We start from the raw sequence: 72,089 nt of genomic DNA, 5'->3' as shown, positions 1-72,089 counted from the left end.
CAGCCTGGCAGTGCTAGCATCCCAAATGGATGCCGGTTTGAGTCCCGGCTGCTCCATTTCTGAGCCACCTCTCTGCTAAGGCCTGGGAAAGCAATGGAAGATGGTCTAAGTCCATGAGCCCCAGAACTCGCATGGGGGACCCAGAAGATGCTCCTGGCTCCTGGCTTTGGGTCAGTGCAGCTCTAGTCATTGCAGCCAATTGGGGAGTGAACCAGCAGATGGAAGACCTCTCTCTCTTCTTTCTGCCTCTTCTTCTCTCTCTGTGTAACTCTGGCTTTCAAATAAATAAGTAAATAGATAAATAATTTTAAAAAAAATACGTTTGTTTGCAAACAATATGTGACATCAATACAACTACTTAAATTTTCTCATACAAGTAGTTTAATTTGGAGGCCTGAATTATGGCTGATTGGTTCTGTAGTCTAATGATATCTTTGAACCCAACTATTTTCCCCTTCTTTATGAATTTCAGTGTTGTATATTACTAGAATTCTGAAAAAAATTCACAGAAACTTTAGGCATCATCTAAACATCATAATCTCCAAAGAGCAAAAATCATTGCAAACTATGATTTTCTAGAATTATTTCTTTGGATAATGCTACAATTTTATTGTAGCTTTAAATTGAGCACACACACACACACACACACACCCATGTACCATACATACATTCACAAATGTACATACACAATCAGCAAGTCTCCAATGCATTTACCAAAGTGCATCAATGTGCTAGTTTAAGATTACTGCCAAAGAATAGTCCCTTTCTTTAAATACCAATTTACTCTATTGATTTATTTTTGACCAAAAATGATGCAGTTTAGTTACTGTTTTGACAAAGAGGCAGGTATCATCACAAAGCACAAATGAGTGAATAAGTTACATTATCCAGGGAATTAGATAAGAAATGGCTCACTCATCAAATTAAAAGGAATTGAATCTAGTTTGAGTTACCATGTCAAGCAAAATATGAAGTTTTACAAAACTTGAATGTATATAATTTCAAATAAATTTTGAGTTGTATCTAAATGTGTACACTACAACATTAAGCATAAAGGCACAGATATTTAAATACCTTTATTTAGGAAAATGTGAATAGATAATAATAATAATTGCTAACATTTATTTTATACCAGGTGATGTTTCCTGAATTTTATGTTTCCAGAAAAATGGAGGTAGCTCCTGTTATTTTAACTTTAAAGAAAATGCAACTGAGGCATGAAGAGGTAAGTAACTGGTTTGCCCAAGGATATATAATCATGAAGTGGCAAAGCCTTAGACTTGGCATGATCTGAATGGCAGCCATTTTTTTTCACAAATTCAATGTTTGATCTATTTCATATATTCACTAAAAGGATTTACTATCAAATGATACTTTCTGATAAAACCTATGAAAACTGCAGATGAGTATTGCTCCAAAGCAAATACTTGAGGCTAGCATTACGTGTAGCAGGTAAAGCCATTGTCTTTAAATTTAGCAAAGATATGCCTTGTTAGATGAGTGTACTTTGTGCAATTCTTCTTGTCAGTGTATACACTTTAGAAATTGATTACAGGGGCCAGTGCTGTGGCACAGCATGTTAAAACCCCAACCTAGGGTGCCAGCATCCCATATGGGTGCTGGTTTGAGTTCCAGTTGCTCCACTTCTGATCTGGCTCCTTGCTAATGCACCTGGGAAAGCATCAGAGGATGGCTCAAGTCCTTGGGCCCCTGCACCCGTGTGGGAGACCTGAGAAAAGCTCCTGGCTCCGGGCTTCAGATCAGCTCAGCTCCGGCTTTTGCAGCCAATTGGGAAGAGAACCAGCAGATTGAAGACTTTGCTCTCTGTCTCTACCTCTCTATATAACTCTGTCTTTCAAGTAAATAAAAATAAATCTAGAAAAAAAGAAATTGATTACATCAGGCAACACATATGAACTTTTTTATAGAAAGATTGACCTTTAGAAAAATTTTAGACCTACAGAAAAAAAAATGTGGTACAAATGTGAACTTTTGAATAAAAATCTATTTTTCATGAAAGCATGGTGTTATAAAACAGAGCAATACCTCACTGAGAACCAAAAATAAATTGGACTATCTCATTCTGTGATTTGAAATCTAGGGACAAATGTCCTTTATTTTTCTTACAGAGAATGTAAATAGTGTTGTGATATCAAACTCATTCTAAGTTTAGGTACCCCATGGAAAGTTTGGTCTAATGAAAACAAATCTGTTGGATCATTTACCTCATACATTCCACTACCATGAAAATAATATATCTGTCATGATACATCAAGAAGAAAACATATTTATGCCTAAAAATACAAATTCAACTATTACAAGCTGTTCAGCAAAATTTAAATTGTATGTTTTTAATATTCTAAAATGGAACATTTTTCTTTGCTTCTCAATAAAAATGTGATACACTTTAACATCTTCAGAATAAGAACTGAGAGTGTACAAGGCAAAATTTATTTATTTACTTATTTATTTTTTGCCAGGCAGAGTTAGACAGTGAGAGAGACAGAGAGAAAGGTCTTCCTTCCATTGGTTCACCCACCAAATGGCCACCATGGCCTCCCGATCTCCCATGTGGGTGCAGGGCCCAAGCACTTGGGCCATCCTCCATTGCTCTCCTGGGCCACAGCAGAGAGATGGACTGGAAGAGGAGCAACCTGGACAAGAACCTGGGGTGCCAGCACTGCAGGCGGAGGATTAGCCTTGTGAGCCACGTACCCGGTGAAATATAGTTTAAGGAGAGAATTTATAACGTTCATTTTTAAAGTAACAAAAACATTTTTCACTTCTTGGTTTGCATTTTAAATTTGTACATATATATATATATATATATATATTAGCCATCCTTACTGGTTATTGCAAATTACCACATCCCAAAATTAATTGCTTCTCAACATTTACAATTTGTTTCTTCACTTTAAAGAAAAATATTTGTGTCTCTTGAGTAAACAAGTAAATATAATGATTTGGCATCATTTTATAAAACTCAAATCTGTAAGAACTCAAAAACCACTGCAGAAATATTCTATAAGAAGCCGGCGCCGCGGCTCACTAGGCTAATCCTCCGCCTAGCGGCGCCGGCACACCGGGTTCTAGTCCCGGTCGGGGCGCCGGAGTCTGTCCCGGTTGCCCCTCTTCCAGGCCAGCCCTCTGCTGTGGCCCGGGAGTGCAGTGGAGGATGGCCCGGGTGCTTGGGCCCTGCACCCCATGGGAGACCAGGAAAAGCACCTGGCTCCTGGCTCCTGCCATTGGATCAGCGTGGTGCGCCGGCCGCAGCGCGCCGGCCGCGGCGGCCATTGGAGGGTGAACCAACGGCAAAAGGAAGACCTTTCTCTCTGTCTCTCTCTCTCACTGTCCACTCTGCCTGTCAAAAAAAAAAAAAGAAATATTCTATAAGAATGTACTCATGCATATTGTTCTTACAATAGATTCACCCATGTCATAGGAGAGCAACTCCTTGCTCAACATTCAAAATGTTCACAGTCTTCGAAATATTCCTTTTAGCATAGTGACCACAGTTGGACACAAGAGAGTCTTTAAAATTAAAAGAAACAATTTGGGTATGCTGACTTTCCTAGTCTTCTTGTTTTCCTGGGACAGAGTATCTTTTTTGAATGTAGGCTGACAAGGATACAACCCCCTCCACAAAGTAAAATGCCTAAACATTAGAGCACTGCTCCTGACCCCTGCTCACTTGTTCCTCTATGTGGGATTTATGAATGACTTGCATGAATGGAGAGATGAAAGAGGCAATGAGCTACCACCCCCCTTTTTCTTTATTTAGCACTTTTCTAGGATGCCTATGAGAACATGGGTTCTTGTCTGCCCTTTTTTATACTGTAAATTTAGCAAAAAACCTGTGCTCTGTAAGTGACTAGGTAAGGATGCAATGTAATGTACTAGGGCAATGGAAAGGAATCTTTGTTGCTAAGCACCAAGACCAACAACTCTGTGGGCTAGAAAGCTTACATTTTGACTTCTTTCCATGTCCAGCTTGAACCATTCAGAATTCAGAGAAAGTAGGAATGTAAGTTATGAGCACACTTCACTGCCACAAATGTTATGATACTCATCAGTTTGTAATCAGGAATGACTTAAAATTTAACCAAAAATACCACAGTAAACTATGGCAGATTCATCAACACCTACACTTATAACTAACATCCACATTTATAATTGTATCTTTCTATGAAGGATCTGACAGGAATTATTATCTGGGATGGATAATTAACAACTCCTTATACAATTTTTATAATGTACCAAAAAAGTGAACTTTGAATCCTTTGGGAATTGGATAAGCTAAATATATTTGTATTTGATGAATTCAGGCTGAGAACTTGTAAGTATAATACCAACCATAATACCTACTAAAAAATTAAATACCTTGGAATAAATTTAACTAAGAATTTGAAAGATCTTCACAATGAAAATTACAAAATATTAAAGGAAGAAATAGAAGAACACACACAAAAATGAAAAAATATTTCATGTTTGTGCACTGGAAAAAATAATATCATCAAAATGTTCATACTACCCAAAGCGATTTATAGATTCAATGAGACCCCAATCAAAACTCCAAGAACATTCTTCTCAGATCTAGAAAAAAAGAATGCTTAAATTTGTGTAGAAACACAAGAGACCCCCAAATAACTAAAGCAACATTAAACAAGAAAAAGTTGGAAGTATCAGAAGACCAGATTTCAAGACATACTACAGGGCAGTTACAAACAAAACAGCCTGGGACTGGAACAGAAAAAGACATGTATACCAATGAAACAAAATATAAACCAAAAAAATTAATCCATGCAGCTACAACCAACTAGTCTTTGACAAATGAGCTAAAATCAATCCCTGGAGAAAGGACAGTCTCTTCAACAAATAGTGTTGGGAAAATTGGATCTCAACATGCAGACATATGAAACAAAACCTGTACTTACACCCATACAAAAATCAACTCACAACTGATCATGACTCTAAATCTATGGCCTGATATCAACAAATTACTAGAGGAAAATATTGGGAAAACTGCAAGATATTAGCATAGGAAAGACTTCTTGGTAAAGACCACAGAAGCACAGGCAATGAAAGCAGAAAGAGACAAAAGGGATTACATCAAACTTAGAAGATTTGTGCTGCAAAGGAAACACTAAGCAAAGTGAAGAGTGGTAGAAAATATTTGCAAACTATATAACTGATAAAGGGTTAATATCTTGAAGTAACACCTTGACAGTAGGGACTCCATTTTGGAGCACTTGAGACTCCATTCTGGGAAGGTGCCCCCCCCACACCATGAGACTCTGGTCTGAGACTATGATCTAAAACAGTTGAATAATAGCAGTCCACTACATCTCACTTGGCAGAGCACAGAAACCCCCTAGCATGATCGCTCAAGCTTGGAAGTGGATAGACTACACCTGGGTTAATGATAAAAAATGTAATTTGTCTAAGTCCTACGTATGATTAAAACCAATACCTGGATTAATGTCAAGATTATAATTGGAATTGTTAAGATTGTAACTGGTATTGTCAATATTATAATTGATACTAGCTTATTGATACTAGCTTATTGATAGTAGATTATAATTGATACTAGTTTCACATAGGTTTTAGGTCAGTAACCAGTAACCAGTAACCATGTATTCCCCCCTATTCCTAGCAACCATGAATTCCCCTCCCGATTTTGTGGTTTTTGCCTTTGTAAACCCTGTTGCTTTGGGCTTCAGGGTCGAGAGTTCTTTAGGGCATGAGCCCACTCTCCACCACCCGCAATAAAGGACCACCAAATTTTATCAATCTGTGGAGCTCTTTTGTTTGCACTCACTCAGGTACAACAATCTGATGTTCATAAAGATCTTAAGAGACTCAACTTCAATAAAATAATGCAGTTAAGAAATGGGCAAAGGACATGCACAGAAAATTTTCAAAGGATGCAATCAATACAAATGGCCTACAGACACATGAAAAGATACTCAACATCACTAACCATCAGGGAAATGCAAAAACACCATAAAGTTTCATCTCATCCCAGTTAGAATGTCTATCATCCAAAAATGAAAAAAATAATAAATGCTGGTAAGGATGTTGGAGAAAAGGCACACTTATACGCTGTTCATAGGAATGTAAAGTAGTACAACCATTATGGAAGACAGTAAGGATATTCCTCAGAAATCTGAAAATAGATCTACTATATGACCCAGCAATCCCACCCATGGGAATTTACCCAAACAAGATGAAATCAGGCTTTGGAAGAGTTATTTATAACCCCCATGTTTACTGCACCTCAATTGGCAATAATTAAGATAAGCAATCAAATCAGATTCCCATTAACTGATGTCTGGAAAAAGAAAATGAGTAGTATGGAATACTGCTCAGTCATAAAAAAGAATGAAACCCTGTCTTTGCAATACATGAATGCAACTGCAAACCATTATGCTTATTGAAATGAGCAATTCAAGAAAGATAAATGTCATTTCTTCCCTGATAAGTTCTGATTAATATAGGATACAAGAATAAATAAGAATGAAATGGATTTATGATTTGATTATTGTTTTTAGCCCTTGTGAATACTCTAGTCAAACTGTGGTTTTGGATTTTTTTTTTATTTGTTGAATAGTATGGTTAGTGGTGCACTAAACCCAAGGTTCAAAAGAAAATTGTGAAATCATGTTTTTTTGAATTTATGTTTTTGCAAAACTTATAGAGAAAAAGGAAAGGTGAGTGGGGATTGATGGAGGGAGTGAGGGGACTATGGATATCTTCTTAGCATTGTATTTATAAAATACATGATATCTGTTCTCTTTATATTAATAAAAAATTTTGGAGAGCCTAAAGGTAAACATCTCCTACGAGCTGATCTTCAGCAGAAATGCTAAGAATATTCACTGCAGAAAGGACAGTCTTTTCAATGAATGGTGCTTTGAATATTGAATATTCACACATAGAAGATTTAAACTTTATCTCTCATCATATACAAAACTGAACTCAAAGGTGTTCATTTACCCTAGGCATTAAGATGTCAGTTAAGATGCTAGTGTCTCATATCAAAGTACCTAGTAGATACCCAGCTCTGACTCCTGACTCCAGTTTCCTGCTAATGCAGATACTGGGAGGGAGTAGGGATAACTCAAGTACTGGGTTCCTTCCACCATGCAGGAAAGCTGGGTTGAATTCCACACTATTGGCTTCTGTTTGGCCCAGTCCTGTCCTTTGTGGGCATTTGTGGAGTCAATCAACATGAGAGCTCTCTCTTTTTGTTTATCTGCTCTCAAATAAATAATTTTACACTCAATTCAAAATTATTTAAAGACTTAAATGTAAGATCTGAAAGTACTAGGAAAAAAATGCTTCAGGACATTGGATTGAGTAAGTATTTGAAGGATACGACAACAAAGCACTAGAAGAAAAAAGCAAAAATAGTCAAATGGAATTTTTTATTTATTTAACAGGTAGAGTTATAGACAGTGAGAGACAGAGACGAAGAGAAAGGTCTTACTTCCATTGGTTCACTCCCCAAATGGCCACTATGACTGGTGCTGTGCCAATGCAAAGCCAGGAGCAAGGTGCTTCCTTGTGGTCTCCCATATGGGTGCAGGGCCCAAGCACTTGGGCCATCCTCCACTGCCATTCTGGGATGCAGCAGAGAGCTGGACTGGAAGAGGAGCAACTGGGACTAGAACCCAGTGCCCATATGGAATGCCGGCACTGCAGCAAGTGAGCCACGGCACTGGCCCTGGAATTTTACCAAATTAAAAAACTTCTGCAAAGCAAACAAAATAATCAACATAACAAAGAGACAATATGAAATTGGAGAAAATACTTAGAAAATATACACCTATTAAGGTGTATACACCCTTTAAGACATTTTAAAAACTCAATGAAAAATGAACAGATTTTAAAATTGGCATTAGATCTAAATGCTCATTTGTCAAAGAAAGGCATACAAATGGCCAAGAAGTACATGAAAAATGTTCAGCATCACTAATTAACAGGGAAATACAAATACAAATCAAAACCACAATTAGACACCAAGTTACTCCAGTTAGAATGCCTATTATCAAAGGCAAAACAGTGGCTGGTATTGTCACACAGCAGGTTAAGCCATGCTCTGTGACACTGGCATCCCATATGAGCACTAGTTCAACTCCACATCCCATCCAGCTCCCTGCTAATGTGTCTGGGGAAGCAGCAGAAGGTGACCCAAGTGCTTGGGCCCCTGTCATCCACATGGGAGACCCAGATGGAGTTCCAGGCTTCTGGCTTCAGTCTGGCACAGACCAGCCATTGTGGTCATTTGTAGAGTGAACCAGTGATGAAAGATCTGTCTCTCTGTCTCACTATGTGTCTCCCTCTTTGTAACTGTTCCTTTCAAATAAATAAATTAATCGTATAAAAAAGAAAAATACACACTTGAAGGAATTTTATGCAAATTTAACAAAAACTTGGAGAACTCAGTAACAGGAAAATAAATGCCTTCAAATTTAACTACTGCCAGAATACATAGAGACACACGTAAAATGCATAATAAAATAAACATATACGGGGCTGGCACCATGGCTCACTTGGTTAATCCTCCACTTGTAGTGCTGGCATCCCATATGGGCACAGGGTTCTAGTCCCAGTTGCTCCTCTTCCAGTCCAGCTCTCTGTTGTGGCCTGGGAGTGCAGTGGAGGATGGCCCAAGTGCTTGGGCTCTGCACCCACATCAGAGACCAGGAGGAAGCACCTGGCTCCTGGCTTCGGATCAGCATAGTTCCAGCCATAGTGGCCATTGGGGGATGCACCAATGGAAGGAAGACCTTTCTCTCTGTCTCTCTCTTTCTTTCTCACTGTCTAACTCTATCTGTCAAATAAATAAAAAAGCATGTAAACCAATCTGAATATTAGAGAATTCTGAGAAAAAGAAATGTACTGTACATAAAGGAAGAGCACATTTAGACAGCAACAAGATGGATACACTGTGTATCAGGATGGTTACACTTAAAAACACACATTACAAATGCTTTCAAGGATAGAGTAGCAGGACATCTCATTCATTCCTGGTGAGAATGCATCATGGGGTAGATGCTTTATCAGACATCTTGGCATGTTATTAGGAATCCAACACTGTGTCATACACCATACATGTTCTAATATATTTACAGAGCTGGTGTGAAAACGTATGCCTTGATAAAAGCTGACATGAAAATATATATAGCAGCTTTATTCACAATGGCTAAAGCTCATAGAAAACCACATTGTTCCTCAACAGTTAACCACATAACCAAACCTTCAAAGTGCATGGAGACCCTGGGAAGAGAACAGGAGATGAAGACACATGAGATGTTTAGGGTGCAGGCATTTAGCATGGGGACACAAGAAAAAAGCCAAGGCTGAAGTCATAGGGGATCTAGAAGCCCAAGGAAGATAATGATTTCAAGCAAAGGGCAGAGAGGTATCTGAAGGCTGCCATGAGCTGAAGGCTCAGGCTATGAAGTCACTCCAGGGTAGCAGGATAATACTCCGGAGTAGAGATGCAGATAACTGATGGGAGATCACGGCTTCATGCAGAGGGGCTGGAGGACCTGACAGCTGGCTTGGGATGCAGGCACAGATGGACACTCAAGGAAAGATGTGATGGAGGGTCTGGCATTGTGGTGCAGTGGGTTACACCACTACCTATAATGTTGGCATTCCATATGGGTGCTGGTTTGTATGCTGGCTGTTCCCGTTCAGATCCAGCTCCCTGCCAAAGACCTGGGAAAGCAGTGGAAGATGGCCTTACTGTTTTGTCCTCTGCCACCCACGTAGGAGACCCAGAAGAAGCTCCAAAGGCCTGACTCCTGGCTTCAGATGGGCCCAACCCTGGCCATTGCAACCAATTGGGGAGTGAGCCAGAGGATGGAAGCTCTTTCTGTCTCTCTATGCCTCTGTCTCTCCCTCTATGTGATAAGGAAATAACTTGAGATATTAAATTTCATGAGGTTTTTTTGGACAGAGTTAGGCAGCGAGAGAGAGATAAAGATCTTCCTTCCATTGATTCACACCCCAAATGGTTGCCACGGCCAGTGCATAGTGGCAATCCAAAGCCAGGAGCCAGGTGTTCCCTCCTGGTCTCCATGCGGGTGCAGGGTCCAAGTAAGTTGAGCCATCCTCCACTGCCTTCCCGGGCCACAGCAGAGAACTGGACTGGAAGTGGAGCAACCAGGACTAGAACCTAGAGTGCCAGTGCCACAGCCAGAGGATTAGCCTAGTGAGCCATGGCACTGGCCCTCTATGTAATTTTCAAATAAATCTTTTTTAAAAAGAGGTGCTGGAGACACAGGGGATGGAGACTTATGAAGGCACATGGAATAAGACTGTGTCTAGGGAGGCCATTCATGCATCAGAATTCTACTTCTCCACTGTCTGTTTGTCATGATAAAGCCTCCCTTTGAGCAACAACCATTTAAAGATGCCACGTGACAGACTCCTTGTCTCTGAGGCTAATATGTGTCCGTAAAGCCTACTTTAGAAGTAAGAAGCACAGATAATCATAACAAAATCTGTGACTGCCTCTGGAAGACTGAGGGACCAGGGGGTGTGGAAAAACACAAAATTGGGGCCAGTGCCATGGCTCACTTGGTTAATCCTCCACATGTAGTGCCAGCATCTTATATGGGCACCGGGTTCTAGTCCTGGCTGCTCCTCTTGCAGTCCAGCTCTCTGCTGTGGCCTGGGAAGGCAGTGGAAGATGGCCGAACTGCCTGGGCCCTGCACCCATATGAGAGACCATGAGGAGGTATCTGGCAGCTGGATTTGGATCAGTGCTGCACACTGGCTGTAGCAGCCATTTGGGGGGTGAACCAATGGAAGGAAGATCTTTCTGTCTCTCTCTCACTGTCTAACTTTGCCAAAAAATAAAAATAAAAAACACAAAATTTAATATCTCAATTTATTTCCTATGAATTCTTTTTTTTTTTTAATTTTCACAGCAATGTCTTGCAATCACTTGGAAACAGGTAACAACATAGGGACCTAACATATAGACTGAAAGGATTGCAGACTCAAAACACAAACCTGGTTATTCACATCGAATGCACCTTTGCTCTAGAATGACACTGACTGCTGACTGTGAGTTTCCAGCAGTTCTTAGGATGCCAAGTCTTCTGAAAACACTTTGAAACCTGTCTTCCCAGACTGAGAACCCATGGATAACAGGACTGGAGAGAGCAGTGCTCTAAGACTAGCTCAGCATCTGCTTCCACCCTTGGCAGGGAAGTGCCAGGGTCACCCCACACTGAGGGGGAGTAGCTGCATTCTCTGTGCCCTCCAGGAGGCGTGTGTACTAGGGTTCACTCCCAGCCCTGGGGCCTCCAGAAACCCTGCAGCCAGCCTTCCTCCACAGCCATGTGGTGGGGTCATGGGTTGGCTCCCACAGGGTGTACAGGGCACCTGGTGGCCCTCACCCCCCACCATTCCCTGACCTCTGGTCTGGTGCCCCCACCTCCGGGTTGGAAAAATCCCAGAATCAGTTGAGAGCCAGAGATAAGAAGGGAGGATTGGCACAGCACTGGCTGGGAGAGACCCTGAGGGGCCCTGTGGCACCCATGGGTTGGCCTCAAGGTCCCAGGGTGGCTGCAGCAGGGCCTGCGCAGGTCACCCCTGCACTCTCCCCAGACCCAGCTATCTGGAGTTCGCAAGTACAGAGATCCTGCATCCTTCAGTGCTGGGAGCACACTTCCTCAGGGTCTCCCACAGCCAGAAGTTCACAAAGGGCCACCACTTCCTCCTGTCCATCCATTTCCTCGCTCCTGAGTCAGCACCATCCATTTATGCTGAGTCATCATGAAATTTCTGCTGGGTCATCATTACCATACCTTCTGAGTCATCATGAAATTTCTGCTGACTCATCATTACCACCTACCTGGTCCCCACATGTTCTCTTTAGAGACCTGAGCCCTGTCAAGGGGTCCTGAGAGATAGGGTGGTCCCCAGCAGCTCCATCCTAGTCTCTAGCAGGTATACATTGCCCCATCTGGGTCCCCAGGGCTCCATTCAGTCTCTAGGGCCTTCATACAGATCTCCTGGTCTCCATCCGGGTCTCCAGGCCACCAGCCAGGTCCCCAGGTCCTCCATCCAAGTGCCGGGGCCTCCATCCAGGTCTCTAGGGCTCCATCTGGGTCTCTAGCAGGTGCACAGGGATCCATACAGTCTCTAGGAGCCTCATCTGGGTTTCCATGGCTCCATCTGGTTCTTCAGTGCTCCATCTGGGTCTCCAGAGCTCAATTTGGGTCCCCAGGGGCTCCATCCTGGTTTCCAGCAGGTGCATGGGGTCCTCAGGACCTCCATCCAGTCCCAGCAGGTGCAAGGGGCCCCTCCTTCCTTCCTTGCAACCTTGGGTTAGATTTAGGGGTAGAAGCATGACTCAGCTGGCCTGGTGCCATGACTCAGCAGGTTAGGTTTGATGTCAAGGTTAGGGTGGGGATGGGATTCGGGTTAGGGTTCATGTTTGAAGCATGACTCACCAAGTTTAGAAGCACGACTCAGGAGGTCTGGAAGCATGATTCGGCAATTTTAGAAGTGCGACTCACTGGCCTAAGAGTATGACTTGGCAGGTGTAGTTGTCTACCTTTGTGGGTAAGGATGCCTGGTAGGTAATGATGACTCAGCAGGTATAAAATGGTGACTCAGCAGAAGTTTCTCAATGACTCACCAGGTCTGGGATAATGAGGATTAAGTGGGTATGTATAATGATGGCTCACGAGGTGTGTGCTAGTGATGATTCAGCAGAATTTCCTGATGACTCAGCAGGAGTCTCAGCATGACTCATCCCTTCCTTCCTTCCCTCCCCTCTTTGCATTCATTTCTGGTCCACTTTCAATTTCCTAAACCCACTTCTGGTCATTCTAGACCCACTTCCAGTCCACTTCTGCATTCCCAGAGTCAATTCCAGTCAACTTCCTGATTCCTACAGTCACTAACTTCCAGCTAATTTATGTCACTTCGGGGTTCTCAGACTCACTTTAGTCTACTTCTGGGTTCCTAAGTCACTTCCGGTCCACTTCCGGCCATTGTATACCCATTTTCAGTCACTTTGGTTCTGTTTATACCCATTTTTGGGTACTTCTGGTGTACTTCCAGGTTCTTATAGTCACTTCCCAGAGGGTCTCTGTTGGTCCCTGGGGGTCTCTGTGGGTCCCAGTTGTCTCTGGGGTTCTCTCAGGGTCTTTCAGCATCTCTGGGGGTCTCTGAGGGTCTCTGGGGGTCCCAGGGCTCTTGGCGGGGACACCTGTCCATCACCCAGTCACCCTTGTCCATCACTCAGAAACCTGTCCATCACTCAGAATAGACCTGTCACTCAGGAAAAACATTTTAATTCTCATACAAGTTTCTGTCAGCAAATTGGTCCTGGGTCTGAAAGACACCTTTTCTTACAGGGACTCCCTTGAGTTTTTGTCAGAGAAATTTTGTCAGGATCCAATATGGCTATAGCTCCTGTCAAAACAATTGCCAGAATCCAAGATGGCCACCACTGACATCAGAAAACACACTGCCACACTCCAACATGGCTGCCACTCCTGTCAGAAAAATTTGCCAGCCTCCAAGATCCCTGTCATTCCTGTCATAGTGAGAATTTGCCAGGATCCAACATTCTGCCGCTGGTGTCAGAACGAGAATTTGCCAGACTCCAATATGGCTGTCATCAGAAAATCTAAAAATACATTTCTTAAAAATTTCATTTAAAAATTCATTAAAAATTAAAAATTAAGTAAAAATTAAAAATGTAAAAAGACATTCAAATTCCATTTAAAAATTCATTAAAATTGTCCGGCGCCGCGGCACACTAGGCTGATCCTCCGCCTTTCAGCACCAGCACACCGGGTTCTAGTCCCAGTCGGGGCACCGGATTCTGTCCCAGTTGCCCCTCTTCCAGTCCATCTCTCTGCTGTGGCCCAGGAGTGCAGTGGAGGATGGCCCAAGTGCTTGGGCCCTGCACCCCATGGGAGACCAGGAGAAGTACCTGGCGCCTGCCATCGGATCAGCGTGGTGCGCCGGCCGCAGCGCGCTGGCGGCAGCAGCCATTGGAGGGTGAACCAATGGCAAAGGAAGACCTTTCTCTCTGTCTCGCTCTCTCACTGCCCACTCTGCCTGTCAAAAAATAAAAAAAAAAATTCATTAAAATTCTTTTAAAATTAATTTAAAAATAATTAAATAATTAGTGTGCATGAGTGGGATTGCCTAGCAACTTGCTTAAGCCAGAGGCCCTGAACGCACCTTTGAGGGATTGCCTAGCAACTGGGTTAAGCCCCGCAGCCCCGGGCAAGCCTGCACGGGGTTGCCTAGCAACGAGAGAAAGCCAGAGGCGTGGAGGATGCCTTCATGGAGTTGCCTAGCCATGTTCCCACAGTCTCTGCATTTTCCACGGTTCTGGCCCAGGGGCCTTGGGGGTCTCCAGCTTTGGGGGGAGGGTTCCAGCTGGACTGGAAATGGAGCTCCTGGGGGCCCTGGGCACCTGCTGGGGACCTGGATGAAGCCCTGGGGACCCAGATGGAGGCCCGGTGCACTTGCTAGAGACCTGGATGCAACCCCTGGAGACCCAATGGAGCCCTGGAGACCTGTATGGAGCCCCTAGATACCCAGATGGAGCCCCTGGAGACCTGGATGGAGCCCTAAAGACCTGGAAGGAGCTCCTGGGAGCCCCTGGCACCTGCTAGAGACCCAGATGGAGCCTCTAGAGACCCAGATGGAGCCCCTAGAGATATGGGTAGAGCCTTGCGACCCAGATGGAGCCTTAGAGACCTGGATGAATCCCTGGAGACCCAGATGGAGTGCCTGCAGACTCAGATGGAGCCTTAAAGACCTGGATGGAGCTCCTGGGAGCCCCAGGCACTTGCTAGAGACCCAGATGGAGCCCTAGAGACCTGGATGGAGCTCCTTGGGGCCCAATGCACCTGTTAGAGATCTGGATGGAGCCCCTAGAGACCCAGATCGAGCCCCTAGAGATATGGGTAGAGCCTTGGGGACCCAGATGGAGCCTTAGAGACCTGGATGGATCCCTGGAGACCCAGATGGAGCCCCTAGAGACTCAGATGGAGCCCCTGTGCACTTGTTAGAGACCCAGATGCAGCCCCTGGAGACCCAGATGGAGCCCTAAAGACCCAGATGGGGCTCCTGGGAGCCCCAGGCACCTGCTAGAGACTCAGATGGAGCCTCTAGAGATATGGATGGAGCCATGGGGACCCGGATGGAGCCCTGTGCACCTGTTAGAGAACTGGTTGTAGCCCCCGAGACCCAGATGGAGCCCTAGAGACCTGGATGGAGCTCCTGGTGGGCCCATGCACCTGCTAGAGACCTGGATGGAGCCTTAGAGATCTGGATGGAGCCCCTGGAGATATGGATGGAGCCATGGGGACTTGGATAGAGCTCTGGAGACCCGGATGAAGCCCTAGAGACCCGTATGGAGCCCCTGGGGACCCATATGGAGCCTTTGAGACCCAGATGGAGACCTGTATGGAGCTTTAGAGACACCAATGCAGCCCCTGGTGCAGGCTTGGGGCCTGGAAATGGGCAGGGCTATGGTGATTGATAGTCCTGATCCCCAACCCCATGTTCCCACAAGGTGTGGGTGGTGGGGAAGATGGCTCTGGAGTAGGGGACCTAGGGGTTTCTGGGAGCCAGAAGTGAGGGCGTGGCTTCTCCCAGGGGATTCTGAGCCAGACATGGGGGCCCCAAGGGCCTCTGGGAGCCAGATGTGGGAGCATTCCAGAGAGACCACAGAATCCACAGTCGTGTGCAATCAGTTTATGACATCAATGAGAAAGAGAAACTGAGAGCGAGCTGGGGACAGAGGCTTATGGGACATTCCAGAACATTCTGGAACATTCTGAAAACATCCCAGAACATTCCAGAAGCTTCCAGCAGAGATTGCAAGTGAGGGGCAGGGAGACGTTGGCTTTTTACCTGTTGGGGATGAGAAAAAAAAATGTGGAGCATTCTGGAAATGTCGCAGAATGCTCTGGAATGTTCCAGAATATTCCTGTTGCCTGAACATCTAGAACATTCTGGGATATTTCGGAAACACTCTAGAATGTTCCCCTGGGAAGGTGTGAGGACTGGCTGGCACCACACTGCTCACCTGGGCGTCAGCATCATCACTGGGGACAGGTGTCTGTCAGGGAGGAGAAATTGGCTGAGTCAGCCCAGGATGGCCTGGTGGCTCCATGGAACATTCTAGAGTTTTCTAGATTTTTCTGGAACCCCCTGGAATGTTCCACCCAGGCCACACCCACCAGTTCATTCCCCTCCACCCAGACCACACCTGATTCTCATCCATGTCAGCCATGCCCCCAGCTCACAGCCATGCCTCCACCCTGGCCACACCCCTGGCTCACTCGTGACAGCCATGCCCATCCTGGCCATGAACCCTCCACACTGGCCACACCCCCAGCTCACCCATGCTGGCCACACACTCCATGTTCTCCCGGGGATCCCGTTCTCCTTCATTAGCACCAAGAACTGTGCCAGGTGCTCATCACTCAGCTCCTGGTGCTGGGCTGTGGGTGGCGCCAGCTGTATACACTTGCCCTGTCTAGTGGGCGCTGACTGTATACAGCCAGCCAGATGCACCTCAGGCAGCATGGGCTCCGTGCTGTGTACACTGAGGGTGCCTCTGTCTAGAGGGTGCCCACTAACTACCACTGGGTCTGCACCAACTGTATACAGTCACAGTCAGGATGGCTCCTTCTAGTGTGTGCTGACTGTATACAGTCAACCAAAATCACCCAGGATAGGATGGGGCTGGGATGGTTCTGTTCAGTAAGCACTGACTGTATGCATTCAGCAAAACCTGCCCCAGATATCTAGTAGGTGCTGACTGTATGTGCTTGCCCCATCTAGTGGGTGCTGACTGTATACAGTCAGCCAAGCACCCCGGACAGGATGGGATCTACTTAGTATGCACTGACTGTATACAGCTGGCCGAGCCCCCCTCTAGGGTGTGCTGGGGTTGAGGATCTTGTATTTAGTAGGTGCTGCCTGAACACAGCCAGGGTCAGGCTCTCTCTCTAGTGTGTGCCACCAGTATACAGCTGGCCAAGCCCCTCTAGGATGCACCAGGGTCAAAGTTATTCTGCATAGTAGGCACTGACTGTATATGGTCACGGTCAGAATGTATCTCTCTCTAGTGGGTGCTAACTGTATACAGCAGGGTCAGGCTTTCAGGTTGCAATGTGTGTCCCTAGTAGGAGCCGACTGTATACACTCAGGATCCATGTATACAGTCAGGGTCAAGCTCTGGACTGGCTGCATACACTCAGGGTCTGTGTATACAGTCAGGGTCAGACTCTCTTTCTAGCAGGTGCTGGCTGTATCCACATGTGTGTGCAGGGGGCTCACCAGCAGTAAGGGTGACGCAGGTGGCAGTGCCATCGGTGCCCACATTCTGATTGAGAAAGAAGATGTGGCCATTCTCCTGCACCAGGAACTTGAAGTAGTTCTGGCCTTCAACTTCAGGGGGAGAGGTGGGCATTCAGGGTGTGCCAGGGCATGCTGGAACATGGTGGAATGTTTCAGGGCATTGTGGAGCATGCTGGGACATCCTGGGGCATGCTGGGACGTTCCAGAAGCATTTTCTAGAACATTCTGGAACATTCTAGAACATTATGGAATTTTTCTGGAACACTCTGGATGCTTCCCTAGGGCCTGCTAGAGTCTACTGGGACTGTCTGTAACATTCCGGAATGTTCTGTAATATCCTGGGGGAGAGATTCTAGAACATTCCAGAACATCCTAGAATTGTTAGAAACAAAATTGGAAAGATTCTGGAACATTCTAGAACATTGTGGAATTGTCTGGATGTGTTCTAGAACATCCTGGAATATTCTGGAACATTCCAGTTGCTCCCGTAGGGCCTGCTAGAGAGTCTATTGCAATCATCTGGAACATTCTGGAACATTCTAGGACATTATGGAACATTGCACAAATGATGCGAGTGATTGATACCTGGGCACAGGCCACGCCCACCACAAGGGCAAGAATGAGAGCCTTCATCATCATCTTCGTCTTTTCGTCGTCTGGAACCGGCTGCTACCAGGCATCTCTTTATAGCCAGGGCTTGGGAGAAGTGGGCAGGGCTGAGGTTGTGCAAACATCCAGGTTGGCACAGGGATGGGATGAGGTCCCGGGGCACTCCAGAATGTTCCAGGAGCTTCCATGAGCTTCCATTATGGATTCTCTGGGGCTAGGGATTTTCCAGAATTTTCTAGAATGTTTCAAGGACACTAGGCGAGTGTTTCTCAGGTCTTAGAATATTCTAGAATTTTATGGAGTTTTTTTTAGAACTTTCTAGAATGTTCTTAGAACTTTTTCTAGAATACCTGCTGAGTGTCTTCGGGGGTCATAGAATTTACTGAAACGTTCTAGAATACACTCAGAATTTTCAAGAATGCTCTCAGAAATTTTTCCAGAATGCTTCCAGAATGTTCTTGGAATTTTTCCTGAACACCAGGTAGGCATCATTGGGGTTTTAGAAATGTTCTAGAAACAATGGTGAATATTCTCAGAATTTTCTAGAATGTTCCGAGAACATGCAGTGAAAGTCTTTGTGGGTCTTGGAATTTTTTAGAATGTTCTCAGTATTTCGAGATTTTTGTAGAATGTCCTAGAACATTCTAGATTGCCCGGTGACCATTTTGGGGGGCCGAGAACCTCTTCTGATGGGCTGGAAATTACTACGGCCCCCAGAGATCAGCACAGGATGTCCTGGAGTGGCCACACCCCCTTGACTCTCCTCCCATGTGTGCAGGTGCTTAGGCTATGTGCCCTGTGTAAATGTCAGCCGGGCTGGGCACAGCACCAGGACACCCGCCGCACCTGGCTGGGGAATTTCCACTCAGACCTGCATCCCAGAATCCCCCTAGGATCACTAGGTGGCATTTTGGAACATTCTGGAACATCCTACAAAATCTCTAGGACATTCTGGGAAAATTCTAGAATATTCTAGAATGTTTCAGAAGATTCCAGAATCTGGATTTTTTTTTTCCAACTTTTTCCCTGCCAGGTGTCCAGGCATGGTCTTGTGAGCTCCGGGGAGGTCATTCTGGGTCTCTGTCTCTCAGTGAAAAAACTGGCTTGGAGCAATTCTGCAGCATGAAATCCTTTAATCCCATTTCCTACTCCAATGACCCCAGGGTTCTGGCTGGCTCCAGCCAAAACAAACTGCCCAGCGGAAGCACAGGAGTTTGTAGGGGGCCCCCTGAGAACAGGCAGTGCCGAATCTGGAAGATGCTATGGTGTTCTGGCTTGTACTCTCTTGTACAAAAGTGGTTAAAAGACATCCTCATACTTAAGAATGAGGTATGCCTCCTAAGTAGTGGTTTACCCTGCTGCACCACAATGCTCATCCTTGGCATTTTATGTGATGTTTCCCTGGCATTTGGACTTGTTTACCTAAGTTCATTTGTTGGAGCCAGTGTTGTGATGCATTAGGATAATCTGTTGCCACTGATGCTGGCATCCCATATGGCCACTGTTTGTGTCTCAGCTGCTGTACTTCCCATCCAGCTCTCTGCCAATGCATCTGAGAAAGCAGCAGACAACCCAAGTTCTTGAGTCCCTGCCACCCATGAGGGAGACTTGGGTGGAGTTCCAGATCCTGGCTTTGATCTGACCCAGTCCCAGACATTGTGAGTATTTGGTGGGTTGACCTGCAGATGGAAGATCTCTCTCTCCCCCTCCCTGTCTCTCCTTCTTTATAACTCCGTCTTCCAGATAAATAAATCCTTTTCACATATTTATTTTTCAACATTTTTTCCCTACTTTTTCGCACACTCCCTAGGTGCTGCTGCCCTCTGTGGACTTGTCCTCCTCAGCCTCTGACTAGAGCACAGCCACCTCTCCAATGCTGACATCCTCTGACACATGTTTCACTCTTCTGTTCTCTCTAAACTGCAGACTCTTGGGCAACCTAAGTAACTCTCATGCATAAACTTGCATAGACACACACACTTGAGGACTACTTAGTCTTGGATTTCAGGTTGTAATTAACTTTAATTTTCAGAGGACTGGTGACAAAACAAGTCTGGAAGCCAGGGTGCAGCCTTATGGTTCAGATGTCTGTGTCCCACATTGGAGTTTTTGGGTTTGATTCCCGGTTCCAGCCCCTGACTCCAACTTTCAGATAATGTAGACCCTGGTAGCTAGCAAGTGATGGTTCAGATGATTAGGTTCCCTGCTCCTGGGCCAGCCCTGACCGCTGTGGACATTTCAGCAGTTAACTAGAGGGTGAATACCACTTCTCTGTCTACTTGTTCATTTCTTTGCATCTCAAAGTAAAAAACAAAACAAGTATGTGTGCATCATCCATTAAAATAACTTCCTCAATGGAAAAAGCAGTGTCATTGTTATTTTTGGGGAAAAATAATGCTTCTTGGTTGTAAATGATATTTGAATAATGCATAAGTGTACATCAAACTTCCATTGTGGACAAGGAAGAGAAAGATGGAAGCAATAATTTTTACTTCTGGCTTTGGTACTTGTCATGTAACCTTGAAAAATTCATTTAAACTCATGGGACCTGAGCATCCTTAAAATTACAGGCTCGTCTAGTTGAGGCAGGTGGTGTAAGGGGAGGTGGCAGGAAGCTGAGAGCTTTCCTTGTTTCTGTGCCAACAGAGCTAAGTGACATTAGCAAGTCATTTGACCCCTCTGGATCTTCCTCCCTTGTGAGATAAGATTGTCTTTGTAGTTAAAGGATTTATTCTACACAGTCCTATCTTATGGTAAGGTTCACATGACTGTGAAGTGTTTTATAAACTGGCAGTGTAATCATCAAGTTGGCACTGAAGATGAAATGTTAAACAGCATAGAACTTCTAAGGCTTGTAGTTCTATGAGGAGCTACACAGAAACATTCAAGTTCATGGGCATTTTTAAATTTAAAAACAGAAACATTGAATCACTGTTCAGAATCAGTATAGTTGCTAAAATTCTTATTTATAATCACTGAGATTGGTAGTATAATTACTGATAGCATACTCCTAGTGTTGTATATTTTAGTTTATACAATACTTAGACTATATAAAATATAGGTAGCATGGGAAGTGCGATACACAGCAGTCTCGTAGAATGGCAGATGTCCTAAACAGCACTCTGGCCTCAGAATCAGCCCTTAAGGCACTCAGATCTGGCTGAAGAGCCCATGAGAGTATTTTAGGTATGGAAAGCTGTGGGGAGCAACTCGGACTATACTGTTACTGGAATTAAGACTTATTCTATGCATCTGCTCTCCCACAATGTGGCGCTGGGAGAGGAGCGTACAGCTTCTACCCAGCTGCCCCTTACCAACTTGATAAGCTGCAAGAGCCGCTCCTGATTGGAGGAGAGCGGCGCGCTTGGCATGTGAGTAGCAGAGTACGGATTGGTGGAGAGGACTATATAGGAGGAGAGAGATGGCATGGTGGTGTGTGTTGGTTGGAGAGTGCGTTGGAGAGTTCACGGGGAAGTTGGTTACTTCATTCTTTCTCACTTCTCTCTACTCATTCTTGCTTTGGGAGTTTGCTGTTTACTTATTCTTACTTTACTATAGAAAGGACTTGTAAAAAAAGGGAACAACAAGCGTCCAGTCCGGTGCGGCTCCTCCGCATGCGGAGGAGCAGCAAATGGTGCCGTGACTCAGATAGGAAACCTAGGAGGGAAAAAACGGGAAGAAGTGGGAAATTACCGGAGAGAGAGACTAGCAAAGAGCCTAGGGGAAGGCCGGACGGAAAGAGTGCCGGTGAAAAGCTAGTTAGAACCCAGGAAAAAAGCCGTGGGGGAAGAAAATTAGAAGCTAGGAAAGAGGTATTAACTGGGAACGTCTGGGAGACTCAGTCTTCCATTACGCCCACCGCTCCCACATGTCACAGACAGTACAGACAATGGAGTTCTTTGGCTACTCTTTGCCCACTGGCTACCTCTTCCTCCTGCTAGGCACCATTCTCTATTTCTCCCTAAAGATCATCCATTGTGGGCTGAATGTGGTTTCTCTCTCTTCCTACTCCCCACCTCCTCGCAGCTTTTCTTCTAAGTGAGGGAAACGAGGGGGCAGGAAAATTGATGCATTCGTAAGAGCAGTCGTGGAGACGTCCCCCTGGTTTCTACAGCAGTGGAGGCAGGTGGGACGGAAATTACGTGAGGCTGGGGAATCGATAGAAGTGCTGAAGCTGTGGCAACTCGTTGATCAGGTGCTTCAGGACCCCACGGAAGGGATCGAGTTGTTGCTTAATGAGGGGAGTGAATTGCAGGAAGAATTATGGCAGGGCAGCCAGGCGAGCAGCTATTGTAACGAACAGGTGAGAAGAAAATCAAAGAAGGATTTAGAGAGCCAGGAAGCTTACGTGGGGGAGAAGGAAGCTGAAGAGGGAACCTCGCCCCCGAGAGAGATGCCAAGAATATATCCTGGCCCTACAAGGCTGGCAAATTCAACCATAAAGGATGAATCACCACCCCGGTATCGCCCATTAGTACTACCAAAGTTTCCTCCTGTAAAGAAAAGCCCCTTTTTTCCACATGAGATTGAAGAAGAGTGGGAGGAGGAAAAAGGAGTGATGGAGGGAGTAGGTATGCAGGAGGAGATAGAAAGGCCGAGAACCGAAAGCAAGCAAAGGGGAGCTGTTTATAGAAAACCTGCTTGGGAGCAGTACCAGGAACCAGGCCAGGTGTTTCCTATAATTCAGGATCAACAGGGAAACAGGGGTTGGACGCCTCTTGACCATAAATTACTTAAAGAGTTGCAACAATCAGTACAATTGTATGGGCCCCATGCAAGTTACACTCAGGCAATCCTTGATAACATTGGGCAGCAAGGCCTAATACCCGAGGATTGGAGAAACTTAGTAAAGGCGGTGTTGGGCGGGGGTGACTTCCTCTTATGGTTAGCTGCTTATAAAGAATTCGCGCGAGAATATTCAAAGCAGAACTATCAAGCAGGGAATCAAGCATGGGATGAGGAAATGTTAAATGGAGAAGGGCGATTTGCCAATCCCGATGAGCAGGCCTGATTACCAACAGCTGTCCTCTTACAAGTGAGAGAGATAGCAAGAAGAGCCTGGAAGGTGATACCCAGAAAAGGAGAAATAAGACACAGCCTAACTAAGATAGTACAGGGCCCTACTGAACCTTACGCTGACTTCGTGAACAGATTAATGGAAGCAGCAGGAAACATTTTTGAAACTGTGGAAGAAGCAATGCCCTTAGTCAGAAGATTGGCGTATGAACAGGCCAATAAAACATGTCGTGAAGCTCTTAGACCATGGCAGCATAAAGACATCCCTACCTTTTTGAAAATCTGTAGGGATGTCATGGATGATGTAGCTTCTGGATCACATGCTGCAGTAGCTGTAACCCGACAATTTAGACAGAACATGAGGGGACGAATATGCTTTAGATGTGGTCGAGAAGGGCATCTAATGAGGGAATGTAGGGCAAAATTTCCAGCCCGAGATCGGCAGGGCATAGAGAACTTGAGAAGACCAGGCCTTTGCCCACGCTGTAGAAGAGGGAATCATTGGGTCAGTGAATGTTACTTTAAAATGAATAGCGCAGGCAATCCCCTGAGGATGCCAAATGAGCCGGGCCCCATAAGAAGATCAGGTGTATGTGGACAACAGCAAAAAAATGGAATGTGGGCCCCTGCACCCTGGGGCCAAAACAATCGGTGGGTGCCACGGTCCCAACAATACAAAAACCAAATATTTACTGCGCAGAGTTACGAGCCACCGAATATTCGGTACTAACACCTCAAATGGGGCCACAAGCCATAGAGGTGAGGGCAGAAACAATTTCAGCGGAGCATAAGGGACTTGGAATAATCATAGGAAAAGAAACAAATGCTTTAAGAGGCCTAATGGTCATTACCGGAGTCATTCAATTACCTTTTGATAAGTTAAAAGTGCTAATACAATCTACAAAGGGTATTATTCAAATCAAGCCAGAAGAACCTGTGGCTCAAATGCTGATCATGATTGGAGCGCAGGATGTTCATGGACCCCAAGGGGAGAAATTTGCAGCCTTGTCCCTATCTTTAGCAGATCGACCTCTGTGGACCTTAACCATTAGAGGAAAGTCGATTCAGGGCCTGCTAGATACAGGTGCAGATGTAAGTACAATTTCAGAAAATGATTGGCCGAAGTCATGGCCCCTTCAGCCAGGAGATAATACTTTAGTAGGCCTAGGTGCGGCCATGACACCATCAAGAAGTGCTCAGGTGCTTCATTGGCAGGATCAAGAAGGGAACAAGGGAAATGTGCAGCCTTATGTTAGTGCACTCCCCATCACATTATGGGGAAGAGACATTTTAGAACAATTGGGACTGACATTAACAAATGAGGACCAATTGGAGAGTTCTACAGGACGGCGTATTATGTATAAAAAGGGATATCAGGAGAGAGGATTAGGCTCCAGAGAAGGCAGAAGGGACCTAGCCCAGCCCAAAGGCGATTTTAAAAGACAGGACACGGGTTTTTCGTGGGGGCCACTGAGATGCAGTCACTGCCATTGTCATGGCTGGACAACAAGCCAAAGTGGATACCACAGTGGCCCCTTACCCATGAAAAGTTGGCTGCGGTAAATGATATAGTGTTACAACAATTAGAGGCAGGCCATTTGCAACCATCAACCTCCCCATGGAATACGCCAATATTCGTGATAAAGAAAAAATCGGGGAAATACCGGTTGTTGCATGATTTACGGGCTGTTAATCAGCAGATGCAACCCATGGGGGCATTACAACCCGGACTCCCGGTTCCTACTATGATCCCAAAGCATTGGCCATTAATAGTACTCGATCTGAAGGACTGCTTTTTTAGCATACCTCTACATGAACAAGACATTCAGAGGTTTGCTTTCACCGTACCTTCCATTAATCATCAAGGTCCTGACAAAAGATATGAATGGAAGGTGCTTCCCCAAGGAATGACTAACAGTCCTGCCATATGCCAGCTATATGTTGACCAGGCAGTAGAGCCGGTTCGACAACAGTGCCCAAAAGTACAAATTTTACACTACATGGATGATTTGTTAATAATGGCTGAAAGTGAAAGTCACCTTATGGAAGCATATAAGCTGCTGTTATTATATTTGGAAAAAGTTGGGTTACAAGTAGCGCCAGAGAAGATACAAAAAGGGGAAGTAGTACAGTACTTAGGGCTTAAAGTAACTTCTGAAAAGGTGACCCCATTAGAATTTGAAATTGCAATAGATGGGTTGCAGACCCTTAATGACTTCCAAAAATTATGTGGCAATTTAAATTGGTTGAGGCCCTATTGTAAATTAACCACCGAAGATATGATGCCATTATTCAATATTTTAGAAGGAGATGCCCAGCTTGATTCCCCTCGTAGATTGACAAAAGAAGCCCACTTGGCGTTACAGAAAATCGAAAAACAAATTAAAGCAATGCAGATGGAAAGATGTGATCCACAACAAGCCCTAGAAATATTAATTTTTATGGAACAGCTGTATCCCTTCGCAGTAATTTGGCAAGGAGGACCCTTGTTGTTTGTATACCCACATTCACATGCACCGCGTGTACTATACACCCAAGGCATAGCGGTGGCTGATTTGATATTAACAGCAATAAAAAAGGTGACAGAAATGGCGGGGAAGACTCCAAAGCGATGTGTAGTTCCCTTTGCTCAAGAGGCAGTAGAAGCCTTTACAAGGGAATGCTGGCAATGGGCATACATAGTTCTCATTCTACAAATAGAGATTGACAATCACTACCCTCGCCATCCATTTGTTAACTTCTGCACACAGGTTTCAATAAAACGGGTGCAGAAGGTGTGAAGGGATCCAATTCAAGGGGCAGTTACCATATTTACGGATGGAGCTAAAGGCGGAACAGGAGCAGCTATATTTAACAATCAGCGATATTTTGTCTTAACAGCATCCCCTTCTCCACAACATGCAGAATTAGCTATTATCACAACAGTATTACGCAGAGAGAGCGCACCCATGAATATTTTGTCTGATAGTGCATATGTGGTGAATGCAGTTCAGATGCTTGCTACACAGTGCCTTATTCTTAAATCCTCCTCAGTCTATTCTTATTTAAGTGAAATTCAGGGGTTATTAAATCAAAGAGAGCATGCTATTTACATAGGCCACATAAGAGCTCATTCTAATTTACCTGGCCCACTTACTCGAGGAAACATGATGGCAGATCATTATTCAAGATTCTTGCTTGCATGCACCGCTTTGGAACAAGCTAAAGAATATCACTCTAAATGGCATGTTAACACCCACACTTTAAGTTTTAAATTTAATATTCCCCGCAAGCAAGCAGAAGATATTATTAGATCCTGTGAAAAGTGCGTTGTTACCATAGTTCCAAAGATTCCTGCGGGAGCCAATCCCCGTGGCCTTAAACCAGGACATATCTGGCAGATGGACGTTACACATATCCCCTCTTTTGGGCGACAAAGCTGTGTTCACGTCACTGTAGATACATATTCAGGTGTAGTTATGGCCACAGCCATGAATAAAGAAGGAGTACAACAAGTAATCCAACACTGCTTGCAGGCTTTTGCAGCCTGGGGAGTTCCTCATGTGATCAAAACGGATAACGGCCCAGCGTATACATCAACTCGTTTTGCTGCATTTTTGAAAGAATTCAGAATCTCCCATATTACCGGTATTCCATACAATCCACAAGGGCAAGCTGTGGTAGAACGCACTCACTTATATTTTAAAAATTTAATAATTAAACAAAAAGGAGGAATAGGGGAAATGGCCACATCCAACAAGGATGCCTTGGCCCTAGCTCTTTATACAATTAATTTTTTGAACAAGAAAAAGAATGGTAAAACACCTGCAGAAATGCATGCTCAATCAGCTGATAAGGAATCAATACAGTGGGTAATGTGGAAGGATTTACAGGACAACCAATGGAAAGGCCCATTCCCCTTACTCAGAAGAATACGAGGCGCCGTTTGTTTTTTTCCACAGGGTGTGGCACAACCAATATGGACCCCTGAGAGAAGAATTCGGTTGGTAAACCTACCAGCAGAAGAGCTAGAAGAAAAAAACTCTATTTGAGGAAGAAAAACAATGAATAACCAATCCCTGGGATCTTGAATATGGGACATTTTTCAACGAACTCTGAAGTAGCACGACAAACAAGACAGTCAATAGCATGAAGATCACGCTGAACTTTACACAGGTGCGTATCAACGCCAAAAAATTAAAAAGAAAGGGGGATCTGTGGGGAGCAACTCGGACTATACTGTTACTGGAATTAAGACTTATTCTATGCATCTGCTCTCCCACAATGTGGCGCTGGGAGAGGAGCGTACAGCTTCTACCCAGCTGCCCCTTACCAACTTGATAAGCTGCAAGAGCCGCTCCTGATTGGAGGAGAGCGGCACGCTCGGCGTGTGGGTAGCAGAGCACGGATTGGTGGAGAGGACTATATAGGAGGAGAGAGATGGCATGGTGGTGTGGGTTGGTTGGAGAGTGCGTTGGAGAGTTCGCGGGGAAGTTCGTTACTTCGTTCTTTCTCACTTCTCTCTACTCATTCTTGCTTTGGGAGTTTGCTGTTTACTTATTCTTACTTTACTATAGAAAGGACTTGTAAAAAAAGGGAACAACAAGCGTCCGGTCCGGTGTGGCTCCTCCGCGTGCGGAGGAGCAGCAGAAAGCCACTCTGGCAAAAAAGAAAATAAAAGGACCTAAATAAAAGATCTCTGTGAGTGAGATCCCAGTAGAAAGAACAGGCCATCAAAGAAGGAGGTACCTTTCTCTGAAGGGAGGAGAGAACTTCCACTTTGACTATGACCTTGTCTAAGTAAGATCGAACTCAGTGAACTCAAGAGGCTTCCATAGCCTTGGCAACTCATGACTAGAGCCCAGGGAGATTTCTGATGCCATAAACAAGAGTGTCAGATTGTTCAGTCAACAACAGGAATCACTGTGTGCTTACTCCTTATGTGGGATCTCTGTCCTTAATGTGTTGTCCAATGTGAAGTAATGCTATAACTAGTACTCAAACAGTATTTTACACTTTATGTTCTGTGTGCTGCAAACTGATGAAATCTTAACTTAATATAAACTAAATCGATCTTCTGTGTATAAAGATAATTGAAAATTAATCTTGATATGAATGGAATGGGAGAGGGAGTGGGAGATGGGAGGGGTGCTGTTGGGAGGGAAGTTATGGGGGGGAAGCCTTTGTAATCCATAAACTGTACTTTGGAAAATTATATTTACTAAATAAAAGTTTAAACAATTAAAAAATAAAAAATAAATAAAAATATAGGTAGCAATATTTAATGCTTCTCTTACTGTTCCTGGATTGGATTATAGTATATGTTAATAAACCCTTTTTAAAGATTTATTTATTAATTTGAAAGACAGAATTATAGAGAGAGACACAGAAATAAAAAGATGTTCTGTCTGCTGTTTTACTCCCCACATGGCTGCAAGCAGCTGGAGCTGGGCTAATCCAAAGCCAGGTGCTTCTTCCAGTTCTCCCACATGGATTCAGGGGCCCAAGTATTTGGGCCATCTCCTGCTGCTTTCCCAGACACATTAGCAGGGAGCTAGATTAGAAGCAGAGCAGCTGGGATATGAACCAGTGCCCATAGGGGATGCCAGCACTGCAGGTGGTGGCTTCACCTTATATGCCACAGCACCAGCTACAGCCTATTCATTTTAAATTAATAACTGAAGATTATCTGCTGTTCAGCCTCCAGGTTTTGGCTTGGCCCAGCCTCTGCTGTTGTGGACATTTGGGGAGTGAACCAGAGGTTGAAAGATCTCTTTTCTTATGTCTCTCCCTCTCTAACCTTGCCTTTCAAATAAATAAATGAGTCTTTGAAATAAAAATACATACACACACACAGACACACACACAGTACCAACACAATGGGTAAAGCCATGGCCTGCTGTGCCAGCATCCCATATGGGTGCTGATTCAACTCCCAGCTGCTCCACTTCCAATCTAGCTCCCTGCTAATGTGCCTGGGAAAGCATCAGAAGGTGGCCCAAGTGCTTGAACTACTGCATTCATGTGGGAGGCCTGGAAGAAGCACCTGGCTTTAGATTGGCTCAGCTGAGGTCAATTTGGGAAGTGAACCAGCAGATGGAAGATCTGTCTCTACCACTTCTCTGTAACTCTGCCTTTCAAATAAATAATAGATTTTTAAAATGGGGGAAAAGGGCAGTTTTGTTGCCTTCCCTTTCCTTAGAGTAACATAATCAAAATCTGTTAGGCAAATGAATAAAGGAAATTCTGAGATCATGTATTGACCACAGAAGAGAATGGATTCCTTGTGCATTTTCTGCAAGCCCATGCTAGTTAGAACCAAGGGAAGCATAACAAAAAAGGGGAGGCCTATATCCCTCTTATTTGTCTTCTTTGTTCATTGGAGCAGTGGAGAGTTGAGTAATGTAATATTGGTGTTTGTCTCCATACAGTTCACTTCTATTTAGCTGGTTCTTTTTTATTTTTGCATTTCTTTTTTATTTATTTTAAGAGATTTATTTGAAAGGCATAGAGACAGGGGTCTTCCATCTGCTGGTTTGATCCCCCAATGTTTGGGTGAGGCTGAAGGCTGATGAGCCCCCTTCCAGTTCTCCCATGTGGTGTGGGGTCCAAGCACCTGTCCATCACCACTGCACCTGTTGGCTGGAGTGGGACAGGAATTTGGGCGGCAGGGACTTGAATCAGCAACTGTGATGCAGGCCCTGCAGTTCTGGTTGCACCCCAAACCATGGTGCCAGCCTTGATAAACTTTTCTTTAAAGTGGAATTAGGGGTAAAAACGATCTGAGGTGCATGTGTGGTTCCATTGTGAGAGGGGCTGAGGCCCCACGGGTGACCAGGGGCCAATAGGAACACCTGCAGCCTTGGCCAGCAGGTCCCAGGCACCTCCCCTCTCCTTCTGCCCCACCCACAGCAGCCCAGCCCAGGCCCAGTCATGCCTTAGGGATTTCCACCCCAAACTGGTCAATTCAGGTCACTTTGTGATCCCTGAACAGATTCAGTAATGCATGCTTCTTCTCTACTACAAAGATCTTATGTTGGTCATATTTCCAGTTACCAAAATCAAATCAACTCACACCTGGACTCTGAGTATTCAATGACATTAGTTATCAAAATAAATGTATTCAAATATTCAAAGACCACTTCAAAGCTTAACTGCCTTCAAGAGTGTTTGGCACTTGGAACAGCCACTGTGGTTTTCTACACATGAGCACTCACTATTTTATATACCATTTAACAATTCAAACATCACTTCAGCTTCAGTAATACACAGCAATAGAATGGATGATTCTACATAATAAACATGTTACATTAGTTTGGACTTAAAACCTAGAACTAAAACCATGTGGTAACCTGGATGGATTTAAGGAAAGATGTAGAGCTAGGTAGCTAAGGCCACAGAATCCCAGACCTATTGATTTTAAGTGAGTCTGGAACAACAGCATTCCATTGCATTATCTTCCATCTCAGAGTCCTGCTTTTCCAGTGAGACCCACCCCACTCAGACCACGTATTTCCTGCCTGTGTCTTCACGGTGGTGGAAGCTGTTCTCATACAGGCATCTCCTGGACAGTCACCAGCTTCCTGATTTACTACCTGAACTGGAATCCCCAGTTGCGAGGTATATTTCCCAAACACCCAGGCTGAATTGAATGTTCGTCTCTGGCAGTCAAAAACTTCTGCCTTAGGAAACAGAACATGTCCTCTACTCTGGGGCTCCTTTTTCTTCTCATGGGGTTCTGTGGTGATCTGTGGTTTTCAACACAAATCCTGGTAGCATTCTGACTCAAAAGAAAGACCAGGGATAAGAGTTCTTTCTGAGGGCTGGTGTTGTGGCATAGCAAGTTACACTGCTGCCTGCAGCAATAACATCCCACATGGATGCCAGTTTGACTCCCAGCTGCTCTACTTCTTCCCTAGCTCCTTGCTGGGTAAAGCAGCAGAGAATGGCCCAAGCACTTGGTCCTCTGCCCCCACATGGGAGACCTGGAGGAAGCTGCTGGCTTCAGCCTGGCCCAGCCGTGGCCATTGTGTCCATTCAGGGAGTGAGTCAGCAGATGGACCTCTGTCTTTCCCTCTCTTTTTCTCTCTGTAACTATGCCTTGCAAATAAATACAACTTCAAAAAGTTATTCTCCATCAAGTAATACACCCTTTTCCAGGCAGTTGTAAAGCTGGGAGTCATAGCTTCTTTTATATTTTGGATAATAAGAGTTTTGGTTTGAAAGCATGTTCATCTGAGACAAAGATCACTCATTATCCTTTATTAGAGAAGGGGGCTCTGCTCTTTGAAAGTGAAAATTAGAAGCGGTAATGTGTGATGACCTCCACCTGCCAGGTCTGGGGAGACTTATTTGAAAGACAGGACACCAGGAGAGGAAGCTTTTCAGATTCCCTGGCCCTTGCTTTAGTCTTATGTCTTTACTTCTTTTGTTGCATCTTGATGTCAAGAGTGTACTCTTTATGCTGAAATGAGGAATTGTGTCTTACCTCTTTTGGGCCTTTTTCTAAGCAGAGTGTATATATTTATCTTGGATATAAGGATGGCTTCTGGGGTGGGTGGATCTTTTTTGGAAGTTTTCACAAGCCAGCCAGTAGCCTATATTTTCTTCACAGAATTCAGTTTTTAGAAAAGCCTCCAATACAGCCAGACCATCTGTATGTAGGGAAGAGCAGGCAGAAAAATAAAAAGAAACATGAGGAATATGAGGAAGCTAATGATCAAATAATCCCTTGTACTTTTCTAGTACTAGGATTAGCTATTCTCGTTTTTACTCAATCCTGTAATCCTGCAGATTTAGCTCTTTAAAGACATAGATGCCTGTAGGCAAAATACTTCATTGGTTCCATACTACTAAAACAGAAATACTTCAGTTTGTTTTAGTGCCAAAAATGTATTTACAGGAGAGGCATAAATCCTCAGGGAACTAAGTCTCTTGCAAACACTGCATGCAATGAAAAGCATCCTCAGCCTCAACCAAGAGCACTGCCATTACAGAGCTGAAGGCTGATTTATCTTCCCCACCTGGTGTGAATATGCTGCGAAATAAGCGGAGATAAACAGACCTTCTAGGTTAAGTCAAATTCTCCCTGGTGAGCTGCTCATTTGAGGACACAGCCTTTCTGCACTCTTGTGATACTTGCAATGGATTCAATTCAAGCCTAATTCACAATTGCTGGCCAGCAGCTCCTGGAATGCTTCTGACCACAACAGTGCTTCCTTCAGGGAAGGTCTGCAAGAGCAGTTCTCTAATGAGTTGTGCTCAGAGCAGTTACCCTCCCAGCTCAGCAGTGAGCTCTTCAGATTGCAAACACAGGAATCTCAACTTACTTGATGAAAGCTTGCTACCTGCTTTTCTTGCCAATTGTGGCCTTCCCAGGAATGGTGGAGTTTTGCCATAGGTAGCTCAACCTGGTCTTCAATACTCTTATTCTTAAAAAAAAGACAATTCACTAAGTGGTCATCCTTGAATACACTACTGAGCCTGAATGCATTTTTACCAAATAAAGTTGCCCAATAGCTATAAACCAAAAGCCAACAACAGGCTTACCCACCTAATATTACACTCAGTCCCGAAGTACTGAGCAGTTTCATCAGTTCCTCAGAATGTAACTACACTGTGAGGACTAAAGATAGGACTGCCCAAATTTTAATTATCAATACACTGCACAGCTAATAAAGCAGATGGGGTCTCTGGCCCACAAAAGGAAACAATTTCCCTGCAAGGTTAACCGCAATCGGGAGACATTTTGCACCTGATGGAACCCACAGCAGAACTCCCTTGAGCCGGCTCCTCTCCTTTCCTTTCCACCTTCGGTCCTGGATGGGCCAGAGACCATGCACAGGAGGTGCCATTGGTCACCCATGGCCCCCTGTCTACCTGCAATGCTCCTGGTAGGAAGATGCTGCAGAACAGTGATTTGTCCCATGATTGTCACTGTGTGAGATCATCCCATCATGAGAAAATGACCATGGATTCAAATGAGATATCAACCGCAGAAGCACTTCCCCCAGCATCAGTGCAGGAGGGTGGATGATGGAAGGCACAGCATGTCCAGGACTCTAGGGACCCTGCAGGACTCTGCTGCCCTGGATGCCTATAGCAGGCAGCTGCATGCGGCCCAGTGTGCCAACAGCGCCCTCCTACGAAACCCTTCCCCCTGTCTGCCCATGCAGACCACACAGATGCTGTGTCAGTGAGTAAATCAGCACCGCGCACTTGGTTTTCCTGATGAGACTTGGCCTTCATTACTTCCCCAAGCGCAGCACGTGCTGCAAGCCTCAGCCAGCAGGGCTGGCAGGAGAGGTGGGCGGTCACACTACCAGGTCTGTCTCTTCTTCTCCTGACCCTCCTGACTCAGGGGCCACCACCTGCATTCTAGCCCCAAGGTACAAAACAGCCAAGAAGCTAAACGACCCACATCACCAGCCTACACCACAACTACCAGCTGCCCACCAATGACCACCGCCTTTATAGCCAGCCTACATGGGGCGGGTCTGGCAGCGCTGGTCCTGCCCCAGTGCAGGAAGGATTGGCCCAAGGTTCCCCGCTGGGCGGAGCCTGAGCTGTCCTGCAGCAGATTCTGGAAGCAAGAGAGCTGCTGATGGCTGAGGCCCTGGCTCAGAGCACACTTAGTGAGACCCCATGTCCGGCAAGGGCGCTGGGGCCCTGGACTTTCCCAGGCTGCAGTCCTAGGGTGGAGGCTTACTCGGCACTCCTTCCCCAGCCCTGCCCACAGGTGGAGTGGGGTTCCCACGGGGGCATCTTTCTTCATGGGAGCATGGGTGAACCCCAAATGCCGCGACTCCCAGTTCTGAGTGCTGGCCCGCAGCCTTCTGGGAGGGAGTAGGATACAGAGACTTTGTGGAGAGGTGACACTTGAGCTGGGCCTGTATTTTGGGTTTTCTCTGGATGCACAACCCAGTGCACCTGGACCTGCGGGTCTGCTGCAGGCCTCCTGGAGGCTCTGGGAGCTGGGCGTCCTGGTGGCAAGGGCAGGAGGGCGGGAGGTCCAGGCGCTGAGCTCCCGCTGGGTGCACCAGGCACTTTGGAGCTGTTCAGAGTAAGGAGTTGAGGTCACCTCCTGAACCACTGCTGGTCCCAAACTCCTGGTTTGGGATTTGCCAGAACCCTGAAGTAGGGGTGTGGTGGGGGTGGTAGTGGTTGGGTTCAATGCACTGTATTTGTGAATTCTTCAAACACAGCTTCTCCCTACTCCTGCAGGCTTTCAGGTGATTGACGAGGACAGAGTCCCTCCACTGCAAAGTGACTGAAGTTTGGAAACTACGTCCAGAACATCACAGTGTGTATTCAGCTGATCATCCTTCAGGCCTGCAGGTGGACAGCAAGAGCAACAGTAAGATATTAACTACTGTAGATACTCTCCTTTCTTTCCAGTAGACCCACCAAAAGAGAATGGGCGATGAGTACTTGAACATTGGAACCAGTCAGCATGCTAGGGTGAGCTGCCAGTACTTGGAGCTCAGGAGTGGACATGGAGAGCAAAACATGCATTGTAACTAAAGAGGACAGTTAGGCATTTTACTGTGAAAAGGGAAATCATTTAAAAGTGAGCAAGACACCTTAAGTAAATGTCTGTATATTTATTTTTGTTTATTTGCAAGGCAGAGAGAGCCCTTCCATTTATTGCTCATTCCTCAAATGTCTGCACCAACCAGAGCTGGGTCAGGCTGAAGCCAGGAACTCAGTGTGGGTCTCCCACACAGGTGGCAGGGACTCAAGTACTTGAGCCATCAGCTGCTGCCTCCCAGGGTTCTGTTAGCAGGAAGCCAGAAGCAGAAGCAGGGCTAGGGCTTGAGCCCTGGGCATGCTGACTGGGATGTGGAAGGCTTTACCACTATGCCAAACACATGCTCCAGTAAGCTGTTTCAACACGTTTGCAAAATGTAAGAATGTGGTTTTAAATATATGCTCTTCATCTTAAAAATTTGCATAATCTTATATTCAGTTTCATGTGATTCAATACTTATTATTAAATACAAGTAATGTTTAGACACATGCTTTCCTCACCAATAGAAACCTCAGTAATTTTTTCACTTTGAACCTTGAATATTAGCATTCATTCAGACTGAAGTTCACTCATAAGCTGGGAATTCTGAAAAAGAGACAGTAGGGAAAAAATCTAGATGTGTATCTGATACCTAATAAGGTTCTGAACCTGATTGACAGAATCTGAGTAACTGTTCAGAGAGTGACTTCATACCTCTCCCCTCTGTAATGAGAAGACTGTGTCCTTTGGCCACTTTCACATGATGTTATGTAAATTTTACCTGAAAAGCCTTTTATAAATTCTGAAGTACCATACAGAAGCATATTATGCATTTCCATATGTGTGAAAAAAGGCAATGTCAAAGGCATAGCTATTCCAGAGAGAAGTTAGGAGGATCAGCTCAGTTTGTAAGTGTGTAAGTACCATTAAATATCAACATATTTGAAATAGATTTATATATAGAGTGTGGAGTTCATGATAGATATTGAATAAATGCACTCTGGATAATAAGCAAATATCAGAAATAATGCCACACCCATCAGTGTTTAAACTCTTCAGACAGCTCCGTGCCAGGGAAGTGCAGTGATCCCTGTAAATTAACAAAAATCAATCTGTGTATACCCATGGAAGCCACTGGTTTATATGCGGTCTATACTAGAGGTTTTTGTGCTTAGTAAAATTACTTGATTTTTTAATGAATGCTTTCAGACTGATACCTGATGCTGAGTGGCAGACAATTTTTTCTGAAAAGTATGTGGTTGAGAAATATAAATATAAACCAGTTTATAATTTTTGTGTCTGAATATTTTTATGCATTGAGACAGTACCTGCAATAATCAGAAGACTTTTCCTCAAAAAGTTGCTACATTGATGCATCTTCATTTATGTATGTAATGTATGTTTAGGTAAAAGGAAGAGAGAGAGAGAGAGAGAGAGATCTATCTTTCATCTGGCTCACTTCCAGATGGCCACAATAGCTGGGGTGAGCCAGGCCAAAGCCAGGACCCTGGAAGTCTGCCCCAGTCCCCCATGGGGGTGCAGGAACCCAAACTCTTGGGCAATCTTTGCTGCTTTCCCAAGCAAAGAGCTGGACAAGAAGTGAAGGTGGTGAGTCTCAAAGCAGTGCCATAAGGCATGCTGCTGTTGCAGTTGGCAACTTACTCCTTTGTGCCACAATGCTGGCCCTGGATTGATGACATATTGAAGTGCTGCCACTGGCTTTTGGCTAAATAGGATGACTTAACATGTTTTCCACTCTGTGGAAGAGGAACAAATCAGGCAGTTGGTTGTAAAAGTTGCCCATGGAAACCACAGCCTGAGAAAGATGAATCAACTCACCTTGCATTTTCCACCTTGCATCTACACCACCCTTTTCTGGACAAACATCTGATTGTATGCCCTTGTGATGGAGGTTCTCAGGGTGCTGGAACTTTTTGTAATTTTTTTAAAAATATAGATTAAGAAGAAGGAAAATAAACAAAAAATTACAAACTGCTGCCAATACCAAGAAGAGATTATTGAGCGTAAAATGTCACCTGTTGGAGCTAGCACTGTGGCACATCAGGTTAAAGCCCTGGCCTGAAATACAGGCATCCCATATGAGTGCTGGTAGAGTCCCAGCTGCTCCACTTCCAGTCCAGCCTCCTGTTAATGCACCTGGGAAAACAGTAGAGGATGGCCCAAGTCCTTGGGCCCTTTTGCTCATGTGGAGACCCAGAAAAAGCTCCTGGCTCCTGGCTTCTGATCAGCTCACTCTCTACCTCTCCATATAACTTTTTCAAATGAATAAAATATTTTTTTTAAAAAAGGTATCCTGCCATACTTCTTTCTTCCCTGTTAATTCCTAGGAATTAAAAATTGTTACCGGGCCAGCACTGTGGCAAAATGGGTTATAGCAACACCTGCAGCACTAGCATCCTCTATGGGCACCATTGCATGTTCTACTTCTGATGCAGGTCTCTGAAAACATACTGGGAAAGCAGTAGAATATGGTAGAAATCCTTGAGTCTTGCACCCAAGCGAGAGACCTGGATGAAATTTCCCTGACTCATGGCTTTTTTTTTAAAGATTTGTTTATTTATTTGAAAGAGTTACAAACACCCACACACACACACACAGAGAGAGAGAGAGAGAGAGAGAGGTCTTCCATCTGATCGTTTACTCCCCAGCTGGTTGCAATGGCTGGAGCTGCGCTGATCTGAAGCCAGGAGCTAAGAGCTTCAAGTTCTCCCATGCATGTGCATGGGCCCAAGCACTTGGGCCATTTTCTACTGCTTTCCCAGGACATAGCCAGGAGCTAGATCAGAAGTGGAGCCGCAAGGACTCAAACCAGTGCCCATATGGGATGCCCATAATGTTTTCTTTAATTGGAGAAATGTTCCTTTGATAGAATGAGCATATGACCCCACAATATTCTCTACTTACTCATAATAGGGTCTGAGATGTAAAAGTCATGATTAATTTCTTAGAAGAAAATTTACATACCCAGAAGCAAAGAGTGAAAATTAACCTTTTGTTTTTCTCATGAATGAATCAGAGTTTCAAAACTAATACTTAACTTGTATTTTAGAGGAGTTAATGACTTAACCATCTCTTCTATTAGAAATACTACGTTGTGGCCAGTGCTGTGGCACAGCAGGTTAAAGCACTGGCCTGAAGTGCCAGCATCCCATATGGGCTCCGGTTCTAGTCCCAGCTGCTCCTCTTCTGATCCAGCTCTCTGCTATGGCCTGGGAAAGCAATAGATGGCCCACATCTTTGGGCTGTTCTGAAGCTCTTAGCATAGTGAACATATATTAGATTCTCATTATTGAAATCTTTAGAAATGTCAGAAAGCATGTAACTTTCTTTAATGATCTGAAACAGAGATGAGATCCATAAGGGCAGAACTGCTCAGCAGCCACACTGCAGGAATATGTATCTTTCTGACGATATTTTCATCTGCTTCTTGCAGTTGCAGCCAATCTGTGAGCTCTTGGTCTGTTTTCTGCCCTTGGGAGGGCCTAGGGTGCTCTATATTGTCTGTAAGGATTCAAAATTTGTTGTATATTAGTGTCTAATCATAAAATTTCCAAAGTGACAAGCTGGATATAATAAACTATTCCAGACTGCAAAAAATAAAAAAATAAAAAAACAAGAAAATACAAACATGGTGTACTGTCTATAAAGTACAGTGGTAAATCTCTATTATAGAGATACACATCTCTACACAATTCTCTCTTTCTTTCCCTCTGAAAGTCTACATTCAGCTCTCGATGGTACGATTACTTAGGAATAGATTTCATATACTTAGTTTCATAGTCAGTGAACTCGGAATTATTATTGTAGTATTGAGGATTGTACTGACTAAAACACTATGTTTATTCCATGTTAAATAACATCATCGTATCTTTGGATTCCATTTATCCTGCTACTGATGTATTCACAGGAGAGGGGAGGTGGGAGGAAAACCCAAGATCCATCAGGGTGGAGGAGGAATGTCAGAGGCTGTGGTTCTATTGTACTGCAGCTTGGGTTCTGGAAGAACACATTAATGGACCCAGATGGTTTGAAGCTAACTGAAGGGCTATGTTCTGTACACTTGTCTGTGGTACTGCATTTTCATTTATGTAAAATTTATTTCCTTCAAGTAATATATTAATTTGGATGAAAATGAAGATGTTAAGGAATTTTCAGAATGGGTCTGTTTAACCCTCATTGGCTTTGTTTTTAGGCACTTAACTCAGAAAAGAAAAGATAGAAAAATACATTTTGGGTTCTCTTCATCTGTACCACGGCACTCTTTGGTTAAGATTTGTCATTTTGTCATATTTGATTCTCTAGACTCCCTGAAAAATCCCCCACTTCATCAGATGGAGTCCGTGTCTCACCATGGCAGTGAAAAGTTTAAAATGTTCCAGCTTTGCATTTAGCTAGGCCGTGGACACATGCCATGGCACTTGCCAGCCAATTGTGTCAGGGGCATCATCTGAATCAGAATTACTTGCATGAAAACAAGGAGTTGCAGATTCTTCCAGTGAAAGTGGAGAGGAGCAAGAGCTGCAGAACATTGCCAGGGTTGAATGTGCCATGGGATGCCATGTGGTGGCTGGTGTCTGGGGTGCTGGTTCTGCAGAAGATAGGGCTTATGGGGGCTGGTGCTGTGGTATAGCAGGTAAGGCTGCCTCCTGCAGTGCCAGCATCCCATATGGTCACCGGTTGGAGTCCAGCCTGCTCCACTTCCAATCCAGGTGTGCTGTGGCCTGAGAAAGCAGTAGAAAATGGCCCATGTCTTTGGACACCTGAACCCACACGGGAGACCTGGAAGAAGCTCCTAACTCCTGGCTTTGGATCAGCTCAGCTCTGGCCATTGCATCCAATTGGGGAGTAAACCAGCAGATGGACGATTCTCTCTCTCTCTCTCTCTGCCTCTCCTCTCTCTGTAATTCTGACTTTCAAATAAATAAATCTTTTTTTAAAAAAAGCTTATGCTTAAGGGTAGTGTTCATGGAAAATGTGTGGGACATTTTTCAGCAAGATTTTAGATGAATTTTCCAACCCCTGAACCTCCTAGAGATTAGAATAGACTTCTAATGCACAACTTCCACTTATGCTTAATTAGGTTTTTGTTTTGAATTGTTTTTGATGAAACAGCAAGGAATTCTGAGTTATAGACTTCCTATTTCAGAGACAGGTGAACACTGATGCCTGCATTATAATTAAATAATGCCTATCACCCTTTCTTAAGCAACAAATGATCACAGATTCTCTCTTTGCTGCTAAGTAATGAGCATGGTGATTCTTCCCACCGTAACCACCTTCCCACCTACACTCCCTCCCCTCTTCCTCCTTCCTCTCCTATTGACATGGAATGCCTTACATAGCTAGGCTGAACTTTTAATCCACTTGGCCCTAGGTGTTCATACACTTCAACTCTGTGTGATTATTCATATGCCCTTTTTATGACAAGGCTTATGTCAGAATGACAAATTATATATTCACCTAATACTGAGAGTCATCAAATTGATTTCTATTTTCTTCTCTCTTAGGCAGTTCTTGAGGGGCAGAAATATTTATTTTGTATATCATGTATTTATTCAACTAAAAGACTGACTGTCAAGATGCTGAGTTTTAGTGTCAAAGCAAATATGTTTCTAGACCCCATGAAGTTTACAGTCTGGCAAGAAAGAGCCATCTACCCCAAGAATATTGTTTAACATAGTAAATGCTGGTGTGAAGTCAGTGGATAAAGATTGAAGCATTCTTAATCTAGCACCACCTCTAATCCCATGATCTCTAATTGAGAGAATTAATCAGAAACACAGAACTTCATGTTACCCAGTTATCTCTTTGAATTTCTGATTAAAAATAAAACATATCAAACAACACACAAATACCTAGGAGTGCATAATATTTATATACTATCTTGATATTAAAAATAAGAAAAAATAACCATGAAAAATAGCAACTTTGAATCTCCTTTGTTTTCTAGACAAGTTTTAATCCTATGTGGTTCTTCACAGTACATTATTACCGTAAATTACAGTACATCATTACAGTAAATTATTACAGTAAATAATTACAGTAAATTATTTTTGTAGGTATTCTTCATCTCTCTCACATTTTTCCATTTGATAAATCAGATTTTAAAAACTGAGACACAAGACAAAAGAAATATCTTTAAGCTAGTATTATATATTGATTGACATTCTAAAAACAGTTATTTATTTATTTGAAAGTCACAGTTACACAGAGAGGAAGGGGAGAGAGAGAGAGAGAGAGAAACATCTTCCATCTTTTGGTTCACTCACCAATTGGTCACAATTGCTGGAGCTGTACAGCTCCAATGCCAGCAGGCAGGAGCTTCTTCTGGGTCTCCCACACAGATGCAGCTGCCCAAGGACTTGGGCCATCTTCCACCGCTTTCCCTGGCCATAGCAGAGAGTTGGATCGAAAGCAGAGTAGCCGGGTTCAACCTCCACCCATATGGAATGTCAATGCTTTACATGCTATGCCACAGTGCTGGCCCCTTGATTGGCCTTTAACTTAGACTTTTTTATGATATTAAAAAACACCATGCTTTTCTAAGCTCTTTCCATTCAGTTTCTATTTTGTAAACTCCAGATAATACTGTCCCCAGAGTTAATCTAAGGTATAAATGCTATGATATAAGGCATTTAACCCCTTAACCTGTCTCTTTGAATACGCAGCTATGTTAGCTCTGTGTCCATTCTTCTGTCTCTGTACTAGATGAATAAAAAGACAGTTTAAAATGATTTGAAAAGAACTATAAGGGGTCGGTGCTGTGCTGCTGCTGCCAATTGGGGAGTGAACCAGCAGATGGTAAACCTCTCTCTCTCTCTCTGTCTCTGGCTCTCCTTCTCTGTAACTCTGACTTCCAAATACATAAATAAATCTTAAAAGAACTATAAACATCAATAAAACACAAATGAAAATTGTATTCTCAAAACTGGACATTAAACCATGCCTTCTACACCTCTGTTAAAAGCTACATTCTATCATAGTCATTTATGATTTCTAGGGCCAAAGTAGTAAATAAGATTTTTCTGGAAGAGACAGAGGTTATGAGGGAGCCAGGATTTGGGGTCAGTTAGCAGCAGTCAGTGTCACTCTTTCAGATTTGATTCAGGAAAGGAAGAAAGCAACTGATCCCTGAGATTTTGGTGGGGGGAAGGAAAGGAAGGAGGGACTGAATAAAAGCAAAGGCCCTCTGGTTGTGGGCACCCACCCCTGACTACAGCCTTTGGGAGGGTCAGCTGGTGTCTCTAGGGATGCTGCGGCCTGTACTCCATTTCCCAGAGTTCCCAGGAGCTCGGATGTATTATGCCTTCTGAATGCCTGTGCACATGCGCATGCTGCTGCCATTCCCTGGGGCCTGAGTTGGACCAGAGGGAGTTCATTCCCTGATCAGGGTCAGCCCTGGGGGCTGTGCTTCTCCTTCTCTGGCATTTACCGCATCTCCTGCTCTGCACGTGCTATCCCAGGGAGTTTCCAAGTGCTCACCCCGAGCCTGCCTCCTGCTGCATCTTCCCTCTTCATCCTCCACCTGTGGGTCCCACTTACCAGGGAGTCTCTTCCCGCCACTCCCCGAATCGATCCCCGTGTGTCCAGAAGAAAGGGTACCTGCTCCAGGGACTTTCTGCTGCAGGTTTGGCATGCAGGAAGGGGCTGGGATACGTGTGGGAGAAGGGTGGGTGCCAGGGAGCCATAGATCATGGCAGCTTCCCCCGAGGTCAGGACTGGGACCCGGGCTGTTCTGTCTCCCACCTCCACTTCCCAGGCTCCCAGTGCCTGGAATCTCTCCTGCAGGACCTCACCCAAACTGTCCCTAATGAGCTTTATTTAGTGGTTATAGGAGAGAGGGGGCAGCATTCTGGGAACATGCACACGCAGGGAAGGAAGGCAGAAAGACTCCAGCTCTCCACAGTTAAATAAGCTGGGTTCCCACTGTGGGTGGTCTCAGAATGCAGTCTGGCCACGTCTCTTGATGTTTCCTGGGCTGGTTCCTGCAGGGTGGGGCTGGGTGGCCTTCAGCAGGGAGCCTGGGGCAGCAGAGGGGTGGGAAGGAGGATCTGACTGGGATCTGCCCCACTGCTCTCATCCTGCACCTCATCTTCCTGGTGGGGAGCAGTGTGAAGTGTGCATTGATCCCTCTCATATTAATTATCAGATTTTTCCAATGTGGAATTTGAAGCTGTTCCAGAAACCTGGGGTGGGAAAACTCCCTTCTTTCAAACAGGCACAGAGACAGTGGAGGATCCAAGGAGTTTCTATTAATGGCCCTAGGCTCAGCTGGAATGATTTCCTGAGAACTGAGCATCAAATTCAAGTTTCTTAGCTGTTACAGCATTGGTGGGTTTAAATGGCAGCCTTCATGACTTAGGTCCACATTTCCAATGGTCAGTGGGTCCAGTATGTTTGTAAAAGTGATGCCGGGGACAGATTTATTAGGATAGATTTATGACTGGAGTTTACAGAAGCAGAACTTAGGACATCTTCCCTCCCTAGATAAGATTTCAGTGGGCAGCTGTTTCACTCGTTAATTGTGAGCATCCACTTTTAAAGGTTTGTGTTGGATGGGGTCCACTTCTCTTTCTTTGATGATGTATTTGGCTGCTTTTCATTTTCTGTCTTCAGCTATCTCTTCTCCTGTTAGCAAGGCTGTCAACTGTTTTGACCTGCCACTGATCCCTTTGCAAAATAAGAAGGGAACTAAAATTAATGCAAGTCTACTGTGTTGTCAATAACTGGAGCTACTTTTTTAAAGATTTATGTATTCATTTGAAAGAGTTACACAGAGAGAGGAGAGAGAGAGAAAGAGAGAGAGACGTCTTCTCTCCGATGGTTCACTCCCCAATTGGCAGCAACAGCTGGAGCTGTGCCAGTCTGAAGCCAGGAGCTTCTTTTGGGATGAAGCTGTTTTTTAAAATAATTATTTATTTATTTGAAAGGCAGAGTTACAGAGTGGTAGAAGCAGAGATGGATGGCTGGAGCTGTTTGGATCCACAACCAGAAGCCAGGAGCTTTGTCCAGGTCTCATAGGTGGGTGCAGGAGATGAGGGATTTGGGCCATCTTCTACTGTTTTCCCAGGCCACAGCAGAGAGCTGGATGGGAAGTGCAGCAGCCAGGATCCCAACCGGCACCCATATAGGATGCTGACACTGCAGGCAGTAGCTTTACCCACTATGCAACAGTGTTGCCCACTATCTGGAGCCCTTTTAATCTGAGTTTGCATAAATTGGAGAATTACAACATCATAAATACAGATAAGTAACATCTTTTTCTCTGCCCAGTACTTTACAGTTACCCAGTGATCCACTGAGAATCTTACATTCCACACTGTGTAATTTAAGAAGGCCAGTTACTTGTCTTATTTTGGGTTCTGTGGTTAAACCCATGACATTTTTGAAATGGGAGGATATTAGTTCTACAATTTCATAAAGACTGCTCTGTGGAAGAAGTTATAACTGTGAGAGTGGTAAGAAAGAAGAGGGGAAGAAATAAGTGCCCCTTACTCCACACAGAGATGTCCACAAATGGAGTAGAAGGTGTGCCCTTGAAAACTATGGCTGACTTTCTGGGACAAACTGTGTTTGAGTGCTTCACATGTTCTGATAGAAAGGTGTTGCCACCAGGTTATTAGTATATTTATTTAGTTAGTTTTTAAAGATTTATTTATTTATTTGAAAATCAGAGCTACACAGAGAGAGAAGGAGAGAGAGAGAGAGAGAGAGAGAGAGAGAGAGAGAGAGAGAGATGTCTTCCATCAGGTTCATTTCCCCAGATAATACTACATCATTGTGAACTTTGCTCAGTTCCTGACCTATACCTTTCCTTTAACCTAGTACTTTGCCATGTAGTAGCCCATGAAAACTGCAGACTGCATAAATGAATGAATATTTGGAGGGTTGTGATTTCTTAGAGGAACATCATGAGACAGAAGGAATAAAACAAAACAAAAGTATCCTCCGTATATAGAAGATATACTGTTTTTGCAAGCTATAGAGAAGAGGAAGAAGAAGGAAAGTAGTGAGACTGGAAAGGTTGTGGCAATGGTAATAGGCACTAGTCAAGAATTCAACAAGCCCATTAGGAAAGTATTAAGGATTCTTTACTTCCATGTAGACTCTGCCCTCTAATGGTGAACAGGGTCCTCTAAACCCACTTGTTGCACAAATGAAAACCCAAGCATTGTCTTCTCCCACAGATGGAGTCTGCTATTGGTTTTGATTTACATTTCCCTAATGGCTAGTGATATTGGGCATGTTCATCTATGTCTTGACCATTGAGATTTCTTCTTCTGAGAAACCTGTATTCTGATCATTGCCCATTTCTTACGTGTACATTTTGCTTCTTGTTTGGAGTTTTTCCAGTTCTATATATGTATGTTCTGGCTATCAATCTTTTGTCATAGTCAGAGTTTTCAATGTATCCTGCCATTCCATCCATTGTATCTTCACTCTGTTGATTACTTTGTTGTGAAGATGTATCTTAATTTGATATGCTCAAATTTGTATATTTTATTTTTGTTACTTGTGCTTTTGGAATCTTACACAAACTGTTGTCTCTGCTTATGTTTTACAGTTTCTCATATGTTTACTTAGGTTTTGGGTTATTTTTTAACATACATAATTTTATTACAAAATGTTTTTTTAAAAAAACAACACAGAATGCAACATCCTAACAAAAAATCCAAATTTACAAATGATACTAATTCCTACAACTTTGCTGTGCTACCATACACAAGTCAAGAAATTAAAGAAACCATTAAATATTTAGGAACATTCAACATCAGAAGCTTTAAAATCTAACTGTATGTAGTAGCCCCTCAAAAAGCTACAACCTGCATTTTTTAAAAAAAGTATTTTCTCTACAAAGAATCTTATCAGCTATACAAAAATCTGTACAGTTTTTTTATACTGAAGCTAATATTGAGCTGCACTTGAATTCACATTCTTAGCAAAACAACTGCCTGAGCACACACGCACACTCCACACTCATCATTACAGGATAGCCATTTATTCTTCATCTTCATCCTCTTCCTCATCATCTTCATCTTCTTCCTCTTCCTCTTCTTCCTCCTCATCTTCAGGTTCATTCTTCTTCTTTGAGCCTGTGGGCCTACCAGGGCCCTTCTTTCCCGCTTCACTTTTGCCCTTGGCATGGTATGCAGCAATATCCTTTTCATATTTCTCCTTTAGCTTAGCTGCTTTCTGTTCATATGGTTGTTTATCTTTGGCTGACTGTTCAGACCACATCTCACCCAATTTTTTTGCAGTGTCCCCAATGGACAGGCCAGGGTGTTCACTTTTGATCTTTGGGCAATGTTCAGAGCAAAAGAGAAAGAAGGCAGATGATGGTCTTTTAGGAGCATCGGGATCCTTTTTCTTTCCCTTCTTATCACCCTTGGGAGGAACGTAATTTTTCATCTCCCTGTCATAACGAGCTTTATCACTTTTTCCCATATCTTCAAACTTGGACTTTTCCTTTGCAGACATGGTCTTCCATCTCTCCGAGCATTTCTTAGAGAATTCTGCGAAATTGACCGAAGTCAGGGTGTTTCTTCTTGTGCTCTTCCTGGCACGTCTGCACGAAGAAGGCATAGGAGGACATTTTGCACCTCGGCTTGTTGGGGTCTCCTTTACCCATGACGACGGAATGGCGGCCACCTGGTGCGAGTTGTTCCTCAGACTCCCGCAGAGCGGCCAGATCCGACGGCATTGCTTCCTTCCCTCAGCTCCGGCGTGAACTCAGAATGTGAGGGTGATCTGGCTGCGACATCTGTCACCCCATTGATCGCCAGGGTTGCTTCGGCTGATCTGGCTGGCTAGGCGGGTATCCCCTTCCTCCCTCACCACTCCATGTGCGTCCCTCCCAAAGCTGCGTGCTCGGTCGAAGAGGATGACCTTCCCCACTAGAGGAGGACCGGTCTTCAGTCAAGGGTATACGAGTAGCTGCGCTCCCCTGCTAGAACCTCAAAACAAGCTCTCAAGGTTTTGGTTTTATATTTAGACTTTTAATTAACCTTGAGTTGCTTTTACATAGTGTATGAGGTGTTGGGGTATCTTTTCAGGCTTCTACATATGGATAATCACTTTCCTTTAAACCATTTGCTAAAGGGATTCTTCTTTCTCCTGTTTATTTCCTTTATTAAATAGGGGTTGGCTGTAGAAAAGTCAGTTTATTTCAGCTGCCTATTTTTTCCATTGAACTATGTGTCTGTTTTTCCAACAGTGCTAACACTGCTTCTATTTTTTTAAGATTTCTTTATTTGCAAGGCCAGATGCTTCTTCCAAGTCTCTCATGTGGGTGCCAGCACCCAAGAACATGGTCCATCTTCCACCAATTTCCCAGGTGCATTAGTAGGGAGCTGGATTGGAAGTGGAGAACCTGGTCTTCTAGCAACAATATATGGGATGCATGCACAGCAGGACAAGGCATTAACCTACTACACCACAGCATCAAACCCTTCCTTATTTACTTCTGCTGTGATCTTTCATTATTCACTTTTCTACTGCCCCACAACTTGACTCATTCCTGTTTTTTTTTTTTTTTTTTTTTTTTTTTTTTTTTTTTTTTTTTTCTGGGTCCTGGAGGATGGTAGTAGGTGGCTTCTGGGATATCTTTTTTATGTTAGTAGATACTTGGTAATCTAAAATCATAGTTTTTACTTTCTATATTTCTCTGCTAATCACGAGGACCTTCTAGATGACAGCAGAAAATGCTAGCAGAAATGAGGATATATTAATTTGCTAAGAAAATACCACAGAGAATATGATTTAAATCATGGAATTTTACTTCTCAGAGTTGTAGAGCTTGAAAATATCAGATCAAGGTGCTAATAGGCTCGATTTTTCCAGAAGCCCTTCTCTGATGTGACAGACACATCTATCATTTGAACTGCTTAAAAGCACTTTCTTCAGGTAGAGTTATGTTGGTGGTTAGCACTTCAGTGTTTGAGTTTTAGGGAGGCACATTTCAGTCCACAACAGCAAAGGGGCCCTGTGGTCTACTTCAATGACAGCCATCTCTGCGGAGGATAGAAAGTTTGAAATCAGCATTAGGAGTTCTCACAGTATTACTGTCAGTGCTATCTCCATCAAATGTGCATTCATGTACACACAAACAAAACTACCTGTACACATAAACACATTCAACAGTGGAAATGCCTGATGGTTGTGTACAGGTAACATCAATATAATAATCCATAAGATGGCCTATTAGCAGACATTAAAAGAGAATTAGAAAGAATGACCACAAAATCTGCAGTTACCTATATTTATGTCTATATGTATGATATTCAGTATTTATAGTTGCTAAAAGATGAATACTGATGTGTGGAAATAAAAGCTAAACCTTACCTTGCAATATTGCAGCCTAGTCTACATGAAAGATGTCTTCCTAAAACCTTTCCCTGGGCCCACTCTGTGGCATAGTAGATTAAGCATCCACCAGCAGCACCAGCATCCCACATGGGCACCAGTTTGAGTCCCTGCTCCTGCACTTCCAATCCATCTCTTTGCTAATGGCCTAGGAATGCAGTGGAATATGCCCTGAGTGCTTGGGCCCCTGCACCCATGTGAGAGACCTGGAGGAAGCTGCTGACTCCTGGCTTCTGGCACCTGGCTTCAGATCAGCCCAGCTCCAGCCATTCTGGCCATTTAGGGGTGAACCAGTGGATAGCAGACCTCTCTTTCTCTTCCTCTCTATATCTGTCACTCTGCCTCACAATAAATAAATACATCTTTTAAAAACCTTTCCCTTTTTAAATTTCTTAATTGTTTTAAAAATTTATTTATTTATTTATTTACAAGTCGAGTTACAGACAGAGAGGAGAGCCAGAGAGAAAGAGGGAGGTCTTCCATCTGATGTTCACTCCCTAATTGATTGCAACTGCCAGAGCTGTGCTGATCCGAAGCCAGGAGCCAGGAGCTAGTTCCAGGTCTCCCAGATCGGTACAGGGGCCCAAGGACTTGGGCCATCTTCTACTACTTTGCCAGGCCATAGCAGAGAGCAGGATCAGAAGTGGAGCAGCTGAGTATTGAACCGGCCCCCATATGGGATGCTGGCGCTTCAGGCCAGGGTGTTAACCTGCTCCACCACAGCACCAGTCCAACATTTTAAATTTCTGATACTCTAAAGTAGCAAAGGACTGCATTACATCTAGGAAAGATGTATTTAAAAATTATAAATCTAGTGCATTTTAGCAGAAGTCCTAACAAATACTTCTGATTTTCTCAACATTATGTATAAATAAATGATAGAATGAGTCATTGTCAGATTAATAGAAGGAGTTTGAGAGGATTGTCTCTCTTTCAATTGTGTTGAATAGTTTGAGAAGCATTAGTTCTTTAAAAGACTTGTAGAATTCAATAGTGAGGCTGTCTGATCCTGGACTTTTCTTTCTTGGGAGGGTCTTTATTACTCATCCAACCTCTGTCTTGGTTTTTGATTTGTTTAGCTTTTCTATGTGTCTTCATGACTTAATTTTGGTATATTGTGTATGTCCAGGAATCTGTTGATTTTTCCTCTAGGTTTTCCAATTTGTTAACCATCACAACAGATGCCCGCATCATATATTGCAGTGCTAATCTGAGTTTTGGGTACTCCACTTCCAAATCAGTTTCATGTTAATATCCCTGGGAAGAAATGGATAATAACTCAAATTCTTTCCTTCTTGTCATCTAATTTGGAGAACTGTAACCTCAATGGGGACTTGAAACCTGGTCTTGCACAGTTGTAGCCATATAGAAAGTGAACCAGCAGATGGGATATCTCTCTGCTTCTCTTTCCTTCTCTCTTTGTCTCTGTGTCTCTCTGCCATTTTTATCATATTAAAATATTTAATTACTTATTTGAAAGAGTTACAGAGAGAGGGAGAGACAGAAATCTTCCACCACCTAATTCATTTTTTTTATCTTTTATTTAATGAATATAAATTTCCAAAGTACGTCTCATGGGTTACAATGGCTTTCCCCCCCATACTGTCCCTCCCACCCACCACCCTCCCCTTTCCCACTCCCTCTCCCCTTCCATTCACATCAAGATTCATTTTCGATTATCTTAGTATACAGAAGATCAGCTTAGTATACCTTAAGTAAGGATTTCAACAGTTTGCTCCCACACAGAAACATAAAGTGAAAAATAATAGATGATTTTTTTTAAATGATGATGAAATCAGATCAGACCTATTGTCATGTTTAATCCCAGTGAGAGTCAAGTTGGGAATTGATAGTTTCTTTTTTTTTTTTTAACAGAAGATCCGTTTAGTGTACATTAAGTAAAGATTTCAATCATTTGCACCCCCATAGAAACTCAAAGTGAAATATACTGTTTGAGTACTCGTTATAGCATTAAGCCTCAGTGTACAGCACATTAAGGACAGAGATCCTACATGAGGAGTAAGTGCACAGTGACTCCTGTTGTTGACTTTACAAATTGACACTCCTGTTTATGGCATCAATAATCTCCCTATGCACCAGTCATGAGTTTCCAAGGCTATGGAAGCCCCTTGAGTTCTCCGACTCTTATCTTGTTTAGACAAGGTCATATTCAAAGTGGAGGTTCTCTCCTCCCTTCAGAGAAAGGCACCTCCCTCTTTGAAGACCTGTTCTTTCCACTGGGATCTCACTCACAGAGATCTTTTTGCCAGAGTGTCTTGGCTTTCCATGCCTGAAATACTCTCATGGGCTTTTCAGCCAGATCCGAGTGCCTTTAGGGCTGATTCTGAGGCCAGAGTGCTATTTAGGACATCCGCCATTCTATGAGTCTGCTGAGTATCTCACTTCCCATGTTGGATCACTCTCCCCTTTATTTATTCTATCGGTTAGTATTAGCAGATACTAGACTTGTTTATGTGTTCCCTTTGACTCTTAGTCCTTTCATTATGATCAATTGTGAACTGAAATTGATCACTTGGAATAGTGAGATGGCATTGGCACATGCCACCTTGATGGGATTGAATTGCAATCCCCTAGTATGTTTCCAACTCTACCAATTGGGGCAAGTCAGCCCGAGCATGCCCCAAATTATACATCTCTTCCCTCTCTTATTCCCACTTTTATGTTTAACAGGGATCACATTTCAGTTAATTTTCAACACTTAAGAATAACTGTGTGATAATTACAGAATTAAACCAGTCATATTAAGTAGAACAGACAAAAAAAAATACTATGAGGGATAATGTATTAAGTTGTCCATTAGCAGTCAGGGCTATGCTGATCAAGTCACCATTTCTCATAGTGTCCATTTCACATCAGGAGGTTTCCTTTTTGGTGCTGAGTTAGTTGTCACCAATCAGGGAGAACATATGATATTTGTCCCTTTGGGACTGGCTTACTTCACTCAGCATGATGTGTTCCAGATTCCTCCATTTTGTTGCAAATGACTGGATTTCGTTGTTTCTTACTGCGGTATAGTATTCTAAAGAATACATATCCCATAATTTCTTTATCCAGTCTACCATTGATGGGCATTTAGGTTGGTTCCAGGTCTTGGCTATTGTGAATTGTGCTGCAATAAACATTAGGGTGCAGACCGCTTTTTTCTTTATCAATTTAAACTCCTTTGGGTAAATTCCAAGGAGTGGGATGGCTGGGTCGAACGGTAGGGTTATATTCAGGTTTCTGAGGAATCTCCAGACTGATTTCCATAGTGGCTTGACCAGTTTGCATTCCCACCAACAGTGGGTTAGTGTCCCTTTTTCCCCACGTCCTCGCCAGCATCTGTTTTTGGTAGATTTCTGTATGTGAGCCATTCTAACCGGGGTGAGGTGAAACCTCATTGTGCTTTTGATTTGCATTTCCCTGATTGCTAGTGACCTTGAACATTTTTTCATGTGCCTGTTGGCCATTTGGATTTCCTCTTTTGAAAAATGTCTATTGAAGTCCTTGGCCCATCTCTTAAGTGGGTTGTTGGTTTTGTTTTTGTGGAGTGTCTTGATCTCTTTGTAGATTCTGGCTATTAACCCTTTATCTGTTGCATAGTTTGCAAATATTTTTTCCCATTCTGTTGGTTGTCTCTTCACTCTCCTGACTGTTTCTTTTGCAGTACAGAAACTTCTCAATTTGATGCAATCCCAATAGTTGATTTTGGCTTTGACTGTCTGTGCCTCCCGGGTCTTTTCCAGAAATTCTTTGCCTGTGCCAATATCTTGAAGGGTTTCTCCAATGTTCTCTAATAACTTCATGGTGTCAGGACGTAGATTTAGGTCTTTAATCCACGTTGAGTGGATTTTTGTGTAAGGTGTAAGGTAGGGGTCTTGCTTCATGCTTCTGCACGTGGAAATCCAGTTTTCCCAGCACCATTTATTGAATAGACTGTCCTTGCTCCGGGAATTAGTTTTAGATCCTTGATCAAATATAAGTTGGCTGTAGATGTTTGTATTGATTTCTGGTGTTTCAATTCTGTTCCATTGGTCTATCCATCTGTTTCTGTACCAGTACCATGCTGTTTTGATTACAACTGCCCTGTAGTATGTCCTGAAATCTGGTATTGTGATGCCTCCGGCTTTGTTTTTGTTGTACAAGATTGCTTTAGCTATTCGAGGTCTCTTGTGCCTCCATATGAATTTCAGCATCATTTTTTCTAGATCTGCGAAGAATAATCAAAGCAATTTATAAAAAACCCACAGCCAGCATCCTATTGAATGGGGAAAAGTTGGAAGCATTTCCACTGAAATCTGGCACCAGGCAGGGATGCCCACTCTCACCACTGCTATTTAACATAGTTCTGGAAGTTTTAGCCAGAGCCATCAGACAAGAAAAAGAAATCAAAGGAATACAAATCAAGAAGGAAGAAGTCAAACTATCCCTCTTTGCAGACGATATGATTCTGTACTTAGAGGATCCAAAGAACTCTACTAAGAGACTATTGGAACTCATAGAGGAGTTTGGCAAAGTGGCAGGATATAAAATCAATGCACAAAAATCAACAGCCTTTGTATACACAAGTAATGCCATGACTGAGAAAGAACTGCTAAGATCAATCCCATTCACAATAGCTACAAAAACAATCAAATACCTTGGAATAAACTTAACCAAGGACGTTAAAGATCTCTACGATGAAAATTACAAAACCTTAAAGAAAGAAATAGAAGAGGATACCAAAAAATGGAAAAATCTTCCATGCTCATGGATTGGAAGAATCAACATCATCAAAATGTCCATTCTCCCAAAAGCAATTTATAGATTCAATGCAATCCCAATCAAGATACCAAAGACATTCTTCGCAGATCTAATTCATTTTTGAGATGATTTTAATAGCCAGAGTGTGGCCAGGTTGAAGCCAGGAGCTTTTCCTCCGATGTGCGTGGCAGCATCCCAGCACTTGGGCCAACTTTCCCTGCTTTTTCAGTCCATTGGTAAGGAGCTGGATCAGAAATGGAATAGCTGGTACTTGAACTGGCGCACGTAGAGGATGCCAATGTAACAGATTGCGGATTTGTCCACTGCACCACAACCACCAGCTCCTCTTTCTGCCTTTCCAATAAATAAATCTTTTGAAAAAGAATTTAAGGTAGTAAAAGTCATCATGACTGAGCAATGACAAATTTATTGAAGTGATCGACTTTCTTAAAGGTCTATTTATGAATTTGAAAGGCAGCACTAGAAAGAGAGAGTGGGAGAGATGGATCTTCCTCCTGGTTTGTTCACTCCTCAAATGGCTGCAGTGACTGTGGCTAGGACAGACTGATATCAGGAGCCAGGGGCTTCTTCCAGGTCTCTCACATGGGTGCAGGAGCCCCAAAATTTGAGTCACCCTGTGCTGCTTTTCCAGACACATTAGCAGGGAACTGGATCCGTTTGGAGCATTAATGTCTATGATACTCTCCTTGCAGTTGAAGGATTTAGAATCCATTTCAATTATGGGTGGGCCAAGTACAACAGCTCCCAATTGTCCAAGGTTTGGATTAGATGGGTTCTGAGAAATTTTGTTAAAATAGTTATTAATCATAACTCTCAGTTTAAGCTTTTCTTACCAAATTTTCATGTTTGCTGACGTTTATATCTATGGGAAAATTGGGTCTCTGGATTGCAACCAATGAAAGCATCCAGACTAACAGTAATAAGGTCAACAGTCAGCAGAATGATGTCCAGCTGAACTGAAATAGCTTTTCTTATTTGGTAGAGGGGTTACCTCCTGCATTATACTGACATACTGACATAGACAGTAGATATTGGAGCCTGTCTCTTCTGCCAAATGGAGAATGCCGCATTTTGATCCATCATATATATATTTATATATTATAATATATATTATATATTTCTATACATAATATAGAATTACATATAATTATCATAAATATATAATATATAATTATATATAAATATTATATATGAATTTATTTATATATAAATATATAATTATTTCTGATCCAGCTCCATACCAATGGATTGAAAAAGCAGTGAAAGATGGTCCAAGTGCCTGGGTTGCTGCCACACACATTGGAGGAGGAGCTCCTGGCTTTAACCTGGCCACACTCTGGCTATTGAAGTCATCTCAATAATATATATATAATATATATAATAGTTATAATGAATTATATAATATTATCTGTTTATAATTATTATATATTATATAATATATTATATGATAAAGCATAATATATTTTATATATGAATATATTTATATACATAAATATATATAAATAAATGTAAATATATATATATATAGAATTTATTTACGTATTTGACAGGTGTACTTACAGACAGTGAGAGGAAGAGACAGAGAGAAAGGTCTTCCATATGCTCATTTACTCCCCTAATGACTGCAATGTCTGCAGCTGGGCCAATCTGAGCTAGGAGCTTCCAGGTCTCCCACATTTTGGCAGGGACCAAAGCACTTGGAACAGCTTCTACTGCTTTCCCAGGCTATTGCAGAGAGCTGGATGGGAAAAGGAGAAATGGGGACTAGAACTGGTGCTCATATGGGGTGCCAGCACTGCAGGTAAAGGATTACACCACTGCACCACAGTGCTGGCCCCAGTCTATCCTTTATTAAGGAGATCTCAGTAATCATGTTCAGGTATTGCTGTCCTATATTCATGGCCAAAGTCCTAGCAGGCAACATGGTTTGGAGAATCGTAAGCACAAGGTGTGTAGGAGACTTCATTTCTCATACAGCACAGTTAATAACAAGGTTCCAAGAGGGGAAATTACTTGCATCATAGTCTTTGAGAACTAATGGACATCACAGGTGATCTAAAGAATTTAGAAGGTTTGTGAGCCCCTAGAGTGAAAAAGTCACTGGGAGCACAAGGACAGTGCCTAGAGTTTATTTTGATGGATTTTAGCCCCTTTCATTGGAGGGAGGCCCGAAGAAGCTGAACTGATTAGTAAACCTCAGAAGTGTCTTTTCAATGTGAAGGCAAACTGAGACTGAGGGGTTTTTGGAAAAACGTTGAACAAAAGACATTTCCCACACTTGGTTAAGACACATCATTTATCTACTGATTTTCATCAAATCTGTTAACATTAGGTATAAGGTACAGCGGACATGGTGGATGGCATATAGCAATATGATTTTAGTAATATATCACGAGCCGGCGCCGTGGCTCAATAGGCTAATCCTCCACCTTGCGGCGCCGGCACACCGGGTTCTAGTCCCGGTTGGGGCGCCGGATTCTGTCCCGGTTGCCCCTCTTCCAGGCCAGCTCTCTGCTATGGCCAGGGAGTGCAGTGGAGGATGGCCCAGGTGCTTGGGCCCTGCACCCCATGGGAGACCAGGAAAAGCACCTGGCTCCTGGCTCCTGCCAGGATCAGCGCGGTGCGCCGGCTGCAGCGGCGGCCATTGGAGGGTGAACCAACGGCAAAGGAAGACCTTTCTCTCTGTCTCTCTCTCACTGTCCACTCTGCCTGTCAAAAAAAAAAAAAAAAAAAAAAAAAAATTAGTAATATATCATGAGGTGCTTTTTCTAAATGGATTTAGCAGGTAAAATTGGGCTACCTAATGGGATGTAGCTGGAATAATCACCTTTTTGTTAAATAAATCTGAGGTAATAAATGTTAGTGTATGAAGACATTGAGTTTTCTTTTATTGGGCCTTCTTGGTTATTTTAATCTGGGATCTGCGAATTCTCATTTTCTTTATTTTATTCCTCATCATGTCGGACCAACTCTGCTGCTTTGGGGATTTTTTTAGTACATCTGACATTTGGAAATTTAGACAATAGTATAGTTAAAATGATATGTACCAAGTAAAGTATTTATTTTTATTCTGATACATATTTTGGAATTCTTCTAAAATTCCTATTGAGTATCCTTGTTAAATTTAGTTGCATCCCAGGTTAAGATTTATTGGAGGCAGGCTCCATGGCTCAATAAGCTAATCCTCCACCAGCGGTGCAGGCACACTGAGTTCTAGTCCTGCTGGGAGAGCCAGATTCTGTCCCAGTTGCTCCTCTTCCAGTCCAGCTCTCTGCTATGGCCCAGGAGTGCAATGGAGGATGGCCAAAGTGCTTGGGCCCCGTACCTGCATGGGAGACCAGGAGGAAGCACTTGGCTCCTGGCTTTGGATCAGCGCCATGTGCCAGCCGCAGCACACTGGCGGCAGCGGTCACTAGGGGGTAAACCAACAGAAAAAGGAAGACCTTTCTCTCTGTCTCTCTCACTGTCCACTCTGCCTGTCAAAATAAAAAATAATTTTTATAAAAAGACTTATTGGAGCCACTTTAGTGATTATACCCATGAAACTTTGTTAATAAATGCAAATAGAACCTGGGAAAATTGATGTATACCTTATGCTGTAGAGACTTAAGATTGAACATCTTTTTTTAAACTTTTTTAATTATATAATCTAAAAACAAATTTTAGATTTTTTTTTTTTTTACTTTACTAAGTCACAGCTCTGGCCCCATTAATATGACTTAACAATGTTTTTTCCTCTCAGACTTATCTCTATTGTTTCAGTTAACTGCATGCCTTTTCTTTACATTCAGATTCCCTCAGCTGTCAAAGCTTATTCATCTTAATTCTGTTGTTCCTATTTCCCTCCCTTTTATTCTGTCCCTAGGCTAATTGAGGTCATGATTCTCCATTCCTTCTGTGTGGTGTCACAGTAGGCTTGAAGTGTTCTTTTTCTCTTCTGATTTCTAAAGAAAGAAATTATGTATTCCCCCAGTTTAGATATTTTAATAATTCATTCTAAAACAAAGGTTAAATGTTCTTAATTTGACAAGAATTTTCAGGGCCAGTGGTGTGGCATAGTGGGTAGAGCCACCACTTGCAGTGCTGGCAGCTCATATGGATCCAGATCTCTGCTAAAGCCTGGGAAAGCAGTAGAAGATGGCCCAAGTCCTGGGCCCCTGCACCCATGTGGGAGACCTGGAAGAAGCTCCTTGCTCCTGGCTTTGGATTGGCACAACTCTGGCCATTGCAGCCAACTGGGGAGAGAACCAGTGGATGGAAGACCCCTCTCTCTTCTCTGCCTCTCTCTTTGCAACTCTGACTTTCAAATAAATAAATAAATCTTTTAAAAAAAGAATTTTTTCTATTTTTAGATTTGTTCTACTTCATTGCCACTTCAGGGTGTGTGTAAGGAGTGCATATCCAGTTTTTCTATATTGGAATTTTGGGATTTTGTATTAGCTCTGCTGTGTATTCATTTTTCTTGAGCATTGGTGATATCTTCTCCTTAGTTGTATTAAGAGAGAGAGCAATAGCCCTCATGTCTTTTTAGGTAAGTAAGACATATTAAAAACAGAGCATTCAGTATACATTCATAGTATTTTGACTTGTTCAATTGATTTTCCTGACCTCCCTTGGATATTCTTGGTCTTTGCTGTACAACTTTCTATACTCATTAATTCTTTGATATTCCCAAATCCAGAAAATGAATGACTCAACAGCTGTGTTCCTGTATTTGCTGGGACTCAGGGTAAGAAGCAAAGTGGAGGTGTTCAGGAATCTAAAGGTACATGCTACATAGCAAAGCACATCATTTCCTATACAAAGTGACTGGGAAATCCAGAATCTTTTGCACACATATTGGATCCTGAACTATTACTGGACTATTCAGTAAGATTTTAATGTATTTATTTTCTGTGTGTGTGTTTGTATTTCTAAATAAACTCTGCTGGGCTACTTAACATTAACATGTATTGCAGAATTCTTTCATCAGTTTTTACTTTTAAAAAGTTTCTTTTTCAGTTTTATGGGAGAGGGTAGAAGTTTTCTGCTATGTAACTGAAAATTCATTCATTCATTAAAGTTAAAAATATTTGTTGGAAATGGGTGGAATACTATTAATTCTTGTGTGATTTTCATGAAACTAAATACATTCTCTATTTTGTTTTGCTTAAAATTTCTGCATGTGTGGACTTCTTTTTTCCTTATTGCCCCAAATCCCTTTGTGTATTGGGATGGCAAATGGGTTTTACACTGGACAAAACATGCTATTTTGGCAAAGAAGTACTTAGGGTTCCTGCTTCAAGTATTCAAATATTGCATTGGAAATCAGTATATTTGTTTACTGTACAAATGTCCTTCATACAATTTTGTAATCTTCTGGGATGGGAGAGGAAGCAGGAAATAGGGGGATTATGGGTGGGAGGGATGTTTTGGGGGAGGGGAAGGCACTGTAATCCAAAAGCTGTACTTTATATTTATTAAAAAAAATTTTTATCTTTTATTTAATGAATATAAATTTCCAAAGTACGACTCATGGGTTACAATGGCTTTCCCCCCCATACCATCCCTCCCACCCACAACCCTCCCCTTTCCCACTCCCTCTCCCCTTCCATTCACATCAAGATTCATTTTCAATTATCTTAATATACAGAAGATCAGCTTAGTATACCTTAAGTAAGGATTTCAACAGTTTGCTCCTACACAGAAACATAAAGTGAAAAATAATAGATGATTTTTTAAATGATGATGAAATCAGATCAGACCTATTGTCATGTTTAATCCCAGTGAGAGTCAAGTTGGGAATTGATAATTTCTTTTTTTTTTTTTTTTACAGAAGATCAGTTTAGTGTACATTAAGTAAAGATTTCAATCGTTTGCACCCCCATAGAAACACAAAGTGAAATATACTGTTTGAGTACTCGTTATAGCATTAAGCCTCAGTGTACAGCACATTAAGGACAGAGATCCTACATGAGGAGTAAGTGCACAGTGACTCCTGTTGTTGACTTTACAAATTGACACTCCTATAAAAAAATTAAACAATTTTGTAATCTTCATCTTCCTTTTTATTTCATCCTTTTTTAAAAAAGATTCATTTATTTTACTTGAAAGTCAGAGTTACACAGAGAAGGAGAGAGAGAGAGAGAGAGCAGTCTTCCAACCGCTGGTTCACTCCCCATTTGGCCACAATGGCTGGAGCTCTGCCAATCCAAAGCCAGGAGCCAGCAGCTTCTTTTGGGTCTCCTATGCAGGTGCAGGAGCCCAAGGGCCTGGGCCATCCTCTACTGCTGGATAGTAAGTCTTACTTGCCTAAAAAGATGGATAGTAATTTGAGTAGCCAGGACTTGAACTGGCACCCAATTGGAATGTCAGCACTGCAAGCCACAGCTCTACTTGCTACTCCACAGCATCGGCCCCCTAAATTCTTATGAGTATTGCTACACGATTGGAATTTATAATTGATAATGCTGAACAATTGAAACTGTCTTATTTACAATTGTAGGACTGGATATGGCAGTTTTACTTGAAGTAAAGTATGTAGCCTGCTTATTGTATGATTTTCGGAAAAGCATGTATTTATATATAACAGCAGATCTGTTAATCATTTAAAAGTGAATTGTCATGATTACCCAGATGTAAAGAATGCAATATGTGCTAATGAGTTAGCAGTCACAGACATTTAGAATTAGAGGGATTTTAGAACTTTTTCAATACTGAAGTTTTAATGAAAAACTAATAATTTTTTTATTTGACAGGTAGAGTTATATACAGTGAGAAATCAGAAAGGTCTTCCTTCCATTGGTTCAGTCCCCAAATGGCTGCCACAGTTGGAGCTGTGCCCATCCAAAGCCAGGAGTCAGGTGCTTTCTCCTGGTCTCCCATCCGGGTGCAGGGCCCAAGCACTTGGGCCATCCTCTACTGCCTTCCCGGGCCATAGCAGAAAGCTGGACTGAAAGAGGAGCAACCAGGACTAGAACATTTTGCCCATAAGGGATACCAGCACCACAGGTGGAGAATTAACCAAGTGAGCCACGGCGCTGGCCCCCGATAAATTTACTCAACAAAATATCAAAATATCTTATTTAGTATAAAGTTAGTAGTGAAAAGAGACTACCTTGTTGAACACAGAAATTTGAGATTATATTTCTTGGTATTAATTTGCATCTTAAGGCTTATTGCCTAGTTTATTTCAACATTTCAATCTAATATTACTAATAATATCTTGTACTTAGTGGTTCACTGTGTGCCAGACAATATTCTTTTGATTTTTTAAAAGATTTATTTATTTATTTATTTGGAAGTCAGAGTTACACAGATATTGAACAAGAGGAAGAGAGAGAGAGAGAGAGGTCCTCCATCTGCTGGTTCACTCCCCAGATGGCCTAAAAGGTCAGAGATATGTCAATCTGAAACCAGGAGCCAGGACCTCTTCAGGGTCTCCCATGCAGATTCAGGGGCCCAAGGACTTGGGCCAACTTCCTACTGCTCTCCCAGGCTATAGCAGACAGCTGAATGGAAAGTGGAGCAGCCTGGACTTGAACCGGCCTCCATATGGGATGCCCCCACTGCATGCAGTGGCTTTACTAGGTACACCACAGCACTGGCCTCAAGACAATGCTCTAAAATGATGCATTAATTATTCCCAAATATTGAAAAGTGGCATGGTACACATTTGAATGTGTTGTTTTGTACTAGTTGTAGAAACAGTTTAAAATATATTTATATTTAAAAATGTAAGCTTTGATCTAAAGGTTTACTTTCCCTTAAGGTGTCTGTTTGGAAACTGAGAGATCATTGAAGTCTCAAGATAGAGTACAACTGATCTTATCCAAGCCTCCTTTATCTTATGAGGATGCTAAATGCCAAGCCCAGAGAAATAAAGTGAACTGTTCAAGGTCACATAGGTAAGTTGTGGCAGGGATAATTCTGTATTAGCATTAGGTATCCTGATACATAGGCCACTGTTCTGTCAATTTTGTACTCCTTCCGGAGTTAAAGATTCTAAGTTGTGGAAAATTGAATTTGGAAATTTAGTGGTTGCTATGTTGTTATGGTGAGAAATTTCTGTGTATAGCTATGAGTTGCTTAAATTTTATTCAATATATTTTTCTAGTATGTTTGCTATTTATTTGAAATGTATAACAAGTAGCTTCATCTATTTGCCAAAAGAATTTTTTGAAGATTTATTTATATTATTTGAAAGTCAGAATTACACAGAGAGAGAAGGACAGGCAGAGAGAGTGGTCTTCCATTCACTGGTTCACTCCACAGTTGGCCTCCATGACTGGAGCTGTGCCAACTGGAAGGCAGGAGCCAGGAGCCTCTTCCTGGTCTCCTATGCAGGTGCAGGGGCCCAAGGACTTGCACCATTTTATAATGCTTTCTCAGGCCATAGCAGAGAGCTGGATAGGAAGTGGAGCAGCCAGGTCTTGAACTGATGCCCCTATGGAATACCAGCACTGCAGGTGGCAGCCTCACCCACTATGCCACAGTGCCAGCCCTTGCCAAAAGAATTTATAGAAGCTATTCCATATATACACTTCACAATTATTTAGTTACTTGACACGAACTATCCCTGCATATTTGAAAATTTTGAATGGTATCACTTGGGTTTTAAGAATGTTATATTTTAGGTCTCTTAATATTTTTAGTGATGATGTTTTAAAGGCCCTTTCTGTTTTATGAAAAATGATAAGGATTTTGTTTTACAATGGCCATAGTATTACTACTTAAAGCAATAGATTAAATAACACTTTTAAACAAAGTCATTTAATACTGAATTCTAACACACTGGTATATTTTAAAGTGAGAAACCGGATTTCTTTCAGATATTCTAAATAAGAATGATAATCAAAATTGAAGACATCTACAGTTTTTAATCACTTGTTTTAAATATTGGTCATAATGGTCCAATTTTGAGTTTAATTTTAATTAGCTTTTAAATGATTCAATATGTTTTATAGAAAAAATTCGGAGAACATAATTATATACTCAACCTCCCTCCCTTCTTTTTCCTTCTTTGTCATTTTTTTTAGCTTATGAAATGACATTTTCAGTTTACATTACATTAAAAAGGGTTGTTGAGTCAAGGGACAAGTTTAACAGGCAAAAAGCAAAAAGATCCTAATTTAGAGGGAATACAGACAATGGCTCTAAACAATATTTGAATATCACATCTAAACAATATTTGAATAAATTGATAAATATTTTAATTTCTCCTACTAAAATGCTCAAAGTCTTTAATTATTTATCAAATATTAGTGCAAAATTATGGATTTAAATGATCCCAAAAAGTGATGAATTTTTGTGTAATAAATTCCAATTTTTGTCAAGGCTTTTTGACAGTCTCACAGAAAACTTATGTTTGTGAATGGGAAGAATAATACCAAAATATCCATATTACCAAAAGCAATTTGCAAATTCAATGCAATCCCAATCAACATACCAACGATGTTCTCAGAGCTAGAAAAAATGATGCTAAAATTCACATAGAAACATGAGAGATGCTTAACATCTAAAGCAATATTATAAAGCAAAAAAAAGCTGGAGACATCACACCATATTTTAAGACATATTACAGGGGTCAGCACTATGACAAAGCAGGTAAAGTCACCGTCTGCAGTGCCGGCATCTCATATGGGTGCCAGTATGTTTCCCAGCTGCTCCACTTCTTATACCCCTCTCTGGTATAGCCTGAGAAAAAAGTAGAAAATGGCCAAAGTCTTTGGGCCCCTGCACCTGCATAGAGACCTGGAAGAAGCTCCTGACACTTGGATTCAGATCAACAGAGCTCCGGCCATTGTGGCCATTTGGGGAGTAAACCAGTGGATGGAAGACCTCTCTCTCTCTCTGCCTCTACCTCTCTGTAACTCTGCCTTTCAAATAAATAAACTGCAAAAAAAAAAAAGGAAGAAGTGTTAGCACTGATATAATAACAGACACATAGTTCAATGGAAAAGACTTGGTAGCATAGAAATAAACCCAAATTTCTACCAGCAACTCATATTTAACAAAGGAACTAAAATGAACTGGAGAAAGAAGAATCTCTTTCACAAGTGGTGCAGAGGAACTTGATTATCCATATGTAGAAGCCTGAAAAGAGACTCCAACATCTCTTACACTATGTGAAAGTGAACTCACAGTGAATGAAAATGTAATCATAAGACCCAAACCCAAGTAAACATAGGGAAACTCTAAATATTGTCAACAGACAATAGCTTTTGGGTAAGATTCCAATAGCAATAGTCACAAAAATAAAAACAGAGACATTTGAGTATATCCAACTAAGATACTTCTTCACAACAAAATAAACATCAGAGTGTAGATACAATGAACAGATGGCAGGAAAAATTAAAACTCTGAATGTTTACAGATTTCCAGAACATTTACATGAATTGGAAAAACTCAAAAAAATACAGTGAAGAAACATCTGAATAGACATTTCTCAGAAGAAATGTAAATGGTCAAAACATGTGAATATGCCCGATGTCACTAGCCATTATGTAAATATAAATCAGAACACCATATCAGTCTCCAACACCTGTGGGAGAATACAACACTCAGGTGTTTGTGTGTGCAGCAAGTGGGTTTAGAGGACCCTGTTCACCTCTGGAGAGCAGAGTCTACAGGGAGGTAAAGAAACCTTACTGCGCAGGGGCATGCTAGTCTTCTCTGTATCGTTCCAATTTTAGTATATGTGCTGCCGAAGCGAGCACATGTGCTGCCGAAGCGAGAAAGAGATGAAAAGAATTTATCTCAGCTAGCCACTAATATTCAAGAAACAAGGTCTTCAGGAAAGCCAACTCAACTGACATTTTCATGTCATTGTTAAATAAAGGAAAAATTATCTAGGTTCAGCAATACGTAGTTTATAAGAGAAAGACTACAGAGTAATTTCCTTGGCATAGAAATAACTTTGTCTTTTTTTTTTATCTATGAGGGCTTGCTATCACCACCACGCACCCACAACCCATATACAAATGCCTGGCTTGAGTGGTAGCTTCTCTGCTTTGAGGCAAGTTTCTGCTAGTGTGCACCCTGGGAGGAGATGGAGGATGGCAGAAGTGCTTGGGTCCCTGCACCCAAATGGGACATCCAGAATGAATTCCCACTTCCTGGTTTTGGCTTGGTCAAGCTTTGGCTATTGCAAGTGTTTGGGGAGTGAAACAGTGGTTCCCTCTTCCTGTCACTCTGCCTTTCAAATCAATAACTGTTGTTGGTAATGACTAATGATGATATTCACTGATTGTCAAATTTTGAATCTTTGTTGGTAATGACTAATGATGATATTCACTGATTGTCAAATTTTGAATCTATTAATTATAGACAATTTCTCTTTGTATTTTTAAACTTTCATAATGTTCTGTAGCCAATTTCATCACTAGAAATAAAAACTTTTCCTCAAAAAAAAAAAAGAAACCTTACTGCTTTCCTAATGTGCTTATTAAGTTCTTGACCAGCGCCTGTTAGTCTTGCCACAAACTTTCTAGTCTTACTACTTTCCTTCTTCTTCCTCTTCTCTGTGACTTGTAAAATAGTATACATTCTATATACTGTGGATGCTTTTGATTTATTTTATTCCTTCGGTCTCCTATGAAGTTCCTCCACAAAAACACAGCCCTCAAAATATTCATTCATTTATGCAGTCTGCAGATTTCATGAGCTACTAAATTCCTAGTAGTATGTTAAAGGCAAGATCTGGGCCTAAGAGAAAAGTGGTCTAAATTCTGTGCCTAGAAGAGGATTTGGGACATAGTAGAACTTCAGTGAAGTGCTATGTGAATGACATGCACTCAGTAAATGAGTAATCTAAAGCATACACTTCATTTAAGCAACACAGCAGCCCTACTCACCTCAGGTAGAGCAATTGAGAGGAATAATGTGAACAAAAATAAGACATCAATAAGTTGAATAATAACAGAGAAAAAACAAAATGAGATAGATGCCAACATTACTGAGCTATTTTTGAGGAATTAAATTGATAGAGGGGCTGGCATTGTGGCCAAGTGGGGAAAGCTGCAATCTGTGAGGCCAGCATAACATCTGAGTTCCACTTTGAGTTTAGGAATCTCCACTTCCAATTTAGCTCACTGCTAAACACCTGGGAAACCAGGAGAAGATGGACGAAGGACTTGGGTCCTTGCCACTCATGTGGGAGACTTGGATGAAGCTCCTGACTCCAGTATGCCCCAGGCTCAACTGTTGAAACTCTCTGGGGTGTGAGCCAGCAGATGAAAGCTATCTCTGTCTTTCCCTCTCTCTCTAAATCCACCTTTCAAATAATAAAGATTTAATAAACAAATTAACTGATTTCAAAATACACAAAAACATGAACAATACTATATCATTTTTATGCCAAACTGATAAAAAATAACAAATGCTAGAGAGCACATGGGAAAAGAAAACCGTCATATATGGTGGGTGAAAACACAAGTTAGTACAGATGTTATGCAGAACAGTATGGTCATTCCTTAAAAAGGATAAAAATTGGGGCCGGCGCTGTTGTGCAGTGAGTTAAAGCCCTGGCCTGAAGGGCCAGCATCCCATTTGGGTGCCAGTTCTAGTTCCAGCTGCTCTTCTTCCAATACAGCTCTCTGCTATCTCCTGGGATAGCAGTAGAAGATGGCCCAAGTCCTTGGGCCCATGCACCCATGTGGGAGACCCAGAGGAAGCTCCTGTCTCCAGGTTTCAGAATGGCATAACTCTGGCCTTTGTAGTCATCTGTAGAGTGAACCAGCTAATGGAGGACCTCTCTGTGTCTCTACCTCTATTGTAACTCTTTCAAATAAATAACAAAAATTAAACTAAGATAAAAATTGACCTACCATGTGAGAGTTATCTTGCTCTTGGCTATATAGAATAAGGAAATTTTATTAGAAGGAAAGGAGGAGAGCATATCAAAGATACAGCAATTTTCCCATAACACAGCCACTATAACACAGTTCACTGCAGCCAGGATTTGAAACCAATCTAGCTGTCCATCAGTGAAAAACAATGGACAGGGCAACCTCTTTTAGATACAAAAAAAGAACAAAATATTATTAAATTAATTGAAATAAGCCAGAAGCAGGAACACAAATGTCACCTGGTCCTTGTCACATGTGGAAGTGAAAGAAAATAATGGATCTGAACACAGAACTGTGATTACTAGAGGCTGAGAAGGGAAGCAGCTAGGGATAGAGGGGGATTGGATAATAGGTATCAAAAATCAAAGAGGCAGAAAGAACTTCTGGTGTTCCATAATATAATGAGATGACTACATTCAACCATATTAGGTTCTGTGTAAAGAACTGAAGGAGAGGAGCTGGTAGTCTCAAATCATGGAGAAGAATTAGAAACTGTAGTTGCTTGGGGGTCAGCATTGTGGCACAGTGGGCTAACACCCTGGCCTGAAGCACCAGCATCCCATGTGGGTACCAGTTCTAGTCCTGGCTGCTCCTCTTCTGATCCAACTCTCTGCTATGGCCTGGGAAAGCAGTAGAAGATGGCCCAAGTCCTTGGGTCCCTGCACCCAAGTGGGAGATCTGGAAGAAGCTCCTGGTTCCTGGCATCAGATTGGCAGAGCTCCGGCCATTGTGGCCATCTGGGGAGTGAACCAGCAGAGGAAGACCTCTCTCTCTCTCTGCTGCTACTTCTCTCTGTAACTCTGTCTTTCAAATAAATAACTCTTTAAAAACTTAATAAAACTGTAGTTGCTTAGCTTGATCACTTTTTACTGCATAAATGTGTGCAAATATTGCACTACACCCTGTAATAATGCATGACTAGGACACATTAAGCACAAATTATTTCAATGAAATTTTAAAAATTAGAAGCATTTCTTTATATTAACAATGAACTATTTGAAAATGAAATTAGAGAAACATTTCCATGCATAGCAGCATAAGAACCAGGAACCAATGTCTTCAATGTTATCAGTGATGAATCAGATTCACAGCCCCCAGCACTCAGTTTTTGCCATAGACCTTACCATGGCAATTGTGGGCATATAGTAGTAAATCAATGGACAGGAATCCTTTGTCTCTAAATCTGCTAAATAAATAAACAAGGAATTCATCAAAGAAAAAGAGATATCAATTTGGATGCCAGGCACAAAAACACATGCACTTGAGCTATCCTCCAGTTTGTGATGCCAACAAATCTTTCAGACATGTTACATTTTCAGAGACTTTTCTGTAATCTTGCTAAGCTTTCTGGAAATCTGCCTTATAGCAAAGGGTTTCCCAATTCCATTACACTCATGATTTTTCTTTTGTGTGATATATTAGTTTACCATCTAGAGATAATTTATGGTACAAAACTTTTCTATGCATGCATGTTTTCTCATTTGTGAGTCTATTCATGGGAATTGAAGACTGATATATAACAGAAATACATTTTCCAAATTCATTGCATAGACTTTTGTTCCTTATGAATTCTCTGAAGTCTGTTGATGTCTAATTTCTGGCTAAAGGTTTTATTGTATTTACAGCATGCAAAGACTATCACCTTTTGTGAATTCTGTATCTATACAAGCCTGAAATAAAGAAAATGTTTTTGCACAATCAGTATATGCCTAAGAAACCACCTGTGTCAATTCTCTGATGTACCATTGACTTCTGACTCTAATAATATTTATAAGCTTTCTCCTTTACATGAGTCTCTGTTGGATAGGATGTGATTTCCAGCAAAAGGTTTTGTCACAATACTTACATGAATTTTGGAGAAAAGCTCTTCCACATTCATTATATTGTTAAGGTCTCTCCCTTGTTCAAATTCCATGATGGATTATGAGGCATTACCTATGTTTAATGACTTTCTCACATTTATTTCATTCATTAGATATATATGTTGTGCATTCTGATATAAGGAGAGATTTGGGCAGAGCTTTCCAACACTCATTACACCCATAAGGTTTCTCTCCCACGTGAATTCCCTGTTGTCTTATGAGGTATGGCTTCTAATTAAAGGGATTTTACTTTCAAAGGAGTTTTTCCCTATATGAATTTGATGATGTACAATGAGGGCTGAATTATGGTAAAAGGCTCTGAGTCATTACATTCATAAAATTGCTCCCCATGAGAATTCTTTTATGTTTGATGAGGTCTGATTTGCACCACAAAGGCTATTCACATGTATTACATTCATGCATTTCTCCCCTTGGTGAATTCTCTAATATTTCATGAGATATAACTTGCACAAAAAGGTCAAGTAGAAAATTCCCTGTGTGGATACTCTGATATCTTATGAGTTATGAAGTACAGCAAAGAGGCTTTCCACCATCCTTCCATCCATAAAACCTACCTAAATTGAGCAACAAAGATATAGAAAACGTGAACACACACATAACCAGATGGAAATGATACCAGTAATAAAGACCATCACTACCAAGAAAACCCCAAAACTGGAAGGCTTCACTGCTGAATTCTAACAGACATTTAAAGCACTAACTGCAATTCTTCTCAAGTTATTCAAAACAATTGAGAGAGAGGCGATTCTCCCAAATTCTTTCTATGAAGCCAACATCACCTTCATTCCTAAACTTGAAAAAAGTGCAACAAAGAAAGTAATTATAGACCAATTTCCCTGATGAACATACATGCAAAGATCTGCAACAGAATTCTGGCCAATTGAATCCAACAATGCATCAGAAAGATCATCCACCCAGACCAAGTGGGATTTATCCTTGGTATGCAAGGATGGAACCAAAGGCTTTTCCACAGTCATTTCATTTATAAGCTTTCTCCATGGTGTGAAGGCTCTGATACTTTCTGAGGTTTGACTTCTCAGCAAAGGTTTTTCCACAGTCGTTGCAATCATAACGTTTCCCCCAGTACAAATTGTCTGATGCTTTGTGAGCTTTGATTTCTCAGCAAAGGCTTTTCCACAATGATTGCATTCATAAGGTTTCTCCCCTCTGTGAATTCTCTGATGATTTATGAGGTTTGCCTTCTGGCCAAAGGATTTTCCACAGTCATTGCATTCATAAGGTTTCTCACCTGTGTGAATTCTCTGATGATTTATGAGGTGTTTCTTCTGGCCAAAGAACTTCCCACAGTCATTACATTTGTAAGATTTCAACCCTGTGTGAATTCTCTGATGTCTAATGAGATCTGACTTCTGGTGAGTGGTTTCCACACAATCATTACACACATGAGGGTTTTCCACAATATGAGTGCTGTGATGGAGGGTATGGCAGAATTTAATACTGAATGACTTCCCACAAGGTTTACATGCAAAGGATTTTTTCCCTATATTTGGTCTATGATTCAGTCTAACATGTGATTGGTAAATGACAGGTTCCACAGTCCCAATATACTTATAAATGTTCTCTCTTTTCAGGTGAATACAATCAGAATTCCACAGTCACTCAGCTGGGAGGGGTGGATGAATCCGGAAACAGCTGGTTTCCTTGTACTAAAACAAGCACCATATCACAAAGGACTCTTGCATTTCTTTTTCTTTTTTGCATTTTTCACATTTTCTTATTTATCATGGTTTGTAATAAATTTTCTGATGTGGGTTGTGGTTTTCAGGCTGGCTTAAGGAGTTCAGGGAACCAGAGGAATGGTCTTTTTCAATTAGGGCACAGCTGTTGGCTCTCTCCAATTCTGGCTTTCTGTCATTGCTTTAGGTGCCTCAGCCAATTTTTCGTTTTGAGCGACTTTTTCCTAAATGTTTTGTTGGTCTAAGTTGGTTTTGCCCTTTTCCTTTTCAAATTGTGTATTCTGATGCAATACAAACAAGGGTTTAGAACGAGGATCCATTATGAAATTGAAAAACAGAACATATTGGGTTTTGATGATTAGAAATCATAGGCAACATGACCAAGATGAGTTTTTGGGTTTTGGAAAATGACATAGAACCCTTCCACTGAGGGGCAGATATTAATTTCCTCCAAATCGAGAGTGAGTGCGATTTTCAGGTGAATTCAATCAGAATTCCACAGCCAGTCAGCTAGGAGGGGTGGATGAATCCGGAAACAGCTGGTTTCCTTGTGTCTAAATCCAGCCAAATATCACAAAGGACTCTTGCATTTCTTGGGCTTTTTTCTCATTTTTCTTTTTTTCATGGTTTGTAATGAATTTTCTGATGTGAGCTTTGGTTTTGAGGCTGCAATATAGAGTTCAGGGCACCGGAGGAATGGTCTTTTTCAAACAGGGCACAGCTGTTGGCGTGCTCCAATTCTGGCTTTTGTCATTGTTTTGGGTGCCTCAGCTGACTTTTGGTTTCTTGTGTGGCAATTTCCTAAATGTTTACTGGGTCTGAGTCGGTTTTGCCTTCTTATTCCCAAATTTTGTATTCTGATGCAATACAAGCAAGATTTTGGACAGAGTAGCCATTATGAAAGAAAAAAAAAAAACACAGCAAATTGCCCTTTCAGGATTAGAAATCTACAGGCAACACGACCAAGATGAGATTCTGTGTTTTGGAAAATGACATGGAATGCTTCTGCTGAGGTGACAGATTCTAATTCCCTCCAAATTGAGTGTGAGTGCGATTTGGAGGTGAATTCAAACAGAATTCCAAAGTCAGTCTCTGGAAGGGGGGGATGAATCTGGTAACAACCAGTTTCCTTGTGTCTAAATCCAGCCAAATATCACAAAGGACTTTTGCATTTCTTTGGCTTTTTCACATTTCCCTTATTTATCATGGTTTGTAATGAATTTTATGATGTTAGGTTTGGTTTTGTGGCTGCAATATGCAGTTCAGGGCACCGGAGGAATGGTCTTTTTCAAACAGGGCACAGCTGTTGGTGTGCTCCAATTCTGGCTTGCTGTCATTCTTTTGGGTGCCTCAGTTGAAATTTGGTTTTTTGAATTTCACTGCGATTTTCAGGTTAATTCAGTCAGATTTCCACAGGCAGTCAGCTGGAGGGTTGGATGAATCTGGGAACAGCCAGTTTCCTTGCAACTAAATCAAGCCCAATATCATTATGGATTCTTGCATTTCTTTGGCTTTTTTCTCTTTTTTCTTATTTATCATGGTTTGTAATGAATTTTCTGATGTGAGCTTTGATTTGAGGCTGGAATATGGAGTTCAAGACACGGAAGGAATGGTCTTTTTCAATCAGGGCACAGCTGTTGGCTTGCTCCACTTCTGGCTTGCTGTCATTGTTTTGGGTGCCTCAGCCGATTTGTGGTTTCTTGTGTGGCAATTTCCAAAATGTTTTCTGGGTCTGAGTTGGCTTTGCCTTCTTCCTTCCCAAATTTTGTATTCTGACGCAATACAAACAAGAGTTTGGGCAGAGTAGCCATTATGAAATAAAAAACACAACAAATAGGCGTTTGGAGCTTAGAAATCTACAGGTAACATGACCAAGGTGAGTTTTTGTGTTTTGGAAAATAAAATGGAACAATTTGGCTGAGGTGACAGATATTAATTGCCTCCAAACTGAGTTTCACTGCGATTTTCAGGTTAATTCAGTCAGAACTCCACAGGCAGTCAGATGGAGGGGTGGATGAATCTGGGAGCAGCCTGTTTCCTTGCAACTAAATCAAGCCCAATATCACTAAGAACTCCTGCATTTCTTTGGCTTTTTTCTCATTTTTCTTTTTTTCATGGTTTGTTATGAATTTTCTGATGTGAGCTTGGTTTTGAGGCTGGCATATTGAGTTCAGGGCACAAGAGGAAGGTTCTTTTTCAATCAGGGCACAGCTGTTGGCTTGCTCTAATTCTGGCTTGCTGTCATTGTTTTGGGTGCCTCAGCCGATTTGTGGTTTCTTGTGTGGCAATTTCCTAAATGTTTTCTTGGTATGAGTTGGTTTTGCCTTCTTCCTTCCCAAATTTTGTATTCTGACGCAACAGAAACAAGAGTTTGTACAGATTAGCCATTATGAAATAAAAAACACAACAAATAGGCATTTGAAGCTTTGAAATCTACAGGTAACATGACCAAGGTGAGTTTTTGTGTTTATGAAAATAAAATGGAACACTTTGGCTGAGGTGACAGATATTAATTGCCTCCAAACTGAGTTTCACTGCGATTTTCAGGTTAATTAGGTCAGAATTCCACAGGCAGTCAGCTGGAGGGGTGGAAGAATCCGGGAACAGCTGGTTTCCTAGCGACTAAATCAAGCCCTATATCATTTTGGATTCTTGCATTTTTTTTGGCTTTTTTCTCTTTTTTCTTATTTATCATGGTTTGTAATGAATTTTCTGATGTGAGCTTTGGTTTTGAGGCTGTCATATTGAGTTCAGGGCACAAGAGGAAGGTTCTTTTTCAATCAGGGCACAGCTGTTGGCTTGCTCCAATTCTGGCTTGCTGTCATTGTTTTGGGTGCCTCAGCCGATTTGTGGTTTCTTGAGCGGCAGTTTCCTACATGTTTTTTGGGTCTGAGTTGGCTTTGCCTTCTTCCTTCCCAAATTTTGTATTCTGATGCAATGCAAAGAAGAGTTTGTACAGAATAGCCATTATGAAATAAAAAACACAACAAATAGGCATTTGAAGCATAGAAATCTACAGGTAACATGACCAAGGTGAGTTTTTGTGTTTATG

The 72,089-nt window shown here is 42.3% G+C and overlaps 1 long non-coding RNA gene and 1 pseudogene across 3 annotated transcripts; one reads left to right on the top strand and one right to left on the bottom strand.

Annotated features, from left to right (window-relative positions):
- The first annotated feature begins 32,908 nt into the window (after positions 1–32,908).
- Positions 32,909–63,965, top strand: LOC149122713 (uncharacterized). Of its 3 annotated transcripts, none has more exons than XR_016219370.1 (4): positions 32,909–33,362; positions 34,198–34,330; positions 60,381–60,516; positions 63,552–63,965. It is a non-coding gene; the product is annotated as an uncharacterized LOC149122713 (long non-coding RNA). The 3 variants fall into 3 exon arrangements; XR_016219369.1 differs by having other exon boundaries at positions 32,909–33,299; positions 63,552–63,959; XR_016219371.1 differs by lacking the exon at positions 32,909–33,362 and adding an exon at positions 33,395–33,712.
- LOC149122714 (U6 spliceosomal RNA) lies at positions 63,260–63,327 on the bottom strand (annotated as a pseudogene).
- Positions 63,966–72,089: the final 8,124 nt, after the last annotated feature.

This window comes from Oryctolagus cuniculus, chromosome 13 (genome assembly GCF_051225735.1).
Source record: "Oryctolagus cuniculus isolate XC-2025 breed Fujian yellow rabbit chromosome 13, ASM5122573v1, whole genome shotgun sequence".
NCBI classification, from domain to species: domain Eukaryota; kingdom Metazoa; phylum Chordata; class Mammalia; order Lagomorpha; family Leporidae; genus Oryctolagus; species Oryctolagus cuniculus.
The sequence above is the reverse complement of the archived record's forward strand: the minus strand, read 5'-3'. Positions and strand labels throughout refer to the sequence as shown.